At 42.1% G+C, this 52,206-nt stretch overlaps 1 protein-coding gene and 1 non-coding gene across 2 annotated transcripts; one reads left to right on the top strand and one right to left on the bottom strand.

The window, feature by feature from the left end:
* Nucleotides 1-16,269: 16,269 nt before the first annotated feature.
* On the bottom strand, nt 16,270-16,373 carry LOC115837159. The gene has a single exon (XR_004032189.1). It is a non-coding gene; the product is annotated as a small nucleolar RNA U13 (small nucleolar RNA).
* A 16,044-nt stretch (nt 16,374-32,417) lies between these two features.
* Nucleotides 32,418-36,732, top strand: SIGLEC14 (sialic acid binding Ig like lectin 14). The gene is made up of 7 exons (XM_030821189.1): nt 32,418-32,574; nt 32,658-33,041; nt 33,238-33,516; nt 33,782-33,835; nt 35,278-35,535; nt 35,642-35,777; nt 35,917-36,732. Exons 1-7 carry the CDS (start codon nt 32,538-32,540, stop codon nt 35,957-35,959), a joined length of 1,191 nt encoding a protein of 396 aa, XP_030677049.1. The 5' UTR covers nt 32,418-32,537; the 3' UTR covers nt 35,960-36,732.
* The last annotated feature ends 15,474 nt before the right edge of the window (nt 36,733-52,206 follow it).

The following is a 52,206-nucleotide window of genomic DNA, read 5'->3' as shown; positions in this document are numbered from 1 at the left end:
TTCAGTTAATTGGGAGATTGGGAGGTTTTTTTATGTCAAGAAACTTAATGCTTATGCATATTCAAATTTGCTGATTTATTTATTTATTTATTTATTTTTGAGACGGATTAGCCAGGCTGGAGTGCAGTGGCATTATCTCAGATCACTGCAACCTCTGCCTCCCAGGTTCAAGCCATTCTCCCACCTCAGCCTCCCACGTGGCTGGAACTACAGGCATACACCACCAGGCCCGGCTAATTTTTGTATATTTTGTAGAGATGGGGTTTTGCCACATTTGCTGGACTGGTCTTGAACTTCTGACCTCAAGTGATCCTCCCACCTTGGCTGAGCCACTGCACCTGGCCCAAATTTGCTGATTTTTAAAGTGATTTTTTCCCATGCTTTTAAGCCTCTAAACCCAGATATTCGATAAATGCTTACTTCTAGATCCTTTAAAATTTGTTGATAATTACTAACGACAGGATAATAATAATGACAACAGATACCCTTTATTGAATGACTACTTGGAGCCAGTTCCTGGAATGAGTATTTGTTATACATTATATCATTGATTACACAGAAACCTTATTATTAGAAACTATTATTATCCCAGTTGTAAGGATGGAATACTGAATAGGATGCGGTTCTGAACAGGGAGTTGCCCAAGCTCACAAAGTATGTCATAGAGCTAGAGATTCAAACCCAGGCCTCTCCGGCTCCTTCTTTGGGGTGGGCTGGCTCTGGGAAAATATGCTATTTCTAAGGATTGACACTGGGTATATTTAAACTTGTCATGCACACAAATTCATGTATGATTAAGAAGGACCCTTTGTCAGACCCCTCACTTTCACTTGGGATCTGGAGTTACCGTCATTCTACATTCACCTTGGATGCCCTGTAGACAGATCAGGACACGCACCGCGTCACAGTCCTTGTCCTGGCCCTGATCCTGTTGTGTTGTGATTTTCTACGTCTGGGTCTGTCTTTGGGAATTTACTGAGGGCACGGTCTAGGTCTGAATCATCTCTGTGTCCTCAATATCACTCCACCCAGGCATGGCTCAGAGCAGGGGCTCAGGAAAATGTTTGCTAAGTGAATGAATGAAGAGATGAGTGAATAATAAATGGCTTGTGGATTAGGCTGGGACTTGCTTAAGCCCCCAGGAACAGTGACCATAATTCCCATTAGTTTTTGAAACATAAGGCCTCTGTTCTGTTCTCATCAGTTAGCAAGTCACAGGGACCACTGGTTCCTTCATTCTCTGAAAATACAGGGCTCCAAATCTCTCAGCACATAAGACTCAGCTACTGCAATTTCTACAAATATCCAGAACTCAGGATCCATCATTCCCTTCACTCCCTGAGACAGGAGGCCACCATTCCCATCAGACACTGGCACACAAGTACAGGTTGAGCATCCCTAATCCAAAAATCTCGAATCTGAAATGCTCCCAAATCAAAAACTTTTTGAGCACCGACATGACGCCAGAAGTGAACAATTTCATTCCATCACTTGATCTCATGTGCTAGATTGCAGTCAAAACTTTGTTTCATGGGGCTGGGCACAGTGGCTTATGCCTGTAATCCAGCCCTTTTGGAGGCTAAGGCAGGAGGATCACTTGAGCCCAGGAATTTGAGACCAGCCTGGGTAACATAGTGGGATTCCCATCTCTACAATAAAAATTTTAAAACTAGCAGGGCGTGGTGATGCATGCCTCTTCTCCCAGCTACTAGGGAGGCTGAGGTGGGAGGATTGCTTGAGCCCAGGAAGTTGAGGCTGCAGTGAGCTGTGACAGTGCCACTGCACTCCAGCCTGGTTGATAGACTGAGACCCTGTCTTAAAACAAACAAAAAACCTTGTTTCATGCACAAAAATATTGTATAAAATTATCTTCAGGCTATGCGTAGAAGGCATATATAAATGAAATGAAAACAAATGAATTTTGTGTTTGAACTTGGGTCTCATCCCCAAATATCTGATTTTATATACATGAAAATAGTCCAAAATACAAAATAAAAAAATCAAACCTGAAACACTTTCTGTCTCAAGTATTTTGGATAAGGGATGCTCAACCTATATCACCATCCTTATCAATCTCTGCTACCCAATATTGTAATTCTCATACTTCTTAGACACAGGGGCCGCCATTCTCATCAACTTCTGAAACTCAAGTTCCACTATTATTACCTCTTGGAATAGCACTTCAAAGGAAAATAGAAACTTCCTACCCTTCACAAGGTCATCCCAAGTTCCTGAAACAGGAACTGGTAGACAGGAAGACACCTTAACCTACCTTGAATTAGGTCTGAGTCAAGGACTCACACGTTGATACTATAGAACAGGCGGCACCGGGTCATGAGGAACATCACAGTAGCAGAGAATCCTTCCATGTGAGGGATCAACCCTAAAACCAAGATAATCCGATAGCACCACCAGAGAATCCTTCCATGTGGGGGGATCAACCCCAAACCCAAGATAATACTAGAGCACCACATAATCCCTACAGGTGGGATAATCCCCACACTGGCAGAGCCTAAAATCATGAGATGATTTAAATCAAGCTTGTCCAACCCACAGCCCACGGGCCTCATGTGGCCCAGGATGGCTTTGAATGTGGCCCAACACACATTCATAAACTTTCTTAAAACATTGAGGTTTTTTTGTTTTTGTTTTTGTTTTTTGCAATTTTTTTTAAGCTCATCAGCTATCATTAGTGTTAATGTATTTTATGTGCAGCCCAAGACAATTCTTCCAATGTGGCCCAGGGAAACTGAAAGATTGGACAACCCTGATTAAAAGCAGCAGATTCTCCTATTACACCATTAAATAACCGCAAATGGTAACTTGCCCCTGGTGGACTTGTAGGAAGTAGAGACAGGGTCCCCATTTTTGTTGGGCCTAGGCCAGGGGAAGTGGGGAGGCAACAGACCTCATTTCCACAATTAATTATTTTCTGAACAAAGGGCATGGGAAAATGGGTGTGATGTTTTCGGGAGGGTTTCCCTATAGCCTTTCTCTTCACCTTGGGCCATACCTTCTTTTTGTTTGATGAGTGAAGGACCTTCAGCTGCTCTGCTGTTTACATCTAAGAAAAAGGTAGGGAAGGTTACGCTGAGGTTCAAGGAGACAGGACTAGTTATAGTTTTTGCAAGTCCATCAGCTGCCATCTCCTCCTATCTCTGGTAATAGTTCATCTCTTTCCTTTAAGTAACCTACTCCACGTGGCTCTGACAAGAATGTCCAAGCACTAATGCCCCTCCTTCTCCCCCCAAAAAAACCTAGTCTGGGCATCTGGGTATATGACACAAAATAGGCCAACCAGAATATTTATCATTCATTCATCTGTGAGCCCTGACAGAGCTGGTTAGAATCCAAGATTTCATTTTTGATCTTGGTACCTTAATTTTGTGTCTTCTAAAATATAAATGTATACATATGCATTTGTACACGCATATATTGTTTTAGTTTCTGAAGAACAGAGTCATACTACATACACCAAGGTGATTAAGAGCACAGATTCTGAAGCCGGATGGCCCAGGTTTGAATCCTGGCTCAGCCATTTTACTAGCTATGTCTCTCTATGTCTCAGTTTCATCATCAGTAAAATGGGTGTAATAATAATAGTACCTATATCATGGGTTGAGACATAAGGATTAAAGGAGTTAATGTATAGAAAGTGCTTAAAACAGTGCCTGGCACACAATAAGCCATATAAAAGAATTACCAAATGTTATGCCTACAAATTAATACAGAGCTAGCTCTTTATTCTAATTTATTCATACACATGCATGGAATTTTATATTAACAGGGCAATTTATTCTTATGAAGATATTTTTACTGTATTCTTTCCTATCCTCATTTATTTTTTTTCTTTGGTTACCTTGATTGACCCCTCCCTTCCTACCCATTCACCAGGTGCTTCTCCTCCCAAAGTTATATGTCATATCTGTTGTGAGTTACATTGTGTCTCCCCTCCCAACCAAATATATATGTTAAAGTTCGAATCCCCAGTACCTGTGAATGTGACCTTCTTTGAGAGCCTTTACAGATGTAATCAAGTTAAAATGAAGGCATACTGGATTAGAGTGGGCCCTAAATCCAATGACTGGTAATCTGATAAGGAGAGAGATATTTGAAGATGCAGAGAAAATACTTAGGAAGAAGGCCATGTGATGGTGGAGGCAGGGAGATTCAAGTGATGCATCTACAAGCCAAAAAACACCAAGGATGACTGGCAACCACCAGAAGCTAGAACAAGAAACCAAGGGGCCTACAGAGGAAGCATGGTCCTGCTGATACCTTCATTTCCAACTTCTAGCCTCCACATCTGTGAGAGAGTACATTTCTGTTTTTGCTTGTTTGTTTGTTTTGAGATGGAGTCTCCCTCTGTCACCCAGGCTGGAGTGCAGTGGCATGATTTTGGCTCACTGCAGTCTCCACCTCCTGGGCTCAAGCGATTCTCCTGCCTCAGCCTCCCAAGTAGCTGGGACTACAGTCACCTGCCACCACACCCGGCTAACTTTTGTATTTTTAGTAGAGACAGGATCTTACCATGTTGGCTAGGCTGGTCTCAAATACCTGACCTCAAGTGATCTGCCCGCCCTCAGTCTTCCAAAGTGCTGGGATTACAGGCATGATACACCACACACCCGGATAATTTCTGTTGTTTTAAACTGCTCAGTTTATAATACTTTATTACAACAGCCCTAGAAAACCAATATAGTATCCATGTTTATCTGTGTGTCTTGTCATTCTTTACTTCATGCTTAAGTAAACATACATACACATACAAACATGCACATAGTTGGGTTGCATTAAAATTCAGCTTCAGCCTCAATATTTGTTCAATTTTTTCTATTTGACTTTGATCTCACCTCAGTCTTTTGGAGGTGGAACCATTGAGTGCCAATTTGAAGTTCATTTCTGGCATCCCTGAACTTGTGTGGTCACGATGAATACATGACAGATTGGGTTACCAGCCTATCTAACTAGTGCAGTAACATTAGAAATATGAACAAATCATGTTGCTAACTTTAAAATCTTCATAGTCACTTTCAAATTTAAGCATTCTAATGTAGCTTGGAGTGAAAATCGTGTGTGTGTTCAAAGTTAAATTTTTATCAAAGTATAAATGTGTAATTCTATAATTACAGAAGAGGCTGAAATAAATAATGGTGATTGTGAAAGCCGTTAAGTTACAGATGATTTTTCAGGAAACTGACTCTGAAACAGAGGTTAGAACTCCCCTACAAGTGTGAATCCTGAGAACACCCCTATTAATTTCCTGATGTCCGGATTCACACTTGTAGGGGAGTGAAGGAAGTAGGATTAGGCAGTGGGAGAAGGTGAACTACTATGCAGGCATAACAGAAGCCCCAGCCAATGTACAGGAAACTCTACAGCTAGATGGCTCCACAGAGATGTCCTGAATCCGGGAAAAGGGACTGGGCCTTTATACCACTCACTGACCTATTAAAAGAAACACTTCAGACAAATTAAATTGAACACAGTTTATTTGAGTAGACACAATTCATGAGTAGGGCAACACTCAGAATCAGAAGAGCAGTGAGCTTGTATAAGCTGAACACAGAAGCAAAGTAGAGAAATCATCTGGTTGGCTACAGCTAGGCATTTGCCTTATTTGGGCCAGATATGATCAGTTAGCTGCCTGTGATTGGTTGAAGCTTGGCTGTTTGTGATTGGCTGGAACCTTGCTATTTGTTACAAAAAGTATACTACTAAGTTACATTTCGGTTTGTTTACATACTGAGTTAGGTTGCTATTTATTAGGTAGGAACTCAAAGTATGGAGAAAACCTCAGGCTCATGGCCTCCAGCATAAACAGGCTCATGGCCTCCAGCACAAACAATGCTGATTTAATAGAGCAGTTGTTGGATGTGAGCTGACCCAGGAAGGGGCTGTGACTTTGGGTGAGGCAGCTCCCTTGCTCCGAAGGCAATCCTTACAAGGGAGTGCTGCCAGCTGTCAGCAATCAACACTCACAGCAGCTGGGATGAACCAGTGCTTCAGTCCTGGGGGCACTCTACCATTACACCATGCCTTTCAGGTCCAAAAACAATTACTGAGAACTTCCTCATAATTATACAACTCAGGAAATAGACTGAGTGTTGGTATGAAGATGAAGAGTGCTTTAGTTAAATGCCATTAGAAAGAATATTGTCTCCGCTTGGAACTGGCAAGTGATTGTAAAAATATCAATAATAACATGAGTCAGAACAGCAAAGATTAGATTCCATGGAAATCTAGAGATCATCTTTGTGATAGGCAGCCTCCCTTGTAGAATTGTTTGGTATTCTACCATTCATATTATTAACGAAAATAATCTTTGATGACTGTATTTGATGTTTTTTAGTTAGTTATTTACATTTAGGCTGTGTATCTTTTTGGAAAACGTGTTATCTGAAAATTGTTCACATTTGTGAGGATGAATTTCAAAAAGATTGGCAATTTTGCTTACTTAAATTTCTTGAAGTGGAAATGAAACTCTCTAAAATCATGTGTAACAACTTCTGTGCTAAATCATCTTTGATCCAGACATCATAATGGGTGCAAAGAGCATGAAAAACAAAATAGAAAAGTGTTGGAAATCAGATTCCCCAAACACATTTTGTTCTCACTAATCAAACTTCAAAACAACAGATTTTATAAGCATACTTTAAAAAAATTCTTTATAGTTTTGAGTTAGTGAAGCTAAAATCTTAAAGCTGTAAAATTGATTGCACAACACTGTCAACCATTTTTTGAAGTAGAAGATGGATTTTCAAAATTCGCTAAAATTATGATTCTTAAAAGTTCTTTCTAGAAAACATGTTTTGAAAAGTTATTCCAAATTATATTAAGCTGTGCACAAAATTATTTTATGTACTAATTCTGTATCTTATACATTGAACATTTGGACATAGAGAAACAATCAGGTGTTTTCTTCCTGATTTATGATGAATTTCACTATATTTCTACTCGGTGGTGTAGATATTTCTTGGTCTTACACGTAGTTAACAGCATGGTGCATATACTTTATGGAATGTATGTCGTATGAAAAAAGTCAGTTGTTGATAATGGAACAAAAATGGCAAAGGCTATGAGTGAATTAGAAATTAGAAGTATATTATTATTTCTTCACACCTTTAATTGTGTGTCCAGGAATAATTAGAGCTCAGTATCAGGTAATAGAGTTGCTGTCCATAAGCAGAAAGATGGTTGGGCCACACTTTCATCATTCTTCAGTCAAAATCAAACTCATGACATACAAGAGACCTTGGAATTGCATTTCTATGAGGTTTTTAAACAGGATGACAAAGCAGCTCTTCCATGTTCAAAGCAATACTTAAACAAAAAGTTGATACTGTACTCTGCAGATGACAATACCCACCCAGCAGGATGTACTGATAACTGAGAGTTGCTTGAAAAAAAGTGGTTTATTTGATGAACCTACTGAAGAAATAGCCAAACGAAGGTGCTTTGAGAGTGGAAGTATTTCACACACGATACATGCTGTAAACACTGTGCTATTGTTTTGCTCCTGCCAGTGTGCTGAAATAGGTGCATAGCTATTGAATGCTGAGATACAGATGGAAATTCAGAAATTATTTTTGTGGGGTTGTCAGCCTTCTAAAATATCTCCCAATGATCTCCACTTCCTGATATTCATGTCTTTGTGGAACCTCCTCCCCAAAAGTATGGGCTGAACTTAGTGACTTACTTATAACTAATGGTATATGGCAAAACTGATGGAATGTCACTTCCAACACTAGATTACAAAAAACTGTGTGACTTCTGTCTTGCTAGTAAACTCTATTGCCTTTCTGATTTTCATGTATTAATAAAGTAAGTGGCTATATTGTGAGCTGCCATTTTTGAGAGACTCATGAGGTAAGGAACTGAGGGAAGCCCCTGCCAACAGCTAGAAAGGAACTGAGGCTCTCATTCCAATACCCGATGAGGAACTGCATGTTGCCAAAAGCCAATGAATAAACTTGGAAGTGGGTCATTCCCCAGTAGAGCCTTAGATGAGGATGAAGACCCTGAGTCAACATCTTGATTTGAACCTAGTGAGAAACCGTAAGCCAAGGACCAAGCGAAGCTGTGCTCAGATTCCTGACCACAGAAACTGTAAGATAGTGTGTGTTAAGATGCTCAGTTTTGGAATGATTCCCTAGGTAACAATAGATGGCTAATATTAATACTTTTTTTGTTTTTCTGTTATATGAATAGTATTTTGATATCTTGAATTGTCTTTCTCTATTGTCGTATTTCTCATCCAAGATTTAAGGAGAGATTCTTCCCAAGAGCCTACATGAAATAGCAAGCAAATGCAAAAATCTTACGGGAAAACAAAAAAACGTAAGAGAGGGCAGAACTTTCTCATTTTTGAGAATGGCAGGCCAGGCTATATGGATCAACTCCTCTGCTGAAAGTCATTAAAAGTGCCGGATAAAATACTCAAAACAATCTTTATAAAATAATGGAAAGACAATCTAGTGAGGAATTTCCTAGCTAAAATTTAGAAAGTGAGAACTCCAAGAAGTAAGCAGAGCATCCAAACCTGCTTTTGACTGATAAGCATAGGCTTATTCTGATTATAAAAATGAGCTGTACTTTTCAATAGTCTCCTGAGATGAGAGGAACAAAAGTAAAAGTGGCACCAAACTGGTACTATGGCGTATGGTAAAAACAAACTGAAACCCTCCTTCACGGAAGGCACTTTGATCATAGAATGAAAATGATCCCAGGTGGAAGGTCTGAGGTACGAGGAGGAAGCAGGTGGTAAATATATGGATGTATCCATCAGGATTCGAATAGGAAGCTGATGGCTCATTCAAGAGCTTAATTAAACATAGACTTGGCCGGACACAGTGGCTCACGTCTGTAATCCTAGCACTTTGGGAGGCCAAGGCAGGCTGATCACCTGAGATCAGGAGTTCCAGACCAGCCTGGCCAACATGGTGAAACTCCATCTCTACTAAACGTGCAAAAAGTAGCCAGAAGTGGTGGCTTACACCTGTAGTCCCAGCTACCCAGGAGGCTGAGGCAGAATTGCTTGAACCCGGGAGATGGAGGTTGCAGTGAGCCGAGATGGCGTCACTGCACTCCAGCCTGGGCGACAGAGCAAGACTCCGTCTCAAAATAAATAAATAAATGAATAAATAAATAATAAACATAGGCTAATGAAGGGACTAAATAGAGATGTAGGCAGGATTAAGAGGTCCAAAAAGAGATGGTGCAGCATCCAAGGACAAGCAGCAGTGGGAAACGGGTACCAGCCTAGACCTGATGGGGCAAGGGCAGTAGCCTTGGAGGATGGGCTGCCTTATAGGACTTGTAGCACAGAGGAATGCAGCCACTGCCAGAACTGTAGGGAGGGAACAGGAGGAATAAAAACCCTGACTTCTTTCCTCCCACCGTTCAATCTCTGGACAGTGCCTCCCAAAGGCAAGGGGAAGCTGATGATGCGGTCCTGAGAAGTCAGCCTCTCAGTGCACAGACATGAGCAGAGACAAGTGAATGATGGATCTGGAGAGGCACAGGTCATCCCTGTTGTCACTGAGCACCCATTATGTTCTTTTGTTTGGATGAACAAGCTCACATCCTTAACACAGAGATGCCCAGTATTAGTTCTCCTATTACTGCAGAGGGAAGTCATTCCTGCTATACTTCTGAAACTGAAATTATAACAACAGCCATGAAAAGTGCTCTTCATGTAAGATATCAGGGTGAAATTGAGGTGAGAAAGAAACAATTAGTTACCATAAAACATAATAGCTGCAGTTCCTGCTTCTATAGCTGGTCATAAAGCCTAAATTGATAATTATTTTATGTCTCTCTTACCTTCTTCTAGCACTTTGTTTCCTTGGAATTTTTTACTTGGTGGAGTGACCCAAAGCATCCAAGTCATTCATGCTTCCTCTTTATTGCATTGCTGCAGTTATCCATTGACCATTATTCTGGACATAGAGTATAAACAGCCTCCCCACTGAATAGTCTGGGTTCTACTCTTAATTGTCTTTGATTGCACTGTATAGCAACAACATATTTTTCTTCTAATAATTGGCTCAATTGGTACCTTTACTAGCTTAGTAAAAGGTACCTCCTTCTCTGCCTGATGGTTTAGCATCATAACTTTCCCAAAATGGCCAAGAAGCAGCCTCTGCTTCCACTTGAAACCATAACTGGGTCCTTTAGTGGAAGTGTTTCTCCTTGAGACACTCTTCTTGAGGACTCTCAAACCCACCCACTCCAAAGCTGCAAGTTTTGGAGGCAAAAATTGCATAAGTGTGTGATTAGGTGGAATAAGAAAGAGGGACCAGTCCTACTGTGTCCGGAATTGGTTCCTTCCGGTGGGTTCTTGGTCTCGCTGACTTCAATGAAGCCGCGGACCCTCGCAGTGAGTGTCAGTTACAGTTCTTAAAAATGGCGTGTCTGGAGTTTGTTCCTTCAGATGTTCAGATGTGTCTGGAGTTTCTTTCTTCCGGTGGGTTTGTGGTCTCGACCTCAGGAGTGAAGCCACAGACCTTCGCAGTGAGCGTTACAGCTCTTAAAAGTGGTGCGTCCGGAGTTGTTTTGTTCCTCCTGGTGGGTTCGTGGTCTCACTGACTTCAAGAGTGAAACCACAGACCTTCACACTGAGTGTTACAGCTCATAAAGGTAGTGCAGACCCGAAGAGAGAGCAGCAGCAAGATTTATTGTGAAAGGCAAAAGAACAAAGCTTCCACCACGTGGAATGGTACCCAAACAGGTCGCCACTGCTACCTCGGTGGCCAGCTTTTATTCCCTTATTTGGCCCCGCCCACATCCTGCTGATTGGTCCACTTTACAGAGCACTGATTGGCCCATTTTACAGAGTGCTGATTGGTGCATTTACAAACCTTTAGCTAGACACAGAATGCTGATTGGTGCGTTTTTACAGAGTGCTGATTGGTGCATTTACAAACCTTTAGCTAGACACAGAATGCTGATTGGTGCTTTTTTACAGAGGGCTGACTGGTGTGTTTACAATCCTCTAGCTAGACAGAAAAGTTCTCCAAGTCCCCACCCGACCCAGAAGCCCAGCTGGCTTCACCTCTCACTACCTCCACTTCTTGGTTTTCACATTGTGTATTCTGGCTCTGGGAGAAATGGCACTGTATATTGGTGCTGGTTTAAGGCAAATACTGTTCGATAGCACCTCACCCAACCTCACCAAATATTCACCTCCAGATGGCACTATAACTTGCCTTCAGTAGGTCATTTCATCAATACATCAAGTCACCTGCTTCTGGAATGAGGCCCACAGTTGTACTTTATTGGCCTTAAAATTATTTTCTTGTTTAATGTGTGGGACCTGGAGGGGTTGTGCATTTAGCTGGCATGGTAAAAAAGATAAGCGATTCTTTTAAGGTAGCCATAGATGCTTTCTGATGTTTCTAACATATGTCTTAAGTTGGGCATGCAAGGACTCATTTATATTTTTCTTTTTTTTTGAGAAGGAGTCTCACTCTGTTGCCCAGGCTGGAGTGCAGTGGTGTGATCTTGGCTCACTGCAACCTCCGCCTCCTGGTTCACAAGCAATTCTCCTGCCTCAGCCTCCTGAGTAGCTGGGATTACAGGCGTGCACCACCACACCTGGCTAAATTTTGTATTTTTAGTAGAGACGGGGTTTTACCATGTAGGTCAGGCTGGTCTTGAACTCCTGACCTCGTGATCCACCAGCCTCGGCCTCCCAAAGTGCTTGGATTACAGGCATGAGCCACGGTGCTCAGCTGTCTTTTCCTTTTTCTTTGGTCTTCAAGTTGGTCAGAGGCAGCCTGTCTTCATAATAACCTTTATCACCAAGGTGACTGAGTGCCACTTAATTTCCCAATGCTTTGCCCTCCACCTGCACTCTCTGTTATTTCACCATTGGTAATAATTTGGGTAATCATAACAATAAAAATGAGTAAGAGGCTTAAATATAAGACATACATAAAATAAGAAAATAGTAATATATTGGAATGTGCAAATTGAGTAAAGGGTTCTAATGTCCTATCTTATATTGGAGAAACTTTAAAAGGTCACTAACTTTAGACTTTATTAACTGTTATTATATGTTTTTTAAAGAATAACTAATAAACTTAGCAGTAGAGTGCAAAACTTCTAAACTTGTGGAAAAGAAATGAACTAAGAAGAATAGAAATTACTCCAGCAGTCCAAATGTAGGCCAGAAAGAGGAAAAAATGAATCATTGAAAAGGCAAACAAAACAAAACAAAACAAAAAAAAACGCAGAACACAAAGCAGGTACAAAAATAATAGATTTAGATTCAAATATATTAGTAATTGCATTAAATGTAATGTAAGCCTTCAGTTAAAATCAGTTTGCTAGACTGGGCCAAAAGAAATCCAACTGTATGCCATTTACAAAAGACACATCTAAAACATAGTGATACAGGAATGTCAAAGAAAAAAGATGAAAATTTACATGTAATGCAGCAAATACTAACCAAAAGAAACCTGGGTAGATATATTGACCTCAGCTAAAGTAAAATTTATTTAGGCAAAGTGTTTAGGCAAAATACTTACCAGTAATGATGATCATATCACAATGATAATAGTTTCATCAGAACATTTAAAAACCTAATTAGTATACACTAAATAATGCAGCCTCAAAATATACAAATCCAAAGTTATCAGAACTACAGAAAATGTCCAAATTTATAATCATAGTGGGAAATTTTTTAACATATCTCTTTCATTAATGAGAAAACTAAACAGATGAAAAAAGTCAGTGAGGATGTAGAAAATCTACACAACATCATCAACAAATTGACTTAAAAGACAAAACAGTACACTCACAACAGCAACAATACATGCATTATTAAAGCACACACAGAATATTTGTACAACTTGATCAGAGACTGAGCCATTAAGAAAATCTCAACACAGTTTAAGGGATTTATATCACAAAAAGTATATTTTCTGATCACTTTGTTGTTAAGATGGAGATCTGAAACAAAAATATTATTGAACTCTTGAAAGGTTGAAAATTAAGAAGTCACTTCCAAGTAGTCCATGGGTCAAATAAGCAGTCAAGTTGGAAATTAGAAAGTATTTAGAGAGATATTTGGATATTTGACCCCTCCAAACCTTAAGTTGAAATTTTATCCCCAGTATTAGAGATGCAACCTAATGGGAGATGTTTGGGTTATGGGAGTGGGTGCCTCATGAATGGCTTGGTGCTGTCCTCTTGGTAATGAGTGAGTTCTTGCTCTATTAATTCTTACAAGAGCTGTTGTTAAAAAGAACCTACCACCTCCAGTGTCCCTATCTCTTGCATTCTCTCTCCTCATGTGATCTCTGCACGTGGTGGCTCCCCTTTACCTTCTGCCATGAGTCGAAGTGGCCTGAGGCCTCACCAGAAGCAGATGCTGGTTCCATGCTTTTTATGCAGCCTGCAGAACTGTGAGCCAAATAAACCTCTTTTCTGTATAAATTATCCAGCATCAGGTATTGCTTTTTTATCAAGACTAAATGGACTAAGACAGATATGAATAGCTTAAAATCATATTACTGGAATTGAAATAAGATAAACTGAATTCGATCTTTCTTCTCAAGAGATAAAAAAACTCAAGAAAGTAGACATAAGAAAATGATAAAATAAGTACTAAATAATACATGTTTTAAAATGCATGCAATAGAATCAACAAAGCCCTAACTTGTTTGGTGAAAAAGTAATAAAATTGATAAACCTTTGGGGAGTCTAAATACAATGAAAAGAGAGAAGGCACATGTAGCTAATGTCAGAAATAAAATAAAGGACATAACCACTGATGTTGCAGACATTGAGAATATACGATAATATTTTGAACAATTTCACATACTTTGACATTTAGATTAATGGATAAATTAATAAAAATATGTAATTTAGTATAATAGCCTCAGAAAACAAGTAGAAAACCTGAATAGTTCTAAAACTATTCAGAACAATCAGTAGTAAAAATCATCCCACAAAGCAAACTTTAGATCAAGATGGCTAAACTTTAGGTATACCAGCAAATTGTACCAAAACTTAAGGAAGAAATTATTCTATTCCTATTCAAACTCTTTCTCATTTTCTGTGGCTAATTATAAAATTAATACCCAAACTCAACAATATGAAAAAAAAAGTATAGGCAAATCTTAATTAGGCATATAGTGGCCCAAATATTAAGCCAAAGTTTGCAAATTAAATAGAGCTAGATATAAAAATGATAATGCATCATAGCCAAGATGTGTTTATGTCAGGAATGCAAGGGTGGCTTAACATTAGAAACTCATTTAGTGTATTTATCACAAGCACAAATACAAGAAAAAAACATAATATGACTATCCCATGGAAGGTGGAAATGAGTCTGATGAAATTCTATCTTTATCCATAACAATTCTCATCAACTGAGGAATATACAAATCCAATTAGAAAAAAAAATCAGGCAATCCAATAGCAAAATTGGCCAATCACTTCAAAAGTGACTTTACAAGAAGAAAATCCAATGAACTCCAATTGTATAAGAAAAGGCCCTCAACCTCTTTAGAGGTAGAAACCAATCAGTACCATAGTGGATACCATTACATACTCATCAGATTGCTAAAAGTGGAAAGTACCAAGGGTTGGCAAGGATGTGGGGCAATGGTAACTCTCATATTGTACACTTTTGGGAGTGTAAATTCATGCAATTGTTTGGGAAAATTTTTTAGCATTATCTACTGAAGTAGGAGATATATACACACTTACATACAGACCATCCCTGACTTATGATGATTCAACTTATAATTTTTCATCTTTATGATAGTGCAAAAGCCATACACATTCAGTACTCGGTATACTGAGTACACATTCAGTATAATCCCATCATACATGGAAAATATTAAGTAGAAAATTACTTCTGACTTACTATATTTTCAATTTATGACAGATTTATCAGGATGAAACTTCACCATAAGTTAAGGAGCATCTATACACAGGCATACAGACAGACATTACAGAAATTCCGCTAAGATGCATCCTCTAGAGACAGGGTTCTACTAAGAGATACCGAGATTCTTTCAGGGGGCATCTTCAAGGTCAAAACTATTTTAGTAATAATACACAGATGTTATTTGTTTTTTCTCTGTGTTGACATTACATTGCTGGTGCAAAAGCATGGTACGTAAAAGGGCTGTAACCTTAGCAGGAAGCAAAGTAATAGCACTAAATTGCGCTGGAAGTTGTATCCTTTATCACTTCACACTCACTGTTAAGAAAAATTCCAGCTTCATTTAAGATTGCACTTGATGAAACAGTAAAAGCTATTAATTGTGCTAAATCTCAACTCTTGAATACACTTTTTTTAAACTTTGAAGTTTGGGGTACATGTGCAGGTTTGTTGCATAGGTAAACTTGTGTCCTGGTGGTTTGCTGTACAGATTACTTCATCACCCAGGTATTAAACTTAGTATTCATTAGTTATGTTTCCTGATCCTCTCCCTCCTCCCACCCTCCACCCTCCAATAGGCCCCAGTGTGTGTTGTTCCCTTCTATGTGTTCTCATCCTTTAGCTCCCACTTATAAGGCAAGTGGATCGACGAAGTGTGGTATATCCACATAATGGAATACTATTCAGCAATGAAAAAAATGAAATACAGCTATATGAGTACATAGAATATTGTCATCAATGTGATATTATAAAAATTTGCAAAATCAAATGAACACATAGAATCTCATTCCATACATGTAAATATGTAATCTTAAAAATAGCTAAAAGAAAACTATTATGCTGGGTACAGTGGCTCATGCTTGTAATCCCAGAACTTTGGGAGGCATGAGGCAGGCAGATCACCTGAGGTCAGGAGTTCGAGACCAGCCTGACCAACATGGAGAAACCCCGTTTCTACTAAAAATACAAAATTAGCTGGCCACGGTGGTGCATGCCTGTAATCCCAGCTACTCAGGAGGCTGAGGCAGGAGAATCATTCGGACCCAAGAGGCGGAGATTGCGGTGAGCCGAGATTGCACCATTGCGCTCAGCCTGGGCAACAAGAGTGAAACTCCATCTCAAAAGAAAAGAAAAGAAAAGAAAACTATATAACTAATAGCAATAAAAAGAAAAGTGAGTGCAAAATTATCAAAAAGTTAGAATTAGAATGTTACTGACTTCTGGAGGGAGGCATGGATTATTACTGGGGAAGCCACATGCAGGGGATTCTGAAATATTGTGTATGTTTCATTTCTTGACCTATATGACAACTTTAAGATGAATCTTAACATCTACTTCTGAAACTATTCAAAAACTTTCTTTTTTCCATTCAGATGAGTAATATGCCAACGTTGTAACAAGGAATGAGGGAGGCACATCTTATACACGAGGCCGAAAACCCAATCCTCACACTTATGAACTACAAAAGGATCTAGAAAGTAGCTTTTCAAGCAGTAAACAAAGATTCAGTTTGTGGTATTGTTTTAATTAAATTGGATCATCAGCTTGACCAGATTTCCCAAAAAGGAAGTAATCCTTTCCTTGTATTAGTTTCTATTAGTGAGGAAGGAAGCTTAATAACTTGCCAACATCACTAACACTAGGACCTTTCTCTTTTTTTGAGACAGAGTCTTGCTCTGTCGCCCAGGCTGGAGTACAGTGTGGCATGATCTCGGCTCACTGCAACCTCCGCCTCCCGGGTTCAAGCGATTCTTCTGCCTCAGCCTCCTGAGTAGCTGGGACTACAGGCACACACCACCACACCTGGCTAATTTTTATATTTTTAAGAGACAGGGTTTCACCATATTGGCCAGGCTGGTCTCAAACTCCTGACCTCGAGATCTGCCTGCCTTGGCCTCCCAAAGTGCTGGGATCACAGGCGTGAGCCACTGCACCCAGCCAACACTAGGACCTTTTGCTAGCAAAGTGAGCATCTATTTAGTACCAGAACTGTGCAGTAAGGTGAACAGAGAAAAAAGTAACAGCTGGAAGTACTGAGAAATCATTGTTCCCGTACTCTAATGTAAAATGTTAAAATTTGACTCCTCCACATTTTTAACTGTTTATGCCGAGCTAATTTTAGTGTTTTGAAAAGTTGTAAAAATGGTACAGCAGATTCCTGCAAACCCTTCACTGAACTTCCCTGAAGTTACTCTCTTATATAACCACAGCATAATGTTCAAAACCAGAAGATGAATATTGGTGCAATACTGCTAATTTCACCATATGTTTTAAAAATAATAAATTATTCAGAATCCTTTTATATAATTCATGGTCATTTGGATTTTCTTTTTGTGAAGTTTACTGCTATGAATGTGTGTGTCTCTGTCTACTCATATGTTGAGATTGAATCACCAATGTGATGATATTAGGAGATGAGGCCTTTCAGAGGTGATGAAGCAATGAGAGTAAAGCCCTCATGAATGAGATTTGGACCTTTAAGAAAAAGGCCCCAGAGTTCCCCTTCAACATGTGAGGACACAGCCAAAAGTCCTTATTTCTACAAACCAGGAAGTGGGCCCTTACCAGATACCTAATCTGCCAGTACCTTGATCTTGGACTTCCCAGCCTCCAGAATAGTGAGAAATAAATTTCTCTTGTTTCGAAGTGGTATTTTGTTTATTTGTGCTACTTTCTTACAGCAGCCTGAAAGGACTAAGGTGTAAACTCAGATCATTTGTGAATTTTTCTGTTGAATCGTCTAATATTTTTCTAGTTACATTTATAGATACCTTATAATCATCATTCAATGAGAATTGTTTTCAAAATATTTATATATTTATTTTAAATGACAATGATAAACCCCTCCCCCACCTTTTTTTTTGAGACGGAGTCTCACCCTGTCATCTAGGCTGGAGTACAGTGGCGAGATCTCGGCTCATTGCAGCCTCCACCTCCTGGGCTCAAGCGATTCTCCTACCTCGGACTCCCTAGTAGCTGGGACTACAGGTTTGCGCCATCACACCTGGCTACTTTTTAAATTTTTCGTGGAGACGGAGTTTCACCATGTTGCCCAGGCCAGTCTCCAACTCCTGAGCTCAAGCGATCTGCCCATCTCAGTCTCCCAAAGTGCTGGGATTACAGGCGTGAGCCACCACACCCGGCCGCATGCATGTTATATGTTAATTGTTAACACAATTAATATATTTAATGAAAAATGCCTACATTTTCAAGAACAAAATCTATGTAAAGACTGACATTGTTTTACATTTTTTGCAAATCTCTTTCATATCTGGCTTAAGGGAAATTGATTTTGCCTAGCTGCTTCTTTGTTCAATTTGTTGTGATTTCTAAACATTTGTCCCGTACTCAGTGGTGTTGGCAAACCAAAGTTACTCAGCCATTATCAGACTGATGGGCATTAACTTTATTTCCAGTTTTGCTGCCACGAATAATGCAACAATTAACCTCCTTGTATATTTACCTTCTGTAGTGCTGCTTTTGTTCCAGTGGGGTAGATTCTTAAGAGGTGGATTTTGAGATCAAGTGAATGTGTAGGAGTATTGCTAATGGATGATCCCAAATTGCTTCTACATGTAAGGGTACCCTTTTCCTCACCCCCATGCCAGCTTAAAGGTGCTCACATTTCCTCACATCCATACCAGCTTAAGGGTGTTATAATTTTTTCAGTTTATAGGTGTAAGATGACATTTTATTTTGACTCAATAAGCACTTTTCAAACTGCTGGTTAATTTGAGCAGTTGTTTCATGTTTAGCCTTTTGGATTTGCTTTTCTGTGAATTCTCTAATCACATTCTTTGCTTGTTTTCTATTGGAATGTTTGTCTTTTTTAAAACAAATTCAATTTGTAAGACCTCTTGCCGGAATGTAGACCTTGACTTTTATCTGCCATATGTATTGAAAAATTTACCATCCCTAACCCCTTAGTGCACTGGTTTTGTTTTTGGTACATTTTACCATACAAAAATGTTTTATATCCACATAGTCATTTATGACCGCTGTTTTTCTCCACAGCTTTTGGGTTTCTTCTCTTGGCTAAGAAAGTTACCATCACAGCCGCATCGTCTCCCTCCCTCCCTCCCTCCCTTCCTTCCTTCCTTCCTTCCTTCCTTCCCTCCCTCCCTCCTTCCCTCCCTCCTTTCCTCCCTTCCTTCCTTCCTTTCCTTTCTCTTTCTCTTTCCCTTCCCTTCCCCTTCCTTCCTTCCTTCCCTCCTTCCTTCCTTCCCTCCCTCCTTCCTTCCTCTTTCTTTCTCTTTCCTTCCTTTCTTTCTTTCTTTCTTTCTTTCTTTCTTTCTTTCTTTCATTCTCTCTTCTTTTCTGTGTAGACAGAGGGTCTCCCTATATTGCCCAGGCTGCTTTTGGACTTCTGGGATCAGGTAGTCCTCCCACCTTAGGCTCCCAAATTGCTAGGATTACAGACATAAGCCACCACACCTGGCCTGTTTCCTACATTTTCTTCAAATTCTTTCATGTCTTTTCTTTTTGTATGTTTAAGCCTGGCATGTATTTTTGTACATAGTCTGAGATGAGATAGGAGTTCAATTTTATTTATTTTGAGATGGGCCAGGTTTGCCAAGCCCATTTAAGTTTAAATTAATTACAGTGAAACAACACTGAAAATTAAGTTACTTGGTCACACTAGCCATATTCAGGCGCTCATTGATCATAATAATGAAACTCGAAAGCTAGGAATGAGGCAGAGTCCCACTATTACCACAATTATCATTGCATTTGTGGTGTTAGGAAAGATAGTCAGAGAGAAAGTTGAAATAAGGTATAAAGATGAGAAATGAAAAGACAAGATTGTCATTTTTGTAGACAACATGAGTATCTACCTAAAAAAACACTAGAGAATTTACAGAAAAACCTTAGAACTAATAATCAAGTTCTCAGAAACACCATTTGACCCAGCAATCCCATTACTGGGTATACACCAAAAAATATAAATCATTCTATTATAAAGATAGATGCATGTGTATGTTCACTGCAGCACTAATCACAATAGCAAAGACATGGAGTCAACCAAAATTCCTATCAATGATAGACTGGATAAAGAAAATGTGGTAAATATACACTTTGTAATACTATGCAGCCATACAAAGGAATGAGATCGTGTCCTTTGCAGACACATGGATGGTGCTGGAAGCTATTATCCTCAGCAAATTAACACAGGAACAGAAAACCAAACACCACATCTTCTCACTTGTAAGTGGAAACTGAACAATGAGAACATACGGACGGAGGCAGGGGAACAACACACACTGGGGCCTGTCGGAGGTGCCAGAGGAGGGAGAGCATCAAGATAAATAGCTAATGTATGCAGGGCTTAATACCTAGGTGATGGGTTAATAGGTGCAGCAAACCACTATGGCACATGTTTAGCTATGTAACAAACCTGCATGTCCCGCACATGTATCCTGGAACTTAAAATTAAATTTAGAAAAATAATCAAGTTATTTGATTTGGCAAGATGTAAGATAAATACACTAATCAGGATCTTGTAAAGAATCAACAAGTAAAGTTAGATCCCTACCTCATACCATACACAAAGCCATTTCAGATGGATTAAATCTGATTTTGAGGTGATTTAAATATGAACAAGAATAATTTTTTCATTATAATTTTTTTTTTGAGACAGAGTCTCGTTCTGTCACCCCTGCTGGAGTGCAGTGGCATAATCTTGGCTTACTGCAACCTCTGCCTCCCAGGCTCAAACACTCCTTCTGCCTCCCAAAGTGCTGGGACTACAGGCATGAGTCATCTTGCCTGGCCTCACTATAACTTTTAATTGGTTAGTTTTTTAATATAAGAAAGTTATTGATTCTTATATATTAATTGCACAACCCCCCAGGGGACATTTGGCAAGGTCTGAAGACATTTTTGTTTGTCACAACTTGGTAGGGGAGGGAGTGCTACTGGTATCTAGTGAATAGAGGCCAAGGATGCTGTTAAACATCCTACAATGCACTGAACATCTCTTCTCTCCTCCCACAACCAAAGCTTATCCAGTTCAGAATGTCAATAGTGACAAATTGTAAAACCCTTTTGTAACCTGATACTTTAATGAGTTACTGTGTTGCCTCTACTCCTTTTCCCAGTTAATTTTGAATTTCCCAGATATATAATCATACTGATTGCAAATAATAAAGATATATCCTTTCCAGGGTTGATACCATTTATATGGTTCTGTTTTGTAATTGCATTGTGCTAGCACTCTCGGAGCATTGTTTGCAGTGCACAGCTGAACTACATTTCTCTATTAGGGGGTTCCATCATGATAGGAAGTCCTCCTTCCCACCTCTAAGGACCTAAAAGCTAGATGCATGCTTTCCTGGAAACCTAGTGGCTAGCATGCAGGTATCTGACTAAACTTACACTGAGACTTTATAAAGACATAAAGAAGGGCTCAGTACTCATTTTGATGGCACTGAACTGGGCTGTCCCTAGGGAAACTTGGAGATGGTTCTTCTTTCATTGTTTCCTTGGGTTCTGACCCACTTTCTAAACTTGGTACTTTAGCCTTTTCATCGAATCTGTCAGCTGCCCAAGGTCTTATGACTGAATTCTTTTTTGTTGCTTAAGTTAACCCAAATTGGTTTCCTTTGCAACCAAGAACCCCACTGTTAGAATGTTAAATAATCATTGTGATAGTTGGGTGCCATTGTCTTGATCCTGACTTTGTTGGAATTGGTCTCTCATTTGCATTCATGTGTTATTTCATTCATGAAACACATTGAAATCCATGAATTCACTCCTTTACCTCTAGTTGCAATCCAGTACTACATGGGTCATTATAGTTTTCTGCCTTTCCATATGTGTAAATCCCTTCTCTGAGAATGAGAAACTTGTTTCCCATTAATCGTGATATATTTACTCATTTGTTCAGTCAATCTCCTGAGTGTAACTAGTCCCTCATCTCAGCCACTGCTCCTCTCCAGCAAGACTGGCTCCTTATCCTGCTTGGTCCTGCTTCCCGCTACTGGGATGCCCTCTGGCAAAGGACTCCACTCACCCTGTTCAAGCTCTGACACCCATGAGGGGCCATCCCTGTGTGCAAACACATGTAAGTGCCCTCCCTCCACAGGTTCTGACACTCGCCTCTGACATCCCTGAGTAGATACCCTCCTCGCTCTGCTTGGAGCTCCCCGTTCCAGATGACCTCTGCACAGCCATCTGTCTTGCTCTGCCCCACCGGTTGGCTTCAGGGTTCTATTGATCAGAAAAGGAAAAGAAGTGGTGAGGAGGAAAAAGAAAGGAAGAGGTGAGGAAAGAAGAAGAGGAGGTTGGAGATGATAAAAGAGGAGAAGAAGAAGGACAAGAAGAAGAAGGACAAGAAGAAGAAGGAGGAGGAGGAGAAGGGAGGAGGAGGAGAAGAAAAGAAGAATGAGGCTGGGTGCAGTGGCTCATGCTTGTAATCCCAGCACTTTGGGAGGCCAAGGCAGAAGGATCGCAAGGTCAGGAGTTCAAGACTAGCCTGGCCAACATGGTGAAACCCTGTCTCTACTAAAAATACAAAATTAGCTGGGCATGGTGGCACATGCCTGTAATCCAGGCTACTTGGGAGGCTGAGGTGGGAGAATCGCTTGAACCTGAGGGGCAGAGGTTGCAGTGAGCCAAGATCATGCCACTGCATTCCAGCTTGGGTGACAGAGTGAGGCTCCATCTCAAAAAAAAAAAGAAGAAGAATGAGGAGGAGGAGAAGAGGAAGAAGAACGAGCAGGAGGAGGAAGAGAAGAAGTAATTTTGAATATATATATATATTTGGATTATAGATGTAGATGTATATAATTTTTTTTGAGATAATATCTCACCATGTTGTCCAGGCTGGTCTCGAACTTCTGGCCTCAAGTGATCCACCCACTTTGGCTCCCCAAAATGCTGGGATTACAGGCGTGAGCCACTGTGCCCAGCCTCTGGGTATATTTTGAATGTAGAACTGAGAGGATTTCTGACTGGATGCAGGGTGTAAGAGAAGGAAGAGTGATAAGGAAGACTCCAAGATCCTTGGCCTGAGCAGCTGGAAAATGGGCTTAACATTTACTGAGATGAGGAAGATTGCAGGAAGAGCAGGCTTGGAGTGGGCGCCCAGAGTAAGGTTTGGACACGGTGAACTTGAGACACAGAGTACATATCCAAACAGGCAATTAAATGTACGGATCTAGAGCTCTAAACTGAGGACTAGAATGAAGACGTATATTTGGAACTTATCAATGTTTGATAGTATTTAAAACCTTTGGACTGGATGAGATTGCTTTGGGAATGAGTGAAGATGCCAAAGAGAAGTGATCATAGGACTACGTCCTGGGGTGGCGGGCAACATAATGTTTCACATAGAAGCATTTAACTGCTTTTGGCTTTGTAGATTAGGTAGACAGGTAGGTAAATATAATATATATATATAGATCTAAGATTATATATATATAAATCTAAGATTAAATAGAATATATATAAATCTAAGATTATAAATATATAAATCTAAGATTATAAATATATAAATCTAAGATTATACATACATAATCTTAGATTAAGCAAATAATCTTATATAAGGGAATTTTGGGGGAAAAGGTACTATATTTTATGACATGCCCTTTCAGCATCTAACAAAATGATATCATAGTCTCTTTTAATCTATGCACAATTTATTTTAATAGATTTTCTAATATCCAATCATCTCATTATTCTTAGGTAATATCCATTTTAACATGGCTTATTTATTTATTTTTAAAGAGATATGAGTTTTTGTGTGTGTGTGCATTTTAGCCTCCAAGACCTCAGAAAGACATGCGGTCTTGCCGTGTCACCCAGGCTGGAGCGCAGTGGCCCCAGCATAGCTCACTGCAGCCTAGAACTCCTGGGCTCAAGGAATCCCCTCACCTTAGCCTCCCGAGTAGCTGGGACTGTAGGCTGTGCTTCCACATTGAGCTGGTATTTAAAAAAAAAATTACTGGAGGTCTTTATTGCTAAATTCCAAATATTTGGAATTTTCATGTCAATATTCATAGGGAGATTTGTCTATATGCTTCTCCTTTTCTGTATTACCTTGTTAGGTTTTCATGTTATGTGATGCTCGCTCTGTACAAATAATTGTGAAGCTCTTTATTTTTCTTTTTCATTTACATTGTATCAGCATTGTCTGTTGATAGTTTGAAATAATTTAATATGATTGTCTGTGTATATCAAAACTGTCAATTTATTTAATATGTCTCTCCTTGAGAATATTTTTGTAATTTACATGTTCCTGAAAAATCATCAATTTATCCCGAGTTTTCTAGTTATTAGCAAGAAGGTAAATGAAGAATTCTCCTGATAATCTGACTCCTTCGGAGAACCTTCCCTTTCATTACTTCATTCTTTCTTTCCCCTTCATCCTGTGATATTTTCCTGAACCTGGACTCTGAACCACTGGCTTTTGTTTTCTGTGTGCCAAGTATTATATTTCACGCCTCTAATTCAATTCCATTTTTTCATTGTCATCATCTTCTCCTTAATTATTTCTGCTAGATTTTCTCGTTTTATTTTTATTCTGTTCTCTTACCACTGCTTATTACAATTTTACCAGAAAGTTTAATTTCCTTATAAGCAGCAAGCTGCTAATCTACCACCTTTTTTATTTCACACTATTAATTAAAATAATTTTCTCAATTATTTTTATGCTGTATTGTTTTTCTACTTTATTACTTGTTATTAAACTGTGTTGGCAGAGGGAGCTGGAACATCTCAACTGGAGCTCTGCATCTCTCCGCGTTACCTCTGAACAAGTGAACCTTGTCCAGCAGTGGGCACAATTGGACACCGATTGGCCCCCGGACTCCGCTTGAGCGGGATCCACCGTGAGAAATGAAGTTAAAGAGTAAACCCTTGGCTAGAGGAATTGTTTTTTTCTTGAGACGGGTGGCGGGGAGTGGGGTCTCACTATATTGTTAAGGCTGGTCTCTAACTCCTAGGCTCAAGCCTCGGCCTCCCAAAGTGCTGGGATTACAGGCTTGAGCCACTGCACCCAGCCTGGCTAGAGGAATACACACACACACACACACACACACACACACATTGAGACAGGGTCTCGCTCTGTGGCCCAGGCTGGAGTGCAGTGGCGCCATCTCAGCTCACTGCAACCTCTGCCTCCCCGGTTCAAGCGATTTCAGCTAGAAGAATTTTTATTTAATGGTTCAGTGCATCTGTTTTCCCAGGAGTTACACAGTAGAGTCTCTACAAGAGAAAAGCAGATATAGAAAATAAGTAGGACTGAGGTAAGATAAATAATGGGGGTGGGACATGGTGGCTCATACCTGTAATCCCAGGGCTTTGGGAGGCCAAGGCGGGAGGATCACTTGAGCCCAGGAGTTTGAGACCCGCCTGGGCAATACAGTGAGACCCCACTTCTACAAAAAATAAAAAAATTAGCCGGGCGTAGTGGCACACACCAATGGTCCCAACTACTCAAGAGGCTGAGGCGGAAGCATCACTTGAGCCCAGGAGTGGGAGACTACAGTGAGCTATGATCGTGCCACCGCACTCCAGCCTGGGGGACAAGAGCAAGACCTTGTCTCAAATGACAACATCAACAAGAAGATAAACAATGGGGCAAGATATTGACAAAGCTTTGTCAGTATACTTGTTTTGGCCTCAGCTCAGGGGAGACCATAGCACTTGGTGGGGAATGCAGCATAGTAAAGAGGGGCAGCTCCTGCTTCCCTGGGCTAATTGCTGTTACGTGGGCGTGCAAGGTAGTCAGTTATTTCAAGAGAAGTTAGGCAGTCAGATTACTGGGAGAGAGCTCCAAATTTAAAACTGTGATCCATGAATTAAAAATATTTTTTAAATGGCTGGGCGCTGTGGTGGCTCACACCTGTAATTCCAGCACTTTGGGAGGCTGAGGCAGGAGGATCACTTGAGTCCAGGAGTTAGCCGCAATGAGCTGTGATCATGCCACTGCACTACAGCCTGGGCAACAGAGCGAGACTGTTTCTTAAAAAAAAAAATTAAAACACTATATAAACATTGAATACAACTATGAACTAGAATTTTATTGGTGAATGGCACTGGAGTTACTGTATTTATGTAGCATGGACTTCCAGTTATACTGAATAGTGCAAATTGAACACTTTTCCCCTAAGATCAAGAAAAACAAGAATGTCTATTATTACCACTTCATGCAACATTGTAATAAAACTACTAGTGGGTTCAATGAAGCAGGAAGAATAAGAGGCACAGTGATTGGGAAGGAAGAAGCAAAACATCATTGTTTTCAATTACAAGATAACATACATATAAAATCCAAAATATCTTCTAATTTGATATAACTATGAGAATTTAGTAGAGCAGCTGCATCCAAAGTCAACATACAGAAATCATTTCTATATCTCTGGTAGCAACTATTGGAAAATTAAACTTAAGATACAGTATCTTTTAAAATAGCACCTCAAATCACAGTATTCTTAAAAGTGAAACTAACAAAATGGTTCCAAGACCTCTACACTGAAAGCTAGAGCACGTTGTTGAGAGGAATTAACGTCCTGAATAATGGCGAGCTATACCATGCTGATGAGTTAGAACATTTGATAATTTTTTAAAATTTTTATTTAATTTTTTATTTTTTGAGACGGAGCCTTGCTCCCTCGCCAGGCTGGAGTGCAGTGGCATGATCTCGGCTGACTGCAACCTCCACCTTCCAGGTTCAAGCAATCCTCCTGCCTCAGCCTCCCGAGTAGCTGGGACTATAGGCATGTGCCACCACACTCAGCTAATTTTTGTATTTTTAGTAGAAACAGGGTTTCACCATGTTGGCCAGGCCGGTCTCAAACTCTTAACCTCAGGTGATCCACCTGCCTTGGTCTCCCAAAGTGCTGGGATTACAGGCATGAGCCACCGTGCCTGATCAGAACATTTGATACTTTAAAGAAGTCAATTCTTCCCTAAATCAGGAGCCCAGGTGCTGGGGCCTGGGAGTGCACAGTGCTTTTCCTTCCTAGGCCCATCTTGTTATTGGGGGTCCTGGTCACCCTAGAAAGGGGACTGTTTCCTGTTCCAAGTCATGAAGCTAATATGTGAAACCAACGGTGAGTACTGAGCAGTGCAGGCTTCATTCAACAGCTACAGGATTGGGGAAGTGGGAGCTGGGCTTACAAATCAACTTCTCAGCTCCTGAGAACTGGGAAGTTACAGACATAGGGTATCATTCATGAAGGGGCTGGACATTAAGAGCAGGGGGAGGAATATTCGTACTTTGTCTTGGGAAGGGATGAAGATTTTCTTTTTCTTTATTGTTTTCTTTTTTTTGAGACGGAGTCTCGCTCTGTCGCCAGGCTGGAGTGCAGTGGCACAGTCTAGGCTCACTGCAACCTCTGCTTCCCGGGTTCAAACGATTCCTCAGCCTCAGCCTCCTGAGTAGCTGGGACTACAGGTGCGTGCCACCATGCCCAGCTAATTTTTGTATTTTTAGTAGAGATGGGATTTCACCATGTTGGCCAGGATGGTCTCAATCTCTAGATCTCGTGATCCTCCTGCCTCAGCCTCCCAAAGTGCTGGGATTACAGGCATGAGCCACCGTGCGTGGCCCTGCTGCCTGTCTTTTAAGGACCCTTGCAATTACATTGAAGGTCCACTTAGGTAATTCAAAATGATCTCCCATTCTTGAGATCCTTAATCACACCATCAAAGTCTCTCTTGCCACAGGTCACATTCACAGGTTCCAGGAATTAGGGTCTCTATAGCTTTGCAAGTCATTATTAAACATGCTGTGATTAAATATCTGTCTTTTGGGGGACCTGTGCCTCTGGGTTATGGCATTCACAAGTGATTCTCAGCTTTTGTCCATTCATATCAGGTGAGACAGGAAGTCTAGAATGTGCTGTGCTGGATTCAGGAGAAAATCTCCTCCTTCTCCTCCTTCCTCCTTCTCCTCCTTCTCCTTCTTCTTTTTCTTCTTCTTTTTTTTGAGATGGGGTTTCTCGCCATGCTGACCAGGCTGGTTTTGAACTCCTGGCCTCAAGCGATCCTCCCAACTCAGCCTCCCAAAGTGCTAGGATTACAGGCACGAGCCACCATGCCCGGCCAGGAGAAATGCCTTCTTCCAGGTGGGAGAAGGTACCAATAAATTCTTTATCCCTGGAGAATAGGCCTGTGTTGGGGAGAATGCTCTGGGTATACTTAACAACAGTTACTCTTCCTTCTCCCTACCAGGGCTATGGGCTAGGGGGCCTTTCTGGGCTTTTCACTGGTAGAGTTACTGGAAGTAAAATCCACAAAAGTGTGGACTCTAAGACTGAAACCTGTAGAAATTTATCATTCCTGAGTTAATTCTTACCCAGCCTGCAGCAACTTGTCAGAATTACCATGCAAATGTCTTCACCAGTTAGTGACTCCAGCAGCTTCTGCCCTGTGTAAATGGATCTCATTAGTAACTCTCTGGACTTGCCAGTGTCTCCACATTTGGGGATGGTAATTCACTGTGTTACTGCAGTTCTTTTGATGTGTCCAAGAAAAGCTGTTGATTCTGTTTGTTCAGCCTTTTCTTGTTGTAAGAACAAAAGTGACAACTTCGAAGTTCTTCTCATGTCCGACTAAAGTCAAGAAGTCTTATTTTCCCCCTCCCCCTCCCTCCTCTTCTGCTTCTTCTTCTCCTCCTTCTCCTTCTTCTTCTTCTTATTTCTTCTTCCATTTCCGTTGGAGGCTTGGCCTTGCACATTTATGCTTTGGGAATTTGTCTCTTCGAGTTTAAGGTCTATAATGTGCCAAAAATGCTGAGCTCACTGGGTCCAGCAGGAGGAGCCCTTGGGCTTTGGTTTCCTTTTCTTTCTCAAGGGAACTTGAGCTCTGCTGATGAGCCAAAAAGAGACACATCTGATATCTTTTGTTTGGTAGGTCCAGTGCCCCTGAATCAAACCTCTACAAGGTCAAGGCAGTTACGGCAAATGAGGGAAGTGGATTTGTGTAAGGAAAACAACTGGGCAAGTATTCTGACAAATGACACCTGGACTTTGGCTTTAGTAGAGGGAGATGATAGCGCATGGTGGGGAGTGCAGCAAAGTAAAGGTGACTGGTTCTTGCTCAGCCTCGGCTGATTGCTACATGTGAGGATACCACATCTTCCCATTTTCCAAGAAAGTCGGGGCTTTCACGTCAGTGTGAGATATCTTCCAATTTTTTCTTTTTCTTTTTCTTTCTTTCTTTTTTTTTTTTTTGAGACAAAGTCTCGCGCTGTCTCCCAGACTGGAATGCAGTGGCATGCTCACTGCAACCTCCGCCTTCCAGGCTCAAGTACTCCTCCTGCCTCAGCCTCCCAGGTAGCTGGATTTACAGGCATGTGCCACCACACATGTATTCAGATCTTGCTATGACAAGGGAGTCAGCCACCATTATTTGTGTTTTGGCAGAGACTCACAGGCAGGCAGTGGAGTGGGAGAGCTTCATAGTGGGGAAAAGAGAAAGCTTCAGGTGTGTCCTGATTGGAGGCTGTTGGCCTGGGGAAGCTGTAGGTGAGCCAACTAGAAGCAGGGAATCCTACGTGATTGGGTTAAGAAAGCATATAATAAGCACACACACACACACGCACACACACACACACACACACACACCATTGGTTCTGTTTCTCTGGAGAACCCTGGCTAATACACTCAGCAAAAGTCAGGTTTTTGTTTTCAGTTTGAAAGTGGGTACTGTTTATTAACTGAGCAGATTAGAAAAATAATCATGGTAGACAGCTTAGTTCATTCTTCTAAGAAACCTGTTGATCTGGTCCTCCTTGTTGCCAGTATCTCCACCTTCTACAAAATGGGTTGTCTCTTTCCTCATTCTACCTTGTGGGAGGATAATTTGAAGGGCTACGGGAAGTCATTTCTTCAAATCATTGTCCAGCAGTACAGGTCCCATGAATCGGATCCTCATATAGCAGATGATGCTATATTTACATATTTATCAAGCAATCAAAGTGTTATCTGTCAAAGCAATTTGCTTCTTATTGATTTTGTCATAACCACGCTTGTAGGTTAGTTCATTTACTGACTTTAGGTTTGGGTACCCCCATGCGATATGTGGTTCTGCAATCCTCAGCCTGTTAATTGATGCTTTGTTGAGCTTCACAAAGGTTCCACTGGAGAGTCGATGACGGCGAAGAGGCTGCAACACCTTTCGGACCTTTGAGCTCCCACCATTGACACCTCTAATCCTGATGACAAACGCCAATTTCGGTTCTGCAGGTGCATAGAAGTTGCCAGCTTTTCTTGCCTTCCTTGCATTCAAATTTCACTTCTGTCCATCTGCCTATATTCCTTTGCTTTTTCCTAGAAAAGCTTCCTCCTTGTCTTTCAAAGCATCTTTTGGACAAACTTCCTTCTCAGGTGCTTGATCTTCAGCTCTGTGAAATTCCTTCACTTTTTCTTCAGGGTTTCTGGCACAGCAGGATTCTTCTTCTTCTTCTTCTTCTTCTTCTTCTTCTTCTTCTTCTTCTTCTTCTTCTTCTTCTTCTTCTTCTTCTTCTTCTTCTTCTTCTTCTTCTTCTTCTTTCTTCTTCTTCTTCTTTTCTTTCTTTCTTCTTCTTCTCACCCACCATGGTTCCAGCTGGACAAAAAAAAAAGTCAAGTTCTTATTAGAGCTCCCACGTCTCCTCATGATGAGAACCAGGACATCTCCCAGACCTACCCTCCTACTATCTTCCCCACTGATCACCCCTCCATGCTGGCATATGGCTATTTTCCAAGCACACTACGTGTGTTCCTACCTTGGGACTTTTAAATGTGCCGTTCCCTTGGAATGGATACCAGCAGACTCATTCCCACATCCCCTTCGTGTCTTTACTCAAATGTCATCTCCTCCAAGTGACCCCCCCCCAAGCCATGTTGTAAAAAATTTTATCATCACACCTGTCATACCAACATTTTGGGAGGCTGAGACAGACGGATCACCTGAGGTCGGGAGTTCGAGACCAGCCTGACCAACATGGAGAAACCCCATCTCTACTAAAAATACAAAATTAGCCGGGTGTGGTGGCACATGCCTGTAATCCCGGCTACTTGAGAGGCTGAGGCAGGAGAATCGCTTGAACCCGGGAGGCAGAGGTTGCGGTGAGCTGAGATTGCGCCATTGCATTCCAGCCTGGGCAACAAGAGCGAAACTCCTTCCCAAAAAAAAAAAAAAAAAATTATCAGTCCTCACTGATTCCTCTTCTGTGTTCCTGTTTTTATTTTTTCTTAGAATATATTATTCTTTAGCAGACTGCGTATTTTAATTTCATATTAAATGTTTGTCTTCCCTCTAGGATTCTTATTATTTTATTTTATCTTTTTCTTTTTTTTTTTTTTTTTGAGAGGAAGTCTCGCTCTGTCACCCAGGCTGGAGTGCAGTGGCGTGATCTGGGCTCTCTGCAAGCTCCGCCTCCTGGGTTCATGCCATCCTCCTGTCTCAGCCTCCTGAGTAGCTGGGACTATAGGCGCCTGCCACCACATCCGGCTAATTTTTTGTATTTTTAGTAGAGACGGGGTTTCACCGTGTTAGCCAGGATGGTCTCTATCTCCTGACCTTGTGATCTGCCCGCCTCGGCCTCCCAAAGTGCTGGGATTAGAGGCATGAGCCACCACACCCGGCCTTCTTTTTTTACTGTTCTTTGTGGAGCAGGGTATCCATAAGCAGTGTGCCCAGAGGAGCCCCCCACTAGGATTTTTGACTTACTTTCTCATCCTAAGAGTTTATCCTTTGCTGTATCTTCAGCTCCTAAAACAGGGGGCCTGGTGCACCATAGGTGCCCATGAAGCATCAGTTGAATTCTCAGGGCCAGACACTGTCCTAAGCACTTTACACGTGAGACCTCACTGAATCCCCACACAGCAATTCTATTATTGTCTGTATTTTTCAGCTGAGCAAACTGAGGCACAGAGATGGTAGGTAACTTTTGTAAAGTTCAACAGCCGGGAGGTGAGGAGTCTGGGTTCACATTTGGTATTCCATGTCCTCAACTTCCACATTTCAAATGCCCAGCTCTCAAGCCTCACCTGGCAGTCAACACCAGGGCTGGAGTCCGACGCTGCCTGGGACAAGGACAATGATGAAATGAGGGACCCAAATCCAAGGGGTGGTGGGGACCACATCTCTCTTGACTGCTAAGGACCCGGTCATGTCCACCTGATGTGTTTGTCCCTGAGAACTTGCCTTCCCTCTGGAAAGAGGAAAGTCTTCCCCACCTGAAACCCCCAGCCTGTGCTTCCCTCACCAGAGCTCCTATCATGTCATAAAGGATTTATTCTCCCATCTCGCTGAGGGTCCAAAGGCCCCGACTCCCAGGGAGCTGGCCAGGTGCTGCTCTCCCTCCTGTGTAGACAAAAGTGCATAAGGAAAGTGCTGCAGCTATGGGACCTGGTGACCTCAGGAGTCTAGACTTACAAGTCTGGACAAGCCTCTCTGGGGGCCTCAGTATCTTCACCTGCGGCGTCCAGTCGGGGTGGGAGCAGAATGGCTCCCCAGCTTCCGCCTCACCCCGACAGCACGTGATGCCCAAGTTCTCCTTCTGTGCGCGGCCACAGCTCTCACTCACCCTCTGGCTTCCTGTCGGGGCTTCCTCAGCCCCACCCCACATTTGGACATTTGGGGCATTTCCTTCCCTGACAGCGGGACCTGAGACTGGGCTGGGGCCCTGGCGGATGGAGACATGCTGCCCCTGCTGCTGCTGCCCCTGCTGTGGGGGGGTGAGTGAGCTGAGGGAGGAGGGACAGGCACGGGGGTGAGAAGGGGGGGCTGGAGCTGCAGCTGAGCCTCCGTGCCTCCCCAGGGTCCCTGCAGGAGGAGCCAGGGTATGAGCTGCAAGTGCAGAAGTCGGTGACGGTGCAGAAGGGCCTGTGCGTCCTTGTGCCCTGCTCCTTCTCTTACCCCTGGAGCTCCTGGTATTCCCCTCCCCCACTCTACATCTACTGGTTCCGGGACGGGGAGAATCCACACTATGCTGATGCTGTGGCCACAAACCACCCGGACAGAAGAGTGAAGCCAGAGACCCAGGGCCGATTCCGCCTCCTTGGGGACGTCCAGAAGAAGAACTGCTCCCTGAGCATCGGAGATGCCAGAATGAGGGACAGGGGAAGCTATTTCTTCCGCGTGGAGAGAGGAAGGGATGTAAAATATAGCTACCAACAGAATAAGCTGAGCTTGGAGGTGACAGGTATGGCAGGGACCCTTGGAGAGGACCCTGGGACGCGGAGACCCCCGTATGAGAACAGCGACAGGAGTTGGGCAGGGGCGGCTGGAGGAGGTGTAGGACTTGGGGCAGGTCGGGGCCTGAGGCCTGGCCACTCTCGGGGTCACACCGTACGTCCTCAAGCCCCTGGGGCCCACGTATCTCCCCGTCTCCTCCTCAGCCCTGACAGAGAAACCTGACATCCACTTTCTGGAGCCTCTGGAGTCAGGCCGCCCCACAAGGCTGAGCTGTAGCCTTCCAGGATCCTGTGAAGCGGGACGACCTCTCGCATTCTCCTGGAAGGGGGATGCCCTCAGCCCCCTGGACCCCGAGACAACCCGCTCCTCGGAGCTCACCCTCACCCCGAGGCCCGAGGACCACGGCACCAACCTCACCTGTCAGGTGAAACGCCAAGGAGCTCAGGTGACCACGGAGAGAACTGTCCAGCTCAATGTCTCCTGTGAGTGGTGCTGGGGACACAGCTGAGTCCGCAAGGGCAGTGGGAGTGAGGGGTGTGTGTGTGTGTGTGTGTGTGTGTGTGTGTGTGTGTGTGTGTAGAAGAGAGAGAGAGAAAGAGAATGATAACCAGGCAAAACTCGTGTGTGGGCAGGAAGGACAGCCGACCCCACCTGGTGGGTTTCTGTGGCCCCTCCTTGGGTCCCTCCCGGGCCTATGCCCATCCCTCTTGTCACCTCTGAAGCTGGGGCTGTATCTTTCTAACCCAGATGCTCCACAGAACCTCGCCGTCAGCATCTTCTTCAGAAATGGCACAGGCACAGGTAGGAAAGACCCTCTTCCCTCTGGGGCTGTGATGGGAGCCTTCTATTAGCTCAGGGTTCAGCACTGGGAGAGAGGAGACCCTCCCTCACCCGTCAGCCCCTGGGTCTGGGTCCCTCCTGCCCCCAACCCCCCAATCCCAGTCACTAAGATCTTGCACGAACAGACCTAGTATTTCTTTTGGCTTCTCCCTTTTCTCTGCTCTCTTTTTCAGATTTATTTTTTCATCGTGAGAAAATACACATAGCACAAAATTTGTCATCTTAGCCATTTTAAAGAGTACAATTCAGCAGTGTTAAGTGTGTTCACATTGTCGCGAAACCAAACTGCAGAGCTCCTTTTATCTTGCAAAACTGAAACTTTGTATCCACTAAACAGCGACTTTCCACTTCCCCCTCCTGCCTCCAGGCAGTCACCATTCTACTTTTCTGTCTCTGTGAGTTTGAGTACTCAGGACACGCTGTTCCCTTTTCTCGAATTTCTGCCTGCCCCCGTGTCCTCTGATGTACGCCCTGCTTCATCTCTATCTGATCGTCCTTTTTGGGAGCCTTCGGCTGTCCCACCTCTGGACAGGCTCTGTCCCAGAACCCTGTTCTTCCCCTCCACATTCCTGAGTGATCTGATCTCTCCTTGACCCTGTCCTGATGCCTCCCACAACTTTATATCCAGCCCTTTCTCTGAGGCACAGATCTGCACATTTAGCCGCCTCCCGCGGATGCTTCTCAGCTCCTCCTTCCCTGTTGATCCCAGGGCTGTTCTGGACATCGCTCTGGACAGCACCCTTTCTCATCAGCTGCTCCGTGAGTCCGCAAGTCTTAACACCTTTACTTCACCAATCATCACTTCCCTCCTCATCCCCTTGGTTCCAGGCCCAGCTCAAGTCTCGTGCTCAACCCTGGCCCCAGCCTCCTCCCAGCCTCCCATCGCGATTCCCTCCAGTCCGGGACCTACATGGCTCCAGCAGGATCTTTCTAGATCTTTCTAGATACAGTGCTAACTCTGCTTCCCTTGCTTATAGCCCCCTACTGCTTTCCAGGATAAAGCCCAAGGCCCTCAATCTGGCACCCAATGCTCCAAAAGATCTGAGCCTGCTTCTTCTACCACCATTATCGTGTCTTGGGAGCTCTGGGTCCTCCCTGCCAGGTTGCAGATATAGGAGCCTCTTTCCTTGTCTGCCTATTTCAGTTCTTGGTACATCTGCACCCGAGCTGCCCATCCACTTCTCCTTAATGTGAGAACTCCTCCTCAACCGTCTTTTCTCAGCTCAGCCACCTTCTTTCTGGTAGCCTGACCTGATCACCAAGTCCTTACCCCTTCACCCATGACTAGTCCATTCTCAGCACTCACCACAAAGTCTTGTCTTTCTTCTTGCAGTTCAGTGGGAAGAGTGAGGGAGAACTGGGCCTCCCAACTCCACTCACCTGGCTGTGCTTCTCTTTCCCAGCCCTGCGGATCCTGAGCAACGGCATGTCGGTGCCCATCCTGGAGGGCCAGTCCCTGTTCCTCGCCTGCACAGTTGACAGCAACCCGCCTGCCTCACTGAGCTGGTTCCGGGAGGGAAAAGCCCTCAATCCTTCCCAGACCTCAGTGTCTGGGATCCTGGAGCTGCCCAACATAGGAGCTAGAGAGGGAGGGGAATTCACCTGCTGGGTTCAGCACCCGCTGGGCTCCCAGCACCTGTCCTTCATCCTTTCTGTGCAGAGTGAGTTGCAGGACAGGTGCTGAGGCTGGACAGCCTGGTGAGGTATTCAGTTTGGTGGGAGGGACTGAGGCCTGGTAACAGCACCTTACCTTCTCGTTTCCCCCAGAAAGCTCCTCTTCCTGCATATGTGTAACTGAGAAACAGCAGGGCTCCTGGCCCCTCGTCCTCACCCTGATCAGGGGGGCTCTCATGGGGGCTGGCTTCCTCCTCACCTACAGCTTCACCTGGATCTACTATACTAGGTGAGCAGGCCTGCCTGTCTCCAGGAAGCTCCTGAGTTCCAGGTGGGGCTGAGCTGTCCTGGGGCAGGACAGCTCAGCCCCACCTGGAACTAGAACTGACGTGGCTGGTGCTGATCTGAGGCCCATGTTGGCTCTGCAGGTGTGGAGGGCCCCAGCGGAGCAGGGCTGAGAGGCCTGGCTGAGCCCCTCCTGCTCAAGACAGAACCGAGGTGTGGACATCCAGCCCTGCGGGACAGACGCAGGACATCACTGTCAGCTTCTTTCTGGATGCTCACATCCCACTGACTACCCCTCTTTTCCTTCCTGCCCCATACCCCGTCTACTTATCCCCCTCTGCTTGCGAGTCTTGCCCCACCACACCTGCATCCCCATCTGCACCCCATCCCCTCCCCATCCCCCCCTTCTCTTCCCTCTCCATCCTCCATCTCCAGCCCTGTGAAGGGAATGTACTTTCGGTCTTATACCCCCGTTACCCATTACCCAAAAGTTACTTACCTTTTCTTTTTTTTGAGACAGAGTCTCGCTCTGTTGCCGAGGCTGGAGTTCAGTGGCACAATCTCCGTTCACTGCAACCTCCACCTCTGGGGTTCAAGCAATTCTCCTGCCTCAGCTTCCCTAGTAGCTGGAATTACAGGTGCCTGCCACCACACCCAGCTAATTTTTTTTTTTTGTATGTTAGTAGAGATGGGGTTTTACCACGTTGGCCAGGTCTCGAACTCTTGACCTCAAGCAATCCACTGCATTGGCCTCCCAAAGTGCTGGGAGTGCAGGAATGAGCCACCGTGCCTGGCTGCCAAACGTTACCTTCTTAACACTTGAATTTCTGGTCTCCTCAGCTTCCCTATCCATATAGTCACAGACAGGCAGCATTTGTTTTCCAGTTAAAACTCTACCTCATTGTGATTATTATCCAATACAATTCTTATAAAATAAGTAAAACTTTTATGAAACAATACAACATAATTGATGTTTTAATGCCTCTGTGAGAGTTTGTAGACAAAAATTATGTCTTTGTTTTTTTTTTTTTTTTTTTTTTGAGACAGAGTTTCTGTCTTGTTGCCCAGGCTGTAGTGCAATGGCAAAATCTCAGCTCACTGCAACTTCTGCCTCCCAGGTTCAAGTGATTCTCCTTCTGTGCATATATAGAAGGCAATACCTGTATTGTCAGGTTCCGTGCATCGTATAACTGGAACCAAACATATTTGCTTTAGGGTCTGCTTTCATTTTTTCAGTGTGGTTTTCCTGGTTTATCCATGTTGTTACACGTGTCAATAGTTCGTTTTTGGTTTTGGTGGGGTTTTTTTTGCTTTTAATATAGTACAGTCAGCCTTCTGTATCCACTGGTTCTGCATTTTCCCTTTAATCACCACTTTTGCTGCACCACAAAAATTTTGTTATGTTGTATTTTTATATTAGTTCAAAATATTTCCTTCTTTCCCTTGAGATTTCCTTTTAATTCATGGATTGCTTAGAAGTGTGTTGTTTAATTTCTAAGTGATTACAGATTTTACTGGTTTTTTATTTTTAAACAATTTGTTACTAATTTCTTTTTTAGTTCCACTTTAATAAATACACATGCTTGATATGTTTTTTTTTTAACTTTTAAGTTCAGGGGGTACAAGTGCAGGTTTATTACATAGGTAAAGTGTCATGGGAGTTTGTTGTACAGATTATTGCATCACCCAGAGATTAAGCCTAGTACCCATTAGTTATTTTCCTGATCCTCTCCCTCCTCCCACCTTCCACCCTTTGAAAGGCCCCAGTGTGTGTTGCTCACCTCTATGTATCCATGTGTTCTCATCATTTAGCTCCCACTTATAAGTGAGAACGTGGTATTTGGTTTTCTCTTCTTGTGTTAGTTTGCTGAGGATAATGGTCTCCAGCTCCACCCATGTCCCTGCAAAGGACATAATCTCATTCTTTTTTATGGCTGCTTAGTATTCCATGGTGTGTATGTACCACATTTTTGCTATCCAGTCTACCACTGATAGGCATTTAGGTTGATTCCATATCGTTGCTATTGTGAATAGTGCTGCAATGAATGTATGCGTGCATGTGTCTTTGTAATAGAATGATTTACATTCCTTTGGGCATATACCCAGGAATGGGATTGCTGAGTCGAATGGTATTTCTGTGTTTAGGTCTTTGAGGAATCGCCACACTGTCTTCCACAATGGCTGAACTAATTTTCACTTTCACCAACAGTGAGAGTCTTTTATATTGGTTAAGTTTGCTTTATGACACTGGTCTATCTTGGTGAATGCTCCATGTGTGCTTAGAAAGAATGTGTATTGCTCTGTTATGGGATGAATATTAAATGGCAATTAGACATAGTTGTTTGACGGTGTTCACTTTTATATCTGGTAACTTTTTTGTCTACTAGCTCAGTCTATTACTGAGAGAGGAATGTTGAAGTCTTCGATCGTAATGTTGGATTTGTCAGTTTCTCCTCTCAGTTTCATCAGTTTTTGCTTCATGTATTTTTAAACTGTCATTAGGTGCATACATATTAAGAATTCTCATGTCTTCTTAAAGAATCAACTTAAAAAAAATTTTTTTTTGAGACGGAGTTTTGCTCTTTTTGCCCAGGCTGGAGTGCAATGGCGCGATCTTGGCTCACTGCAGCCTCCGCCTCCCAGGTACAAGTGATTCTCCTGCCTCAGCCTCCCAAATAGCTTGGATTACAGGCACGCATCATCATGCCTGGCTAGTTTTTTTTGTATTTAGTAGAGACGGGGTTTCACCATGTTAGTCAGGCTGGTCATGAACTCCTGACTTCAGGTGATCCACCCGCCTCAGCCTCCAAAGTGCTGGGATTATAGGCATGAGCCACCGCGGTTGGCTGAATCAACTGTTTTACATTATGTAACATCGCTTTTTGCTCCTGGTGATTTTCTTTGCTCTTAAGTGTACTTTGTCTGCTGTTAACATAGCCGTTCCAGTTTTCTTTCGACTAGTATTTGCATAGTTTGCATTTTCACATCCTTTAAGTCCTAGCCTCACCTCATTATATTTGAGATGAGCTTTTTAGAAAGCATATATATGGGTCACACTTTTAATTTTAACTCATTCTGACAATCTCTAAATTTTTTAGAGTATTTGCATTTAATGTTATTATTGATATGCTTGAATTTAGGTCTACCATTTTATTACTACTATTTTTCTTTTTTATTAGTTATTTTATTTTATTTTTACCATTTTCCTGCCCTGTTTTGGAATTATTCAAACATATTTTAGTATTCTGTTTCAATTTATTTACTGTGATTTTTTTGTTTCTGAGACAAGGTTTTGCTGTGTAGCTCAGTTTGGCTTGCAGTGGTGCAATCATAGCTCACGGTAACCTTGAATTCTTGGGCTCAAGTGAGCCTCCCACCTTAGTATCCTAAAGTGCTGGGGATGACAGGCATGAGCCACTGTAACTGGCCATATCAACTATGGTTGTTTTTTTTTTAACAGCTCTATTGAGATATAATTCGCATACCATAAAATTCACACTTTTTTTTTTTTTTTTTTTTGAGATGAAGTCATGCTCTGTCGCCAGGCTGGAGTGCAGTGGTGCCATCTTGGCTCACTGCAGCCTCTGCCTCCCAGGTTCAAGTGATTCTCCTGCCTCAGCCTCCTGAGTAGCTGGGATTACACGTGAGCGCCACCACACCCAGCTAATTTTTGTATTTTTTAGTAGAGACGGGGTTTCACCATGTTGGTCAGGCTGGTCTCGAACTCCTGACCTTGTGATCTGTCCACCTCAGCCTCCCAAAGTACTGGGATTACAGGCATGAGCCACCGTGCCTGGCCTTCTCCTCTTAATTTTTATTTGCCTTTTATTACTTTCTTTTATAGTAATATACTATACTAAAATATGCATATACTAAAATATGCATCCTTGACATATTGCAATCTTTCATACATCAGTATTTTTATCTCTCGAATAATGCAAACAACTATATCTTCAGATACATATACCATTCCTCCCATTTTTTATTATCCTATATTTTACATCTATAAATGTTATCAACTTCATAGAACATTATAGTTTGGTTTAAACAATGACGATTGTTAAAAATTACCTACATGGTCATGATTCACTTATGAAATTCAAGACTTCTATCAAAAATTATTTCTTTTTAGACTGAAGAACTTACTTTTGTTTATACTGCAAGTCTACTGGAGCTCAACTCTGTTCGTTTTTTTTTTAACATGAAATACTATTTTAATTTAATTTTTGAAGAATTCTTTGGGTATGGAAATCTGGATGATACTTTAAAGATATCACTCCATTGCCTTCTGATTTATAGTTTCTTTTGTTATATCATCTTCATCATTATTGTCACTTCATTGAAAGTAACCAGTTGTATATCTCATATATCTGATTGATTTTAATATTTTCTTACTATCATTTGACAATAAGTTCTTACTATTGAGTGGAATGGGGGGCAGAGAATGGGGGTGAGGAATACAAGTGGAGATTGAGTTGGAGCTGCTGGTGGTCTCTGTCTTTCCTATATAAGAGGCGTAGATTCTTTCATGGAATAGGAGGATCTGTGTGACCTCATGCCGTATGCCATCTCCTACACCTGGAATTCTGAGAATGACTGCAATTAAGCTAATGGTCTGGGACAAACCTCGAATAAATGTGAGCAACTAATTCAATCTTTTTTTTTTCTAGTGGTTATAAATGACTCTAGATCCAAATGTACAAAATAGAGTCCAAGTTGATTCTAACTTCTTTGAGACCCTCAAATCAACAGTTCCCTGAGGACTAGAATCTTTCAGGTTGTTGAAGTAGCTGGAACTGAGAGGTACTTGGAGTTCTCATGTGAGATGTACCCTGGGACCTAAGAGCCTTGCTGTGAGACTGACAGGTACAAGTCTTCTCAAGGAGACAGCAAGAAGATGGGGACTGGAGGAGGCATCAAAGCCCAGCTTCAAGAGGACCCCTTGCTATTCATGCTACGGAGAGTAGCCAGCCAGAAACTGTAGTGAGAACATGACCCTCAGTTTCTCTTGAATAACACCTATCCTCTCCACCTGGGGACCTGAGATGCCCTGTACTTTGATTCTCACCTTCACCTTGGTTCTCCAGGAGATCAGAAACAGCCTAACTGTTCAGGTGCCATTTCCTGGAGCTGGGGCAACCACAGAGAGAACCACACTGTTGAGCATGGCCTGTGACTCACTTTCGTCGCAGGACCTCCGTGCCCTGGGAGAGGCAAAACCTGTTGGCTGGGGAATGGACGTGTCACTAAGCGGCAGAATCCTTGGTTTTCAGCTTAGGTCAGGGCAGCAGGAAAAGGCCGGAAGGATCTGGTTAAGTTCATTTAGACCAGAACATCCTGGAGCTACCCCCAGCTGGAAGCACCTCACCCCCCTACTCAGGGCAGGGTAAATGTTAGGAGCTGGTTGCAGATCACCTGGGTCCTGGTGGGCTTTGAGTAGTGCGGGTGGGGATTTGATCTTGGCACCAACTCCTCCCTGTCCCTCCCCCACTTCCACATCTTTACTCTGTCTCTGAGGAGTAGCAGGAGGGCTCCTGACCTTGAGTACTAACTTTGCTGGGGTGAGAAATCTCTCTGGGAATCATCTTTCTTCTAATCTATAGCCTTCCCTTGTTCTACACCATCTGGCATAGCTCTTTCATTCCTGGGGAGTCCAGACCCTCCCCTATAACCCTGGTCTCAACCTTAACCACAGCTCTGTGTTCACTGCAGATGCTGAGACTCTCCAAGATGGGAAGAGCTTGGAGGCCAGGAAAAGCTCCTGTCTTCCTCAGGACACAGGGAGTCAACTAGGGATGTTACCAAGAGGATTTCCCAGCCTCACTCGCTCATCACCCCAAATGCCCTCAGGCTCAGATCTCTTTACCACCCCATTCCACTGCTTGTCCTGCCCCCACATACATCCTGGGCCTCCAATCCTCTCATCCAGGACTCAGACAATAAATATCTTCTTTCCTCTGAGATTCTGTCTGTGAATCTGGCTCCAGAACGAAGAGAAGCTGGGGACCTCTAGTGCTGCACAGGAATTACCCTTAACCCAGAACCAGTTCCTTCCTCTCCCACAGAGAGCCTACATGCCAAGGGGATCAGACATCAGGTCTGATGAGCAGCAGCCTCACTGCACATGAATATCTTCAATTTATTAGATGGTGATGGGAACAATTTATGTCTTTCAGTGTTCCACTCTTTACCAGCACTTACATCTTCAGACATCTAAAAGTTTTCCAATTTGGAGAGTGTGTAATAGTATTTTGCTAGTGGTTTGAACTTAAGTTTGCCCACTTACTAATGAGACTGAGTACTTCTTCATACATTTTGTTGGGGCTAGATATTATCTTTATGAGGGATTGCTTTAAATCTTTGGTTTCTTTCATGTCTCTACCAAATTTAGGATGTTTTGGACATTTTATTCAAATACTTTTGTCTGTTCCATTCTGTCTTTCCTCTTCCTTCAGGACTCCAGTTACAAATAGTTAGACTTATTTATATTGTCTCACAGGTCCCTGAGTCTCTGTTCCCTATTATTTTTAATATTTTTTCTCTGTTTTTTTCAGGTTGAATAATTTTCATTGATCTATCTTCACATTCACTGGGTCTTTCTTCAGTTATCCGTTTCCTTTAAAATTTTAAATACCATATTGCAGTTTTCAGTTTCAAAATTTTCATTTGCTCTTTTAAAATAAATATGTTCTATATCACTGCTCAGATTTCCTATATCTTTATTCATTATGACTATGTTTTCCTTTATCTACTTGAGCATAGTTATAGTAGCTGCTTTAAAGTCCTGGTCTGTTGTTTCCATCACATTGGTCATCTCAGCATTGGCCTCTGTGTATTGCCTTTCACTTTTCCCCTTTTCTCTGTGTTGTTACCTTCAGGTAGGTCCTATTTTCCTGTGTTTTCATATGTTAAGTAGCTTTGGATTGGATCCTAAATGTTCTTAAGGTTACACTGTGGAGACTCTGCAATGAGTTATATTACTTAAAAGAGTATTTTTTAAAGCAGGCAAATCATTTGGTTCAAGTAAAATTGCAGACTATTCCTTGCCTGTGATGGGTGACAGCTCAAGTCTCATAGCAATTCTGTCATCTTTACCTGCAGTGCTTGTGGTATGCCCTACACATACATGGTTCTGAGGTCAGTCAGAGACATGGAAAGCATTTATACTCAGAAGGTGGAGTTCCTTTTCCCTAGCTCTCTCCTTTCCAGAATTGTCACCTGTTGTTTCAGTGCTCCTAGTTGCCCTGGGCTTCATCCCTTGTTTCTCAGTCCAGAAAGATGGAACGAGTTGTATTAGAATTTTAGCAGCCCCTTTCTGGATTGTAGCTCTGACCTATCATTGGAATAAAGCTATTTATTCCTTGTTTGTCCCTTTCCCCAAATATTGACTCCTGTCCAGAATCTATTTTCTTTTATCCCATTTCCCAAGTAGTTTTTTTCTCCATTCAAAGCTTATAACTTGTAAGGATTGTTTTTTTTGTTTGTTTTGTTTTGTTGTGGTGAGTTCACTCTGCTAGGAGCTTACTCCTTCATAATAAAAGCACGACTCCTTCTCTTTCGTTTTGAAGGATAATTTTCCAAAATGTAGAATTCCAGCTTTGCATTTTCCTTTTAACCTTTTGGAGATGTCATTCCACTTTGGAGGGCAGGTGAGTTTCTCATGACAATTCAGTCATCAGTTTCTTATTGTGGTTCCATTTAAGGCAATATCTGTTTATGTCTTGCCACTTTTATAATTTCTTCATTCTTTTTCGTGAATTTAACTTTTATAAACTTCAGGTATTTTTCTTTTAATTTCCCTAAGTGCATGTAGCAAAGAGAGTGCAATATTTGCTTCTTTTCTATATGCTTTAACTCTTGATATGCTTTATTTATGCTATAATAGAAATGTGTGTCTTCCCAAAATTTATATGTTGAAATCTTAAACTTCAAGGTGATGGTATTAGAAGGTTGGGGCCTTTTGGGAGGTGATTAACCCATAAAGGTGCCATCCTTCATGAACGGGATTAGTGTTCTCATAAAAGAAATAGAAGGAAGTGTGTTTTCTCTTCTGCCATGTGAGGATACCACAAAAAGATACTATCTGGGAAGCAGATAATTCTCTCCAGACACTGAATCCACTGGCACCCTGATCTTGGACTTCCCAACCTCCAGAACTATGAGAAATAAATTTCTGTTGTTTATAAATCACCCAGCCTAAGGTATTTTGTTATAGCAGCCCAAATGGACTAACACAATTCATCTTTTCCATCCTATGTTTTTCCCCTCTTTATTGTTTGGGTAATTTTTGTTGGAAGAGATAGCTTGGACCACTACAGTACATAATTGAAAGTGTGGCAAAGTAAAAGAGGCAGTTCCTGTTCATCCCCAGTTAATCACTGTCATAAGGGGAGTGCTAGATCTTCCAATTTTGAAAGGTAAGTTGAGCAAGTTCATATTATTTTAATACTTCTCAATATCGAAATATTGTAAACTAATTTATAATTTCCAACACATAAATACTTATACAATTTTATAAACAGTAAAATTACAGGAATGCAAATCAAAACCACTATGAGATACCACTTCATACATGTTAGAATGACCACTATTAAAAAACAAAACAAAACCAGATAATAACAAATATTGATGAAGATTTGGAGAAATTGAAACCCTTGTGCATTGCTGGTGGGATGTAAAATGGTACAGTCACTATGCAAGATGGTATGAAAATTCCTCAAAAAACAAAGCATATAATTACTGTGTAATTCAGCAATTCCACTTCTGAGTAGATACCCCGAAGAACTGAAAGCAGGGAGTCTGATATTTATACACCAATGTTCACAGCAGCATTATTTACAATAGCCAAAACATGCAAGCAACATAAATGTCTATCAATAGATAAATGGATAAACAAAATGTAGCATGCATCCAATAAAATCTTATTCAGCTTTAAAATGGAATGAAGTTCTAACAAATGCCTTAACGTGGATGATTTTGAAGACATTATGCCAGGTGAAATAAACCAGACAGAAAAGGACAAATGTCATATGAGTCTACTTATATGAGATACCTAGAGTAGTCAAATGCATAGATACAGAAAGTAGAATGACGCTTGCCAGGGGCTGGGGTGAGATGGCAATGGAGAGTTAGTGTTTAATGAGTACACAGATTCAGTTTGGAAAGATGAAAAAGTTCTGGAGCTGGATGATTGTGATAGTTGTACAACAAGATGAATATATTCAATGCCACTAAACCATACACTTAAAAATGGTTAAAATGTTAAAATTTGTGTTATGCATTATTTTACCAAAATCAAACATTTTTTGTAAACACTTTCAGTCAAATATAATAGAAATACAAGCTAAATAAATCTATCCAATGGATGCCCAATTAAAGTAAAGACTTCATAGCTACCACAGTGTTCTCTCAGTCCACACCTCTCTTAGTTGCAGTCCTTCATAATTGCCTCCACATAATTCCTGCCTCACTTTATCATACCATCAACTCAGACACAGGTTGTAACTTTGTTCTCAGCTCCTCCTCTCCTGCTGAATTTGTTAAAATTGTACTGCACCAGGCTGATATCTTCCAAGAGTTTAAGAGCAGATTTAAGTTTTGATGGTACGAACCAGTAGTTCCTAAATCTTGCATCCTGTTCAGATTTTAAGATCCCCAGAAACTAACTGGATCTCCCGTGCTTAATGATCACAGAGAACCCAAAGCTGCCAACTTACCACAATATGTGGGAGAGTTCCTGGGGGTGATGGGTGGTTGACATATGCAAGCTGGTATCCCTTCCCCAAACATGAGAACAAAGACTTTTTCCTGCCTTTCCCAGCACTTTGTACAAGTATATTTTGGGTAGCACTCTCATTCAAGGTTTGAGAGCAGCAGAAAAGAATGGCCCTTCAGGATAAGTAGGCTAAATTGGATGCTAGACATCGTGTTGCAAAAATTCACCATTCATCCCCACCACAGAAAGTCTTTCACTGGATTTTGTGTCCTATCACCACGTTGTTGAGTCCAAGAGGTCATCCCCCAAATCCTCATCTCACTGCCACTGAATCCAGAACTTTTTAAAAAAATGCTTTCTCTATCCTCCACAAGGGGGAGCCTTAATGTTCATGTTCCTTTTTTACCCAGCATCATTTTAGCTTCCTCTTCACTTCATCCTTCAAAAGTTTATACATCCAAAATTACCACTAGTAATTTTGTCGTCTGAATTTCACCTCAAAAAAATATTATCACCAGTTTGATTTGAAAACAAAGTAGTGATAAACTATATACACACTTCTCTTTTGAGGCAAACTCTGTAGCCCTTCTTGAATGTGAAAATGGTTATTTCTTTACCCCAATTCTTTTTTTCCTTCTTTCACCCAATTCTGTATTTTGTGTTACTTTATTTTTATTAGGATGGGCATTGTGCCCCTGAGGTGGGCCAGCCTGGCCTCTTCCTTGCCCTTGGGGCCCAGCTTTCCTGGTAGAGGCTGTGGGGAAATTTCCTTTTCTGCCCTTCTTGTGGCTTCTGGTTGCAATTTCCTCTTCTCTCACCCCATCTGTTTCTTGCACTTAATAGGCAGCACAGAGGATGGGGGATGGGGGAATGAAGCTGTCCTGGGGCAAGATCTGGGATCTCCAGCTTGAGAGATGCCTCTAGTGTTGAGTGGGACAAATGCTTGAGAGGACCAGGTGGGATTTGGGGCTGGCACTGCAGGTATCTCTGTCTCTCACCCAAGGAAACAAGTGACCTAATGTTTTGTACATTCTCCTACACCTGGGATCCTGGAATCCTAAAACTCACTGCAGCCAGGCATGGTGACTGTGCTCTAGTGATCACAAAGGAGAGGGTGAAAATAAAAAATATAATTCCCAAGATCAATGTCACCTTAGTTCTTCCCAGGACAATAACTCTTCTCTGAGTACTGGGGGATTCCAGATGGGAGTTAGTGGGAGGTGTATCTTAAGAGGATGTGGTATAACATAAACCTTTTACCTAAGGAGTCACTGTGAGAGTGACAGGGGCACAAATTCTCCAAGAGTGAGCAACAAGAGGTGGAGACCAGGGTGGGACCACACATGGAGTTACTCATCACTCAGAACGGACCCTGGAGCCCAATGGAGAGGAAACACCCATTGCTTTCTCTCAAAAAGGTGCTGCCTTCTCCTTTTAGGGACCTGAGACCCATGACTACTACCTCACTCCTTGTCTCAGTGGTCACCTTTACTTCTGGGCTTCACATGCTCTGCAGGTGCCCTTCAGTTTTCCCCTTTGGAAGCCAGAGAAACATGGAGAGAACCAGCCTCCTTAGCATGGCTTATGGGAGCTGGAGTAGGATGTCAGGGTCCTGGGGAGACAAGACCTTTGGATGTGCAGGTCCTGTGGAGGCAAGACCTCAGAGTGGTAGAGCTCAGTGTCTGGGCCAGGGGTCAAGTTTTCAAATCTTTCTCTTTATAAATAGTGTTATTGGCTGGGCGTGGTGGCTCACACCTGTAATCCCAGCACTTTGGGAGGCCAAGGTGGGTGGATCATGAGGTCAGGAGATCGAGACCATCCTGACCAACATGGTAAAACCCCGTCTCTACTAAAAATTCGAAAATTAGCTGGGCATGGTGGGGCGTGCTTGTAGTCCCAGCTACTCTGGAGGCTGAGGCAGGAGAATCACTTGAACCTGGGAGGCAGAGGTTGCAGTGAGCCAAAATCATGCCACTGCACTCCAGCCTGGGTGACAGAGCAAGACTCTGTCTCAAAAATAATAAATAAATAAATAATAAAAATAAACAAATAAATAAATAGTGTTATTTATGTTTTGCTGAGAAATCCTTTCCTACCTCAAATTCATGGTGATTTCCTGCTATATTATTTTCTAACAGCTCTATTATTTTCTTTGTCATATTTAGACCTTCAAGCTACCTGTACTTGACTTTTATGCATGAGCTGGGGGTCAAATTTCATTGCAAACTTACTGCAAACTTGATTGCATTAAGTTTTGCCCACAGATATTTTTTGAAAACTTGGCCGGGCCCAGTGGCTCATGCCTGTAATCCCAACACTTTGGGAGGTTGAGGTGGGAGGACCGCTTGAGCCCAGAGATTTGAGACCAGCCTGGGCAACATAGTGAGACCCTGTCTCTACAAAAAATTAAAAAATTAGCCAAGCATAGTGGTGCATTCCTGTAGTCCCAGCTATTTGGGAGGCTGTGGTGGGAGGATTGCCTGAGCCCAGAGAAATAGAGACTGTGGTGAGCCCTGATCACACCACTGTACTCCATCCTAGGTGACAGAGACACTGTCTCAAAAAAATTAAATAAATAAAAACCCAAAATAAATAAAAAGAAAAATTTATCATTTGCCACTTCCTCTATCACATGATGTTGCCTGTGGTTGAGGTCTATTTCCAGGTACTCACTTTTGTTCCACTTGGTCAATACATAATTGTCATTTTTTTTTTTTCAGACAAGGTCTCACTCTGTCACTCTGTCACCTTGGATGGAGTGCAGTGGTGCAATCTTGGCTCACTGCAACCTCCACCTCCTTGGCTGAAGTGATCCTCCCACCTCAGCCTCCCAAGTAGCTGAGACTACAAGCATGAGCCACCCATGCCCAGCTAATTTTTGTGTTTTTTGTACAGATGGGGTGTCACCAAGTTGCCCAAGCTGGTCTTGAATTCCTGGGCTCAAGTAATCCTTCTGCCTCGGTCTCCCATAATGCTGGTATTACAGGCGTGAACCATTGAAATGGGCCTACTTTCTCACATTTTTAAAAATTTGAGACAGTCTCACTCTGTCACCCTAGGTGGAATGCAGTGGCACAATCAATCTCAGCTCACTGCAACCTCCACTTCCTGGGTTCAAGCAATTCTTGTGCCTCAGGCTCCTGAGCAGCTGAGATTACAGGCACATGCCACGATGCCCAGCTAATTTTTGTTATTTTTTAGTAGAGACAGAGTTTCACCATGTTGGTCAGGCTGCTCTCAAACTCCTGACCATGAGTGATCCATCTGCCTTGGCCTCCTAAACTGCGGGGATTACAGATGTGAGCCACTGTGCCCCATCTGAAATGGTCATATTTTCTATAATGTTATGATACATCTTTTTATCTTGCAGAGCCATTCATTGTGCTTCATGGTTGCCTTGACCATACTTGAACATTTCTACTTCAGTATAAATTTTGCAATAGAGTTATCAAGTTGTACAAAAATCACCCAGGAGATTGTATGACATATTCTTTTGATGCTGTAGATTGTTGGGTAAAATTGACACTTATACAATATTGTTCTCAAACTCATCAACATGGCCTCTTTTTCAATTTATTTACATCTTTATTTATTTATTTGTTTATTTATTTTTATTTTTTATTTTTTTTTGAGACGGAGTCTTGCTCTGTTGCCCAGGCTGGAGTGTAATAGTGCAATCTCGACTCACTGCAACCTCCATCTCTCAGGTTCAACTGATTCTCCTGCCTCGGCCTACCGAGTAGCTGGGACTACAGGTGCCTGCCACCACGCCCAACTAATTTTTGTATTTTTAGTAGAGACAGGGTTTCACCAGGTTGGCCAGGCTGGCCTCAAACTCCTGACCTCAGGTGATCCACACGCCTCGGCCTCTCAAAGTGTTGGCATTACAGGCATGAGCCACTGTGCCCAGCCTATTTACATCTTTAATGTCCTTGAATACAGATTTATAATTTCCTCCATAAAGGTGACATATATATATATTTTTGTTAGATACATCTCTAATAGTTAGATATATTCTACTTATTCAAAAACTATGATATAATTTTTGATATTGATAAATTATATCATAATTTTTGAAGCTTTCATCAATGGCACCTTTTATAAAATTCCATTTTTATTACTGTGATGTGGACAGACAACTGATTTTGTAATTTGATTAATCCCTGGCTGTCTTGCAAATATTTTATTAAGGCTTCAAATGTATCTGTATATACTTTTGGATTTTTCTTTTTTTTTTTTTTTTGAGACGGAGTCTCGCTCTGTCGCCCAGGCTGGAGTGCAGTGGCATGATCTCCGCTCACTGCAAGCTCCACCTCACAGGTTCATGCCATTCTCCTGCCTCAGCCTCCCGAGTAGCTGGGACTACAGGCGCCTGCCACCACGCCCGGCTAATTTTTTGTATTTTTAGTAGAGACGGGGTTTCACCATGTTAGCCAGGATGGTCTCGATCTCCTGACCTCGTGATCCGCCCACCTCGGCCTCCCAAAGTGCTGGGATTACAGGCGTGAGCCACCGCGCCTGGACTGGATTTTTCTATATGCGCAATCATGTCATTGATAAAGACTTCTGTTAAAATTTCATTGTAATTGCTGTACCTTTTACTTATTTCTATTGCCTTATTATGCTACGACCTGAAGGTACTTCATTAGGTATATGATGTTTGCTGAAGACACCCTTTATCTTGTTTGGGAAATTCTCTAAAGAGAATTTCTAGTTGGCTATGAATTATATCATAAAGGGATTTGAAATCACCCAATGCTCATTTATTCATCTCTTGAGATTTAATTAGTTAAGGCTGATGTGAAAACAGAAGCCATACTCTGTATTTTAGAAGAGGGAATTTAATATAAAGATTTTAATATAAAGATAACAATGCCACATTCCTACATAATCGAGTCTTTATCTTTAGATCCTACTGGCCGGTATAATGAATTACTTTCACAGTTCAAATGAGAAATAAAGTTCAGAATTTGCAATAAGAAAAAGAAAAAAGAAAAAATTATTCTGACACCTGTTAACATTGACTATTCAGGATGACTGAGACAGGTATCGACTAGTGCAGGCCAGGCACGGTGGCTCATGCCTGTAATCCCAGCAGTTTGGGAGGCAAGGCGGGCAAATGATCTGAGGTCAGGCATTCGAGACCAGCCTGGCCAACATGGTGAAACCCCATCTTTACTAAAAATACAAAAATAAGCTGGGCATGGTGGCATGCACCTGTACTCCCAGCTACTCAGGAAGCTGAGATAGGAGAATCGCTTGTACCTGGGAAGGGGAGGTTGCAGTGAGCTAAGGTTGCACCACTGTACTCCAGCTGGGACAACACAGTGAGACCTTATCTCAGAAAAAAAAAAACCCAGAAATCAATTAAAAAAAAAAGACTAGTGCAACAATGGAGATAAGTCAGGTTCAACTCGGAATATAGCAAAGACAAGGGGGGTTTATAGCCAAGAAGCATGGTGCAGCAGATGAGGGAGGCTGGATGTGTGTGTCAGTGGATGGAAAACTACTAAGAGGAGACACTGAAGATACTGGGATTCTTTCTAAACTGACTTAACAGGATTCTTGCTGAAAGCAGGCCAGCATGATCAGATATCAAGGGTGAAGGCTAGGGAATTTGATCAGATAGTGAAGGTGATCAGATATCAAGAGTCTTGCAAAACCGACTTAGCAGGATTCTTGGCTACAGCTGGACAAGGCAGTCCCAAGGACAAAGCCTAGTTGAAAAAAGGGTCAGAGGAGTTTTCATAAGTTTGGTTAAGAAGAGAGTCTTTGTGACTCTTTAGAAAAAAATACAAAAATACAAAATTTGGCACACATAGGATGAGTTTTGGACTGAGAAAACACATCAGATCACAAAATCTAAAATGCCAAAATATGAGACAACTCAGAAAAATGGCATACTATTTTTATTAATAGTATAGTCTACCTGTCTGCTACACCTGCATGCTTTTTCCCTATATTTTTGACTGATAATGCTTTGATTGCCTTCATAATGGAGATAATTTTTTTTTTTTTTTTTTTGAGACAGAGTCTCGCTCGGTCACCCAGGCTGGAGTGCAGTGCCGTGATCTTGGCTTACTGCAACCTCCACCTCCTGGGTTCAAGTGATTCTCCTGCCTTAGCCTCTGGAGTAGCTGGGACTATAGGTGTGCGCCACTACGCCTGGCTAATTTTTGCACTTTTAGTAGAGACGAGGTTTCACCATGTTGGCCAGGCTGGTCTCGAACTCCTGATCTCAGGTGATCCGCCCGCCTTGGCCTCCCAAAGTGCTTGGGATTATAGATGTGAGCCACCGTACCCGGCCAATATTGGTGAATAATTTTATAATATAATTTTTATAGATAGAATAGAAAGAGAAGTCAGTATTTCTTCTGGCATGGGTGGTTGACATTTGTTTTGATCATTGATAGTTTAAGAAACTGTCTTTATTCTCACAACACATTAATCAGAGTGTCTAACATTTTTTAAGATCATTGTTAAAATTTTGGGAAACTATTATGAAATTTCTTTCATAAAAGAGCAGTAGCAATGCAGGTTATTTCCACACATTGCTTGCGCCCCTGCTGGGCATATGAAAAGTGGACCCTGAAAGGGAGGGTATTGAAGATTGAGACTAGTGGCAGATTGAGACTAGATTTAGCCTCATTGTGGCACATTTGCTTCTGTAGCTTCTTAATAGTATGAGGCTTTAGCAGGAGCTTGTGCTTCACCGCCG

The sequence above is a fragment of the Nomascus leucogenys genome, chromosome 10, assembly GCF_006542625.1.
Source record: "Nomascus leucogenys isolate Asia chromosome 10, Asia_NLE_v1, whole genome shotgun sequence".
NCBI lineage: Eukaryota > Metazoa > Chordata > Mammalia > Primates > Hylobatidae > Nomascus > Nomascus leucogenys.
The sequence above is the reverse complement of the archived record's forward strand: the minus strand, read 5'-3'. Positions and strand labels throughout refer to the sequence as shown.

Excerpts from the sequence above, each read along its gene's own strand:
- SIGLEC14 (XM_030821189.1), top strand. The coding sequence starts at position 32,538 with ATGCTGCCCCTGCTGCTGCTGCCCCTGCTGTGGGGGG. Across the intron at positions 32,575-32,657 it reads GCTGCCCCTGCTGTGGGGGG|GGTCCCTGCAGGAGGAGCCA; the intron begins GTGAGTGAGCTG and ends GTGCCTCCCCAG. Across the intron at positions 33,042-33,237 it reads GCTGAGCTTGGAGGTGACAG|CCCTGACAGAGAAACCTGAC; the intron begins GTATGGCAGGGA and ends TCTCCTCCTCAG.